The sequence below is a fragment of the Hylobates moloch genome, unplaced genomic scaffold, assembly GCF_009828535.3.
Source record: "Hylobates moloch isolate HMO894 unplaced genomic scaffold, HMol_V3 SCAFFOLD_1, whole genome shotgun sequence".
In the NCBI taxonomy this organism is placed as follows: Eukaryota; Metazoa; Chordata; class Mammalia; order Primates; family Hylobatidae; genus Hylobates; species Hylobates moloch.
Window position 1 is genome coordinate 91,432,026 of NW_026652276.1, and position 71,816 is coordinate 91,503,841.

Genomic DNA, 71,816 nt, shown 5'->3' on the forward strand with positions numbered 1-71,816 from the left:
CCTTGTTACTCAAAGTGTAGTCCAAGTGTGTCTGGAATTGGTGGGTTCTTGGTTTCACTGACTTCAAGAATGAAGCCGCGGACCCTTGCGGTGAGTGCTACAGTTCTTAAAGGTGGTATGTACGGAGTTTGTTCCTTCTGATGTTCGGATGTGTTCAGAGCTTCTTCCTTCTGGTGGGTTCATGGTCTCGCTGGCTCAGGAGTGAAGCTGCAGACCTTCGCGGTGAGTGTTACAGCTCTTAAGGCAACGCATCTAGAGTTGTTCGGTCCTCCCGGTGGGTTTGTGGTCTCATTGGCTTCAGGAGTGAAGCTGCAGACCTTAGTGGTGAGTGTTACAACTCATAAAGGCAGTGTGGACCCAAAGAGTGAGCAACAGCAAGATTTATTGCAAAGAGCGAAAGAACAAAGCTTCCACACTGTGGAAGGGGACGCAAGGGGGTTGCCACTGCTGACTCAGGCAGCCTGCTTTTATTCTCTTATCTGGCCCCACCCATACCTTGCTGATTGGTCCATTTTACAGAGAGCTGATTGGTCCGTTTTGACAGGGTGCTGATTGGTGCCTTTATAATCCCTGAGCAAGACACGAAAGTTCTCCATGTCCCCACTAGATTAGCTAGATACAGAGTGTCCATACAAAGGACACAAAGGTTCTCCAAGTCCCCACCAGAGTAGCTACAGAGTGTTGATTGGTGCATTCACAAACCCTGAGCTAGACACAGCGTGCTGATTGGTGTGTTTACAAACCTTGAGCTAGATACAGAGTGCCGATTGGTGTATTTACAATCCCTTAGCTAGACATAGAGGTTCTCCAAGTCCCCACCAAAGTAGCTAGATACAGAGTGTCTATTGGCGCATTCATAAACCCTGAAGTAGACACAGGGTGCTGATTGGTGTGTTTACAAACCTTGAGCTAGATACAGAGTGCCCATTCGTGTATTTACAATCCCTTAGCTAGACATAAAGGTTCTCCAAGTCCCCACCAGACTCAGGAGCCCAGCTGGCTTCACCCAGTGGATCCCGCACGGGGCCGCAGGTGGAGCTGCCTGCCAGTCCCGTGCCGTGTGCCTGGACTCCTCAGCCCTTGGGTGGTCGATGGGAGTGGGCGCGGAGGAGCAGGGGGCCGCTCTCGACGGGGAGGCCCCTGGCCACACAGGAACCCAAGGAGGCGCGGGGGAGGCCCAGGCATGGCGGGCTGCAGGTCCTGACCCCTGCCCTGCAGGAAGGCCACTAAGGCCTGGGGAGAAATTGAGCGCAGCAGCTGCTGGCCCAGGTGCTAAGCCCCTCACTACCCCGGGCGGCTTGCTGCTCCCAGCGCGGGGCCCGCTGAGCCCATGCCCACCCAGAACTCACGCTGGCCCGCAAGTACCGCCTGCAGCCCTGGTTCCCGCCCGCGCCTCTCCTTCCACACCTCCCGGCAAGCTGAAGGAACCGGCTCCAGCCTTGGCCAGCCTAGAAAGGGGCTCTCACAGTGCAGCAGCGGGCTGAAGGGCTCCCCAAGTGCCACCAAAGTGGGAGCCCAGGCAGAGGAGACGCGAGAGCGAGCGAGGGCTGCGAGGACTGCCAGCATGCTGTCACCTCTCACAAGGAACAGCACCATCAGCATCATCTAGGAGCTTTTGGAATGCAAAATATCCATCCTAATCCTGTAGAGTCAGAATGTATATTTTAACATGATCTTCAGCTGATTTATATGGACATGGAAGTTTGTCAAACACTGGTGTATAGAAAGTCTTCTTGCCCCAAAACATATTTTTCCCTTTTTTGTAACTATGCTGCCCATTTCAAGGGAGATCAACAGAAATAATTTATTATATCAAGATATATATTAGGCTGGGCTAATACATATCTTCGTAGATACATATTAATCTATCTTGATAGATTAATTAGGTGGTGGCTTATGCTTGTAATCCCAGCACTTTGGAAGGCTGAGGCTGGTGGATTGCTTGAGTCCAGGAGTTCGTGACCAGCCTGGGAAATGTGGCGAAACCCCAATCTCTATAAAAAATATACACAAAAAAAATTAGCTGGCTGGACGTGGTGGCGTGCACCTCTGGTTTCAGCTACTGGGGAGGCTGAGGTGGGAGGATCTCTTGAGCCCCAAGGCAGAAGTTGTAGTGAGCCAAGATCACGCCACAACCCTCCAGCCTAGGTGAGTGAGACCCTTTCTCAAAATATATATGTGTGTGGGGGGGGTGGGGGGAGGGAATTATATTCCTATATTTAGGCTCACTAAGACCAACCAGAAGACAAATTTAACATAATACAAAAAGTTGAGCTCCTTTGCCTCTTGTTTTGTTTTGTTTTGTTTTGTTTTTGTTTTTGAGACGGAGTCTCACTCTGTCGTCCAGGTTGGAGTGCAGTGGCGTGATCTCGGCTCACTGCGAGCTCCGCCTCCCAGGTTCAAGCGATTCTCCTGCCTCAGCCTCCCGAGTAGCTGGGACTACAGGCACCAGCCACCACGCCCGGCTAATTTTTTTGTATTTTTAGTAGAGACGGGGTTTCACCGTGTTAGCCAGGATGGTCTCGATCTCCTGACCTCGTGATCCGCCCACCTCGGCCTCCCAAAGTGCTGGGATTACAGGTGTGAGCCAACGCACCCGGCCACCTCTTACGTTTTTAATAATTCTGAATAGGTTAGTGACTAGTGACTTTCTTTGTTGCAATCATTTGATACCTCTTATAAAGTACTATTTCAGACAGGAAAATAATCAGAAACAACATATTCAAACACCAGTCCAAATCTTGCTGCTTGACAATTTCTAGACAATTTCTAGAATGCCTCTGGCAGCCCCCTCAGGCAAAACAGACTACAAATTCCCAAATTAAAAAACATAGTCAAGGCCAGGTGTGGTTGTTATAGCAAAGGGGTTGTTATAACATTGGGTCCAGAGTATTTTACTCCTACTCTAGTATTTAATGACTAGTTAGAAATAACTATTTATATGGTGTGCACTAGGTACAGTTACTGCAGGTAACATACAATACATTTTTAAATGACCTTATTTCTTAAAAGTACTTTTCTAGGGAGGAAGAACAGAGATAAAGGAAATGTAAGAGAAAAATTGAAAAAAAATCTCACCATAGTATAAGATGAAACAAGTACAATTTAGTGAGTGCTTTCCATGGGTAGAGCACTGTGTTTAGTCCTTGAAATGCATCTCTGTCTCATTCACCACATCTTTATTTTATAGATGAGAAAATTGAAGCTGAGAAACTTCAGTACCTAAAAATTGAAATTCAAACCCATTTCTGACACCAAAACCATGCTTTATTTATTTATTTATTTATTTTTTTGACAGGGTCTCGTGCTATTGCCCAGGCTGAAGTACAGCAGTGCAGTCACAGCTCACTGCAGCCTTGAACTCCTGGACTCAAGTGATTCTTCTGCCTCAGTTTCCACAAATGCTGGGTTTATAGTCATGAGCCATCATGTCTGGCCAAAATCATGCTTTTAACTATACAGTACTGCTTGCCTGATAAAATAGTATTTTCCTTTACCATTTATGTAGTCCAATGGGAAAACTCTTGAAAACTAGAAGGAAATTATAGAATTCATTTGTATCCCCCCAGGATCTTGCACAATACTGGGCATAAGTGTTCCAATTTCCCCAAGGATGAACTGCAAACCAGATCAACACAATCTTAGCAATAGCAACAGCAGCATAAGCTTGGTGTAGTAGCCTTTTCTTAAAAGAGAATCATCATGTAATAGATATCAGGTGCTTTCTCATAGTTTGCATAATCACTAAACTCTTGGTGCCTCCCATTTGTTTCATGCTATATTAGTCCTTTTGGACTGCTATAATAAAACATCATAAACTGGTAGTTTATAAACAACAGAATTTATTTTTCACAGTTCTGGAAGCTGCAAGTCTAAGATCCAGGGTCCTGCAGATCTAGTGCCTGGTGAGAGCCAGCTTCTTGATTCGTAGATTACCTTCTGTTTGTGCCCTCACATGGCAGAAGAGGTCAACAAACTCCTTTGGGCCTCTTTGATAAGGGCATTAATCTCATTCATTTAGGCTCCACCCTTTATGACCTAATCATTTCCCAAAGGCCCCAGCCCTAATACTGTCACCTTGGGGGTTAGGAATTCAACATATGAATTTTGGAGGAACACAAACATTTAATCCATTGCACATCCCTCTGAGATTTTTCACCCGATCTTTCTTCTCAGTCTACTTTCTCTACCTTAATGAATCAACTCAATTTTCACCTCTTCTGTGAAGGAAACTTCCCTGACCTCCTCAGGTAGAGGGGACTACTCTCTCCTTTGTCTTTTACTACTTCTGGTATCCTACCCCTTCCAACACACATTAGACTGTGTGTAATACGGGTGTGTGTGTGTGCGTGTGTGTGTGTGTGTGTGCGTTTATAGAAAGTCTGGGAGGAGTTCATTGCCATGTAGTCGGGAAGACAAATGTGTAACATAATATTCATCTCACATCTGTGTAGATTTACATGAGATATCCAAGGCATAGAGTGCTGCAGCTCATGTGCAACATATTTATTGAGTGCATGATAACATCAATAAATAACTTTTATATTAGGAGAGGGCGTAATTTACTAGAGCATTCCTCAAAAGGTCCCATCAGAAACTTCCCAAGATTTTAATAACTGTTCCTTGAAAAAAAGAATATATCGCTCAAATTGATTTGATAAGTTCAAGGTTGAATAAAGTTAAAATTTTCAATATGCGCAAATTTTTAATTTTTCCCTGCAATACTTCTTGGAACTCTTAATGTGCTGATGTGCATTGTGAATTTCCAAAAGTGGATTCAGTATGCAGCATTTCCTAATTGTATTGGGCCATAAAATTCCATGTTCTCCATGTACCCTAGGACACAATTTGGAGATATTGTTGAGAGTAGAGTATGATGATATCATTGTCACCATATATTAACTGCTTGATTTTGGGTCACCTCTTTATGCCTTAGTTTCCTCAACTGCAAAATGGGGATAATACCTTCCTGCCTGCTTCAGACAGGTGAAAAGAAATGGGAATATTACCTACATCTAATATTGTTGTTGGCAAAACAAAAAGGTTTATAAAATGTCCAGGAGTTCTTAGTAGATGTTAGCAATTACAATTATTAATAATATGTCCAGGAGCCAACTCTTCATCTTCAGATCTCTAACACTTTGCAGAATACCAGATTTGAAGCTGAGTTAAATTCAGACTGTTAGTACATGTCTCAGCTTTAGAATGTAGGTGTCCAAAAAGACTTCCCCTCCACCTGTATCATTTGCCTTTTAAACAGAATCTGAGTCAATATATTAAGTTAGTTCTGTTCTGGCCATGGTCCTGTCCTTTAGTATCTTCTTATAAAAAATAAAAATAAGAAGAATAAGGTTCAACTAAATAACCTCGAGAGTTCATATTCCCTCTAAAATTTCAAGGTAAAGCTAAAGTATTTCTTTCTCAAGTTGCAGCAGATGGAGTTTTTGTATTTTCTAACTGGTCTGATAAGCACAAAGAAGTCTTTTTTTACTTAGAAATGCCATTTTACAGGAGGCTGAGGTGGTGGTATCACTTGGGGCCAGAGCTCAAGATCAGCCTGAGAAACAGTTAGATACCTGCCCCCAGCCCCCAAATTAAAATAAAAGTACAAAAAATCTGGGTGACGTCGTGAATTCCTGTAATCCCAGCTACTTGGGAGTGGAGGTGGGAGGACTGTTTGAGCTCAGGAGTTGGAGACTGGGCAACAGAGCAAGACTCATCTCAAAAAAAAAAAAAGAAAAGAAAAGAAAAAGAAATGTCACCACTTTAAACTGGTTCCACATCTTCCCTCATCTGTATTTATGAGCCGGGGCAGCTGTGGGGTGGTTCTTTGTGTGGGATTAAGAGACACTGCAGTTCTTGAAATAAACCAGATGTTTGAATTTTCAAAGGAAAAGTTCACACCTAGTAAAGTATTTATTTACAAGCTCCACAACAAAACAAGAGATTACAAGAAAACTTTCAAGGGACATGGGTCACAGAAACCAACAGGAACACCACAGCTTTCCCAACTTCATGGCCCGGGGGATGTTACAAAAGACACAGAAACGCCGATCTTGTACTGACTGTAAACATTTGTAAACTAGTGTTACAATGACTAAGAAATTACAAGAGTTACAATCTGATGAAGAGCGATTCCTGCTTTGACTTTATTTGGTTTCTATCCACTTTTCCAACATACCTTATAAAATACATGCAAAAAACTGGTTTTAGAAAGCGTTCCCTAAAATTAGTGTGTACGGAAACTTCAGTTATACTTCTGCTTTCTTCCGCAAAACCACTCCTTTTTAAAAATCGAAAGTGAAATTGGTTTTTTTTTCTGTTAGTGACTAATCATTGGAGACAACCAGGTTTAGTATTCGAGCAGTGGTTAAGTGCTAAAGAAAAATCGCCGTTAAAGCAGTTTTCTTTTTCACTGTCTTTTTCTTTTCGCAGGGAACCGAGCTGTTCCTGCGAGGGCCACCTCCTCAGGAAGACCCCGCAGCTCTCTCGAGGCGCTTCTGCCGGAGGCAGCGCCAGTTTCGAGAACCCGGACCTTCCCCTCCCAGTGCCTCCGGGGGTTCCGGCGTCTCGGGCGCTGCTGTTTTCCGGGAAGGGCAGGCGCGCTGGGCCTCGGGGAGCTGCGCTCGGCGGGCGGACGCGGGTGAGTGGGGAGTCCCTTCCCTGACTGCCACTCCCGCCGCTGGCAGTCCCGGGCTGGAGAGCCGGTGGTGGAAAGGGAGGTGGGCGACCTCAGCGCCGACGGGAGTGGGATAGCGCCAGAGTTGAGACCCTGCTCCCCGGGAGCTGCCCGCAGCCGAGTCGCGGAGGCCACGCCGCCTTCGAGGGGGCGCACCTGCTCCTGGGCCCGCTGTGCAGTCTCTGGGCCGTCAGGGCTTCGAGCCTTGTCACTTGTTTGCTTTGCTTCATTCAGGAAATTGAAACATAAAGTTATTTGTGTTTCCTTGCTGCTTTCTCTCTCTCTCTTTTTTTTTTTTTTTTTTTGAGACGGAGTCTCGCTCTGTCGCCCAGGCTGGAGTGCAGTGGCGCGATCTCGGCTCACTGCAGGCTCCGCCCTCCAGGTTCACTCCATTCTCCTGCCTCAGCCTCCCGAGTAGAGTAGCTGGGACTACAGGAGCCCGCCACCACGCCTGGCTAATTTTTTTTGTATTTTTAGTAGAGACGGGATTTCACCGTGTTAACCAGGATGGATACGATTTCCTGACCTCGTGATCCGCTCGCCTCGGCCTCCCAAAGTGCTGGGATTACAGGCGTGAGCCACCGCGCCCGGCCCTCGCTGTTTTCTAGGAGTGTCTCTGGAGATAGTCCTTAGAAAAACGGATTTCTTAAGAAAACGATTCTTGGCAGGGGCAGTGTTGTGCAGTCACGGCTGGCGTTTCAGAATAGGCAAGGTTTTTCTTGAAGGAGACATCCGAAGGAGAATACTATGTTTCTAGTCTGTACAACAGGCAGACGTTCTATTGCCTTTCTTTATTTTTGCTGCCAGGCATGCATATAGGAAGATTCGATTCTACACGGCCTGGCACCGCAGTTATATGATTGTATTAGGGAAATACGGTGATGGTGATTTGTATTAGATTTTGTTATTCGCTGCCATAACAAATTACATGGCTTTAGTGGCTTAAACACATAAGAACGCGCGCGCGCACACACACACACACACACTCACACACACAATTTACTATCTTAGGATTCTGTAGCAGTCCTACTGAGGTCTCACTGGGTTAAAATCAAAGTGTTGGCAGGGTTGCCTTCCTTTCTGGAAGCTCCTGGGGTGAATCCCCTTTCCATCTTCTGGAGGCCACCTACCTTATTTGGCTCAGTAGCCCTTCCTCCATCTTCAGGGCCAGCAACATTGCGCCTCTGAAAGTTCTTCTGCGGTCACATCTCTTGACTCTTCTTCTGTCTTCCGCTTTCACTTTTAAGTATCCATGATTATACTGGCCCCCCACAGATAATCCAGGATTCTCTCCATATTTAAAAGCAAGCTGATTAGCAACCTTAATTCAGCTTGCAGCCTTAATTCTCCTTTGCAATACAAACTAACATAATCATAGATTCTTGGGATTAGGATGTGGACATCTTTGAGGGAGCCATTGTTTTGCCTACTACATGACTGCATAAAAGGAATGACCATACGTCCCACTCATGCATAGAGCAAAAGTATCCAGACGCTAAAGATGCCAAAAGGGTTCTGGGGGTGTTAGATAGTAGACCATTTATGCTGAGAGCCTTTATTACAGGCTCTTGGGAATATTGGCATTGTCACAATAATAAAAATAAAAAGCAATTAAATAACATTGCAGTTTCTGTCTTCTGAAATGTAGTAAGAGGACTTCATATACATGTGATGTCCTGAGTACAACAAATACTTAAGTCAAGATACCACATAATTCTCTAAATGGAGTGTTTTCAGTGTGTAAGCTTATACTGAGAAAGTGCTCTGAAGGTCTGCAGGGAGGAGTAGACATGGTCCCAGCCCTCAACATCTTTACTGATGTGTCATGGAAAATGACATAGGTACACACATAATTAAAGCACCACAAAGGAGATAAAGGAGGGGGAGTAACATCCTTTGGGGGAATCAGAAAAGGCTTTGGGAACTTGGGGAAAATTTGGAATGGACCTTGAAGAACAGTAAGATTTCATTAGACGGAGATTAAGGTAGGGAGAGGAGGAGGGATGTGACAGTTTGAGGAACAGAGGAAAGAAAAGGAACTATCCAAGTATTCAGTGTGGTTAGGGAACTGGGTTGAGGAATTGACTAAATAGGAAGGGAAAGTGAGTTGGAGTTAGAATGTATCAGACCATGGCTTACCATTAGGAAGATTTTGCAGTTGTTGATACAATGGCGATATATATGTATATATGTATGCGTGTGTGTGTGTGTGTGTGTGTGTGTGTGTGTGTGTGAGAGAGAGAGAGAGAGAAAGATGTGGTTTAAATATATATATGTACTTAAATATATATATTGTCTCAAGCCATCTCAAACTTACAGAAAAGTTGCAAGTACAGTAAAACAACTTTTCCTTTTCCTAAATTATTTAAGAATAAATTTCCAATCTGGTGACCTATCATCTTTCATTAAATACTTGAGTATATATTTCCTACAAAAAAGATGTGCTCCGACATAACCACAATACAGTCATCAAAATCAGGAATGTGGAGTGCTACGTTACTACAATTTAATAATCAGATCCAACGTGAATTTCACCAGTTGTCCTGATAATGTCTTGGATAGTGTAGGGGTCAAGGGAAAACTTCCTCTTTGCTCTCTGAAGGGCAAAGGCAGATTAAATAGGAGAAATGGCATACAAATTTATTAATGTGCACAGGGGAAAAAAATCACATAGTGATTATACTGCACAATGGGGTACAGATGGTTGGTTATATTCCCTACTTTTTAGGGGAAAGGGAGAAGGGGAAGTGTGGATGATTATAGGGGGTTAGTAAATGATTTTTAAAGGAATTCAAGGGACTTGAAGAACATACAATGGCCTTGGACAAAGCCTGTTGGGCTTGCAGAGCAGACAGTGGTTGTAACCTAGGTTTGTTGACAGACTTCAGTCTTCTTTCTGTGATATGAATTCAGAATTAAAAATTCAGGGAAGGGACTAGAGGTAATTGTTCTGTTTTCTGGCAGGTCCCACATTTAGGCAGAGAAGAGAACATCAGTGCATCTTCATCCTGTGCTTTCGGAGAGACAGAGGAGGAGGGGGAGGTCAGAGAGACCTTGAGCCATTTTCAGTTCAGCATGTCAAAATGCCATACTTCGGGGTATCAGTTTCTGAGCCCCAATGATAGCAAAAGGATCCAGTTGAGGATCATGCTTTCTATTTAGTCGTGAGGTCTCTGTAGTCTCCTTCAGTATGGACATTTCTTAGTCTTTCCTTGGCCTTCTGAACTTGAAACTTTTGAAGAGAACAGGGCAGTTGTATTGTAGAACCCCTCAATTTGAGTTTGTCCGATGTTTCCTCATGCTTACATTCAGATTATGCATCTTTGGCAGTACTATCGTCGAAGTTACATTGTGTTCTCAGTGTACCTTGTAATATGTTACATTATTTTGATTTATTCCATTATTTACTTTGATTATCTCATTATGTTGATGTCTGCCAGACTTCTCCAGTGTAAAGTTACTCTTTTCTTCTTTGAAATTAATAAACATTTTGTGGAGAACTATTTTGAAGGTAACTAAAAATTCCTTTCTTCACCAAAATTTCTAATTTATCTGGACTCAGTTTTTTACTTTAATCAACAGATTTAATCATTACTACCATTATCTATTTTAATCTTTAATTTATCCCCAGATTTGGCCACTGAAAACCATCTCAAGGTGGATTCTGTGTCCTTTTGACATGTCGTCATCATTCTTTAAGCATTTCCTTGCTTTTTGGCATCATAAGATGTCCCAGGCTCATCTTGCAGTTTTTCTGTCCTGGTTTTGGGATCAACCATTTCTCTAAAGAGTCCTGGTTCCTTTTGGTGGAGAATAGTATTAGAAACCAAAGTCTGGGTGCTGAGTGCGCTCATTGCTCATTGTGGTTGTATCTGCTCTCCCAGGCCTTCTCAGCAGACAGAGCTAGGGTATATAAGTATTTGTATATACACAAGATACACACATAAGAATTGCTTTTTTTTTTTTTTTTTTTTTTCTGAGATGGAGTCTCGCTCTGTTGCTCAGGCTAGAGTGCCGTGACGCAATCTTGACTCACTGCAACCTCCGCCTCCTGGGTTCAAGCAATTCTCCTGCCTCAGCCTCCCGAGTAGCTAGGATTACAGGTGTGCATCACCATGTCCAGGTAATCACACATAGGTATTTCTATCTGTCTGTCTATTATCTGTCTGTCTGTCTGTCTGTCTGTCTATCTGTCTGTCTATCTATCTATCTATCTATCTATCTATCTATCTATCTATCTATCTCAATCATCAATCAGAAACCACAGCTGCAGGATTACATTGAAATCTAGTTCCAATCAACGGTATTTATTCTGGTTTTCTCCCTTTCCATATTTATAATTATCTTCTCTGACGGTGAAAAACTTGGCTCCTATTATCCTCCATATATTTACTTACTTGATCAGTTCTGTGTATGTACCTTTGGCCACTGGAGCCCTTTCAGTTGGGTCCCCATGTCCCTTTCACATACTCCCATCATATTGTATGTGTCTGTGCATGTGGTTTAGTGCTTTTTACTTTTCTGGCACTACAAGATATTCCAGGCTTATTTTGTATATTTTATACCCCAGACCTAGAATCAGCCATTGCTCCAATGAGCCCTGGTTTCTTTTATTGAAGAATATTATTAGAAACTAAGGTCTGGATGTTATGCGACTCTCCTCTTTTTTTTTTTTTTTTTGACACTCCTGTATTCATTAAACTAAGACATGGCTAAGTTTTTGCTAGTCTTCTATTTTATTTTTAAGGAGGAATAGATGTCTTTTATTTCTTTTTCAAGGATATTGAGACTTTAGCCACTTGAAATCTTGGAAAATTATATTGCAGACTGTTTATTAATGTGTATCTAAAAACACAGAATCATGATATCCTTTGTCCCATTTTTGATCTGAGAGTTTTTCATCTCAGTAAATTCATATGTAGGCAAGAGTCCTTAAATTTTTTGTACCGTGGATTCCTTTGCCAGCTTGGCAAATCCTATGGGCCTTTCTCCAAAAAAAAAAAAAAAATTTGCGGGGACAGGCATGGTGGCTTATCCCAGCACTTTGGGAGTCCAAGGGGGGCGGATTGTTTGAGCCCAGGAGTTCGAGACCAGTCTAGGCAACTTGGTGAAAACCCATCTCTACAAAAAATACAAAAATTAGCTGGGCATGGTGGCACATACCTGTAGCCCCAACTACTTGGGGGGCTGAGGTGGGAGGATCACTTGAGCCTGGGATGTCGAGGCTGCAGTGAGCCGTGTTCGTGCCCCCCTGCACTCCAGCCTGGGCAACAAAGTGAGACCCTATCTAAAAAAAAAAATTAAATGCCTAAAATAAAATACATAGAATTACAAAGTAAATCAATTGTACTGAAATATGGCTGGGATTATAGGCACCTGGCACCACGCCCAGCTAATTTTTTTTGTATTTTTAGTAGAGACAGGGTTTCACCATGTTGGCCAGGCTGGTCTCAAACTCTTAACCTCATGATCCACCCGCCTTGGCCTCCCAAAGTGCTGGGATTACAGACGTGAACCACCGTGCCCGGCCAGAAATCAACTGTATTGAAATATGGTTATCAGAATATTTAAAAAGCAAATGTTTGATATAGTGATATATATCAATGTATTGCAATGTATTACAAAACCTAGTGGTGAGGTTAGTAACTAATGTAGAAGCAATGTTAAACACAAACTATTTTAGCATATCTGCAACAATATTCTATGAAACTATCTGTGCTTTCTACTGGTGACTATCACAGGTGCTGTGAATACTGCTGTAGTTTGTTACCATATTCATAAATGAAGAGAATGCTAAGCTTCAATTAGAGGTTATTAGAAATAAACATGTAATTTCTTCCCAATCCATGTTTATGGACCCAGCGGGAGAGTTAGTGAAAGCTTCAGGTAAGAACACCTGTGTAGAGAAAGCATATGTTGGAGGCCTCTTGACTTTGTTTACATTTGGGGAGAAAAGGGAGAATTAAATATTTTAATCAAAACCTTTGAAAAATGTTGGAAAACCAAAATAGTATTCTTTTAAAATGGAGCATGATATTATTGTTGGAATATGAACTACAAAGGAACATTAATGTTCATTACTTTCTGTATATTATTTTGTTGAAAAGCAAAGGATTTTTAGAATCTTTTTATATATTATAGGTGTGAAAGTTATTTGAAATACTGGCCAGGAGCTGTGGCTCACGCCTGTAATCCCAGCACTTTGGGAGGCTGAGGGGGGTGCATCACTTGACAAGAGTTCAAGACCAGCCTGACCAACATGGTGAAACCCTATCTCTACTAAAAATACAAAAATTAGCCGGGCATGGTGGCAGGTACCTGTAATCCCAGCTACTTGGGAGGCTGAGACAGGAGAATCACTTGAACCTGGGAGGCAGAGGTTGCAGTGAGCCGAGATCGCACTATTGCCCTCCAGCCTGGGCGACAGAGTGAGACTCTGTCTCAAAAAAAGAAAAAAAAAAGGAGTTATTGAAATATAGACTTTGGATATAAGCCATATGATAATAAAGCCTTTGAAGATGGGAAAAAAAGATATAGCAAAGAAGAGATGTTTCTTCCATAAAAGGGTAAAAGTTGTTATTTCTTTGTTCTTAAATTTGTGTATATATGCTATGCTTACAATATTTATTTTTTATAATATTAGGGAATCATGGAAGCTGATAAAGACAACACACAACAAATTCTTAAGGAGCATTTGCCAGATGAATTTATAAAAGATGAACAAAATAAGGTAAAAAGGAAATTACTGGGTAGTATTAAAAATTATTTTATATCTGTTAGTTTTGCAGTAAGGCATGTTTTGTATGTCTTTGTGCAACATTTCCCTGAATTTGGGAGACTGTTAGGCTTTAAAAAAATTTTTAACTTCCATTATGTTATTTAAGCCTTACAAGAAGTGTCATATTTTTATTCTTTCTCTTATAAGGCTTACAACACTAGCTGCTTTCTCACTCACACCCTCATTTCTTGGATTTGCATCAACAAGTTAAGAGCATAGTTAGCAATTATCTCATTAGACCCCAAGAGGGAACAGAGGCCCAGGTAGCTTAAACCACTTCCCCAAGGTCATACGTCTGGCTTGTTAAGGTAGCTCTGTACTATGGGATACTATGGGAATCACAGATAATTAAGAACAAAAACAACAACAACACCAACAACAAACTGCCCCAGAATATGTCCGCTATTACAGTGCAATTTAAAAGTCTTATCGTGGTCATAAATAGCTAGGAAAGGAGTTGATGCAGCACTGAAGTAATATTCAGAAGATCTGATCTCAATCTTTGCCTTACTATATAAATTTCTGTGACTTTGGTCTAGTGTAAAAGGTGGTTTCCTGATTTATATAATGGAGATAGTACTACTTGGCAATGTTAGAATAGACAGGTGATGATGTAAAATATTCAACAAATGCATTATTCACATAGTCAAATTTATTCTGAGACTGTCTAATATCTTTGTTCAGGATGAGAGAAATTTATAGTCTTTAGTTCATTCAGAAAAATGAGTTCAGGGGCTATTTACTTTCTTTGGTACCATTTGATATTTTTAAGGGACTAATTGATGAAATTACAAAGGAAAATATTCAACTAAAGAAGGAGATCCAAAAGCTTGAAACGGAGTTACAAGAGGCTACCAAAGAATTCCAGGTACTCTCTTAATTATTTTATATACTACATTTTTGATGGATGCATGGTTTTTGGAAAAAGCGTTTTAGTTATACAAAATTCATTTTTAAAACTTTATCATCATCCATGGCACCACCATTTGTAATAGTTCAAAATGGAAAACACCCCAATGATTCCTTCATAGTAGAATGAATTAGTGAATTGGGGTATAGTCATATGATAGAAAACTACACAGCAATGAGAATGAACAGATCATAATGACATGCAGCAACACAAATGAGTTTCATAAACACAATGTTAACACAAAAAAGACAGAAGAGGGCATACCATGTGCTTCCCTTTAAATTAAGCAAAAGCAGGATGTTTGAAGTTAAAACAGTGGTTATTTTGGAAGCAGGTAAGACCCAGAAGGGAACCCAAGGGGGTTTCTGGGGTGTTGTCATGTTCTGCCTATCATCTGTGTGTCAATCATGTGTGTTAGCTTTGTAAAATTTCATCTTGCTGTACTTATGATACATGCATTTTTCTATTATTTATGTACACTTTAATAAATTTACAAAAACAAAAAATTAATAAAATTTACCAAAAAAAGATGGTCATTAGCAAATTACTGTTGGATCAAATTCTGGCTTTTCTCACTGAGTTCTTTTATTATTATTCTCATCCAAGGTGCTTTGGTAATTTAAATGAGTTTCACAGTTTAAAAAATTGGACATATATTAATCCTCACCATTTAAATTCTCTCCTAAATTTTCCTGTATTTTAATTATACATAATTTTCACCCATTTTTTTTCTTAACAACTCAGATTGTTAAAAAATTAAAGCATTGAGGCTGGGCGCGGTGGCTCACGCCTGTAATCCTAGCACTTTGGGAGGCTGAGGTGGGTGGATCATGGGGTCAGGAGTTCACGACCAGCCTGGCTAAGATGGTGAAACCCTGTCTCTACAAAAAAAAAAAAAGTAGCCAGGCATGGTGGCAGGTGCCTGTATCCCAGCTACTTGGGAGGCTGAGGCAGAGAATTGCTTGAACCTGGGAGGCGGAGGTTGCAGTGAGCTGAGATCGCACCACTGCACTCCAGCCTGGGCGACAGAGTGAAACGCCGCCTTAAAAAAAAAAAAAAAATTAGAGCATTGACACTTTTTGTTTCTGAAGTGGGAGATAAGATATTGAATATCAGGAAGTGAGGTTTTCTGTGTTTATGAGATGGGTGACTTTGTGCAGAAGACTCTGTTAAGATTCTGGTTACTTCTCAGACTGGAGCTAGAATCATGCAGTCTTACAACTCAAAGAGCCTTTAGAAACCAGCCAGCCCTAGTCGACCCACTTTGCAGAGGACCAAACCTGTGATCAGAGAGCTTAAGTGAATTTGCTCTCTGTCACAGTGTGGTCAGAAATAGAATCAAGCTTTCTCACTCTAATTTCAGAAAGCGCTTGGCTCCTCAGCACATACTGGGTAACACTCTGCCTTTTCTCAGACATTGGAGACTGTTTTGATGTCAGCCTTACCGTAATCAGAGGTTCCACTGGAGTTACGCGTAAAGGCAAAGAATAAATGTAAGATTAAATCGAATGACTCACTGAATATTTCTAATCTCTGTGTTATTTTCAGCATGTAAAATAACCATGGGAAATAGAAATGCAAGCATCTATCTCATTTGTGCGTTTATGTGTAGTTATATAAATCTGTTAATCCCAATAATTCTAAGCAGCTAAGTATAACCACCTACCTTTATCTTTCAGGTTACAATTTTTTTTTTTTTTGAGACAGAGTTTTGTTCTTGTTGCCCAAGCTGGAGTGCAATGGTGCGATCTTGGTTCACTATAACATCCGCCTCCCTGGTTCAAGCGATTCTCCTGCCTCAGCCTCCTGAATAGCCAGGATTACAGGCGTTTGCCACCATGCCCAGCTAATTTTTATATTTTTAGTAGAGATGGGTTTTACCATGTTGGCCAGGCTGGTCTCAAACTCCTGACCTCAGGTGATCTGCCTGCTTCGGCCTCCCAAAGTGCTGGGATTACGAGTGTGAGCCACCTGCCCAGCCTCAGCTTACAATTTTTGTTGATAATGTCCCTTCTCATTTTTTATAAACCTAAGTTGTGGTAATGGTTAAAAAGTTGATGGGCAGGTGTTGGGGAAGGTGGAATTTTTAAATTTGATAAATTTAACATCATCTAATTCTGGGCCGGGTGTGGTGGCTCACGCCTGTAATCCCAGCACTTTGGGAGGCCAACGCAGGTGGATCATGAGGTCAAGAGACCATCCTGGCCAACATGGTGAAACCCTGTCTTTACTAAACATACAAAATACAAAAATTAGCTTGGTATGGTAGCGCATGCCTGTAGTTCCAGCTACTCGGGAGACTGAGGCAGGAGACTTGCTTGAACCCGGGAGGTGGAGGTTGCAGTGAGCCGAGATCACACCACTGTACTCCAGCCTGGCAACAGAGTGAGACTCTGTCTCAAAATAAATAAATAAATAAATAAATAAATAAAATTATCTAATTCTGGAGTCTTTCTTTTTGGATGAAATTATCCGGATTTGAAATACCATATTATACCCAACACTATATTTCATACTTTGCAGCAAAATTAAACATACTATCTAATGATTTCCTTTAGAGATAGTCTATTATTGGCACTTGTTTAAAAAGTCCTTATTTACATGAATGATGTAGGCTTTAGAACTGAACACCATACAATATTGACAGTTTAAACATTGATTAGAAAAAAGTGAGAGGATTATATATTTTTAATTTAATCTGTGAAATGATATTAAAAGATCAGCATTTGATTACTGAGTACTTACATGGGAAAAAGCAATTGCTAAAGATGTTAAATAAGACCATACTCAATATTCTACAAGGTTCTAAAATTAGTGGGGAATGAATTATTGGATGACCAAATTACATTATCTTTGGAAGGACTTAAGTTATTTCTCATCTTGATTTTAATCAAACATTTTCATTTGGATTAGATTAAAGAGGATATTCCTGAAACAAAGATGAAATTCTTATCAGTTGAAACTCCTGTGAATGACAGCCAGTTGTCAAATATCTCCTGTTCATTTCAAGTGAGCTCGAAAGTTCCTTATGAGCTACAAAAAGGACAAGCACTTATCACCTTTGAAAAAGAAGAAGGTATGACTAATGTTAAAAAATATGACCATGTTATTTGGAAAGCACTTTCATAGACATTTAGCTATTACTTTGCTAATATTACTTCACTTATATTATTTCTTATCCTCATAGTGATGTTCTGAGGCAGGTATGATTATTCCCATTTTACAGATGAGAAAACTGAGACAAGTGCCTTGAATATGATCTCTTATTCAGAAAGCCATGACTGTGGGACTTAAATCCAGGTGCTATGATGATGTCCAATACCAGCCTCTTTCTACTCCACATGCTACCTCCAAATAATGATAGTAATATTTCAAGGTAGTAGAGCTGTACAGTTCTCAGAGACATTATCACATTTTATACTCACACAATTCCATAAATGTAGGAGGATAGGATAGTTATTATTGTGTCCTTTAAATATAGACATGCCAGAGTCAAGAAAACAGATTCTGAGGATGTTTAAGTGATTTACCTAAGGGCACATAGCCAATGAATGAGAAGCGCCTGGGAGCTAGAGATTTGGGATGAGACCTAATGTTTGCTAAGTCTGCCATGGTGAGGGCCCCTGTTCGGAGCTGGGGGTTTCTGAGTAGGGAGGATCTGGCTTTGAGTGCCAGCCTTGTCCCTTCCTAGAAACATGATTTGGGATGGGTTCTTTATAAACCTCAGGATTTTATGCAGGTGCTTCATGGTAGTACCTACTTCATGAGGCTGCTTTGGGTATTAAATGAGAAATGTTGATAAAATACTTAGCACAATGTTGGACACTTAATACAAACTTAATGGATGTTAGTTGTTGCTACATGTTAGGAATTTTTCAGATAAGGATACAGAAGCTTAAAGAAGATAATTAACTTGCTTAAAGTCTATACGGTTAATTGCAGAGCTGAGAGCCAAACCCTGAGAGTCCATGTACTTCCACTGGGCCAATATTTCTCTCGGTAGGCCACCAGCCCAGGCCTTTGTTCTTTTATTTAAGTTACGTGGCGAGGGACCAGATGGTGTTCCCAGCCCTTCCAGTGCTCATATTCTGACAGTCTATAACCCATGTTTCCTTAAAACTGGTGCTCCACTATAGCCTGAAAATAAATGTCGAAAGGAAAGGCATTCCAGCAGGTCAGTATCTGCGCGTAGAAGACATGCATCGCCAGTGTGTTTTCCTTCACCCTGGAGCTACTGCTACAGGTAGAAGAGGAGTCCAGGACTCATATTGGCGACTGGTAATCAGGATATAATTAAAAGATAGATATAAATGAGGATTTGGGAGGCAGGGTTTCTGCACAGCAATTTGCTGGGAATGTTGGAAATGGAATTCTCTAAAAGCACCTACATCATTGCTTCTACGCTTGACGTGGCTCTGAGCTCCCGATCTCCTGGGACAGCAGTAGGTTTGAAACACAATTAAGTAGGAGTTGGCTCTTGATTGTCAGAGTCACAAAAGTTGAAACACAAGCAATCCCTCTCAGCTGTATCAGATCACCAGATGTTGGGGGTTTGTGGAAGAGTGGGAGGGAAAGAGGATCATCTGAGTATTACTCATTGATATTTTCTGTTATTGTCTGTTGTCATTAGCAAAAAAACACAAAAACACAAAAAAACAAAAAACCATCATCCAAGTTATAGAGTCATATTTTGGTACAGTGAGTTGAATTCCCACATGGCCATGGCCCTGCCTTCTGGCCCTTTTTTTCTCTTCCTCCAGCTGTGGTGTGGTGCCATCTGGTCTGGTTGTCATAAACACATTGAAGTTTTATAAGACAGAGAGTGAATGTCACTTATTTTCATGATACATTGGAATAGCAGCCCCAAATATCAACAAGTGAATTATTATAAACTCATGCCATACATTAAAAATAAATGCCCACTCACATTTTTAATTGACGTAGAGTTGCCTTTTGCAGTACTAGTGACTTTTAGCATTTTACTAAACCTCTCCCATTTGCACAGGTAAATTAGACTTGACAGCTTTGTGATCAATATAGCAGGACTATCAACTTTTTAAAGAATGATTTCAAGAGCATTTCGGCAAAAGTGGAATTCGTCATTAAGTATGACAAAAAAAAAAGACTCATTCTTTGATATTCCAGCCTATGTAGTCTTTAACATGTAATCCTTGAGAAGACAGAGCAAATGAATACATATTGCTCTAGTGCTTGTAACATATTAAGGAGTAACAAATGATAAGGTTAAGTAAAATCAAGACTAATTGTACAAATGACATTTAGCCATGAAAGTTTTCCCAGCTTACTGAACATGGGAGAATTTCTGGCTGTGCATTAATGTACTAGGGGAATCCTCTGGAAATGGTTAATAGTGGAAGGAAGGGTATGTGGCTGAGCTGAAGTAATATATGAATTCTGGAAGATTGTTAGGCTTATCTCTTAAGAGATAAGAGAAAAGATTCATCTTATGAGATGAATCTAGAACTTGAGAACTTCTACACTGTGATTTTGCTGATGTACTTTTACATTAATATATTCTACTTTGGGACCAAGAGCAGTGGCTCATCCCTGTAATCCCAGAACTTTGTCTGGGAGTCTGATGCAGGAGGATTGCTTGAGTCCAGGAGTTCCAGAGCAGCCTGGGCAACAAAGTGAGACCTCGTCTCTACAAAAAGTTAAAAAAATTAGCTAGGCGTGGTGGCATGCACCTGTAATCCTAGCTATTCTGGAAGCTGAGGTGGGAGGATCTCTTGAGCCCAGGAGTTTGAGGTTACAGTGAGCTATGATCACATCACTGCATTCCAGCCTCAGTGACAGAGTGAGATCCGGTCCCCCTTCCCCCTGACCCCCCAAAATATGTATTCTACTTTGATGTCAAGACCATTATCACTTGGAACCACCTCCCGCCAAATTTTTAAAATTAGACCCTTTAATATTAAAGAAAATTAAAAATATTCAGGATAATTTGTTCTTAAACCAAAAGCGTAACAATTCTTAAAGTATTGGAAATTAATACTTCCTTCCTGAATTATTTTTCAGTTGCCCAAAATGTGGTAAGCATGAGTAAACATCATGTGCAGATAAAAGACATAAATCTGGAGGTTACGGCCAAGCCAGTTCCATTAAACTCAGGAGTCAGATTCCAGGTAACAGGATGATTAAAATTTTTTGGATTTCTGTTCATCACAAGCACTTCTCTCATCCATATTTCTGAACAGCAAATCATTTTCCAGGTTTATGCAGAAGTTTCTAAAATGAAAATCAATGTTACTGAAATTCCTGGCACATTGCCTGAAGATCAAATGAGAGATAAACTAGAGCTGAGCTTTTCGAAGTCCCGAAATGGAGGCGGAGAGGTGGACCGCGTGGACTATGACAGACAGTCCGGGAGTGCAGTCATCACGTTTGTGGAGACTGGAGGTATTCAAGGGTGTGGAAGGTTAACAGACACTCTGCCATTTCAGTCATGTTCTGTTGTTTCTGAAAGTACTCCTATTCTACTTCTTTTATTTGGAATGTATTAGCATGATAATTGGGGATTTTAAAAAACCTTATAAAATAGTAGAGTGTGGGAAATTATTTCCAGGGACAGTACTAGGAAAGATAATATTGCTACAAATAGGCAGGGTGCAGTGGCTAACCCCTGTAATCCCAGCACTTTGGGAGGCTGAGGCAGGCAGGCGGATCACTTGAGGTCAGGAGTTCGAGACCAGCCTGTCCAACATGGCGAAACCCCATCTCTACTAAAAATACAAAAATTAGCCAGGCATGGTGGCGAGTGCCTGTAATCCCAGCTGTTCAGGAGGCTGAGGTGGGGAGAATCGCTTGAACCCAGGCGGTGGAGAGTGCAGTGAGCCGAGATCACCAGGCATAGTGGTGCGTGCCTGTGGTCCTAGCTACTCAGGAGGCTAGGAGGCTGGAGGATTACTTGAGGCCAGGAGGTCGAGGCTGCAGTGACCTGTGATTGCACCACTGCACTACAGCCTGGGAAACAGAGTGAGACCCTGTCTCAAAAAACAAAACTAAAAAACAAATTGATGGATTAGATTTTTTCATGACAAAGTAATAAATGCTTTTTTAAGGAAGGTGAAATAATACAGAAGAACATACATTTAGTAAAAATGAGACATTTCGGCCGGGCCCGGTGGCTTATGCCTGTAATCCCAGCACTTTGGGAGGCAGAGGCAGGCAGATCATGAAGTGAGGAGTTCGAGACCAGCCTGACTAACATGGTGAAACCCCGTCTCTACTAAAAATACAAAAAAATTAGCCAGATGTGGTGGCGCACGCCTGTAATCCCAGCTACCCGGGGGGCTCAGGCAGGAGAATAGCTTGAACCCAGGAGGTAGAGTTTGCAGTGAGCCGAGACTGCGCCACTGCACTCCAGCTTGGGCGACAGAGTGAGACTCTGTCTCAAAAAAAAAAAAAAAAAAACAGACATTTCCTCAAACTTCCCTTTGTCCTACTATTAGTTAGTTATGGTTATTTGGGTGTCTTTCTAGGCTTTTCTCTGGGCACATTAAAACATGTCAATATCTTTTTTTTTTTTTGTGAGACAGAGTCTTGCTTTGTCGCCTGGGCTGGAGTGCAGTGGCACTATCTCAGCTCACTGCAACCTCCGCTTCCCGGGTTCAAGCAATTCTCCCACCTCAGCCTCCCAAGTAGCTGGAATTACAAGTGCATGCCACCATGCCTGACTAATTTTTGTATTTTTGGTAGAGACGGGGTTTCACCATGTTGGTCAGGCTGGTCTCGAACTCCCGACTTCAAGTGATATGCCCGCCTTGGCTTCCCAAAGTGCTGGGATTACAAGCATGAGCCACCGCTCCTGGCCCAATACGCATTTTTGACCTGAGATTTTGGATGATGTTTAGGGCATCCTGGTGGGATGCGTTAGGGAGAGCTATAAAAGGAAGGGGTCTTGAGGGCTACTGTAATATGTTGTCTTGGAAATGAACAATAACTTGGAAATTTCCATAGTCAAGCGTCCAGATTTTAATTTGCCAAATTCCTATGTTCATTTAGCCAGTTTGCTGTTAGTTTGTCTATATCTTGGATTTAAAAAAATCTGACCAGGCGCAGTGGCTCACGCCTTTAATCCCCAGCACTTTGGGAGGCTGAGGCGGGTGGATCACTTGAGGTCAGGAGTTCAAGACCAGCCTGGCCAACATCACGAGACCCCTTCTCCACTAAAAATACAAAAATTAGAAGATGTGCTGGCTCATGCCTATAGTCTCAACTACTTGGGAGGCTGAGGCAGGAGAATTGCTTGAGCCTGGGGGGTGGAGGTTGCAGGGAGCCGAGATTGCATCACTGCACTCCAGCCTGGGTGACAGAGTGAGACTCGGTCTCAAAAAAACCCAAATAAAATAAATAAAATAAAATAAACTAGAATGCAATTTATAACTCTACTGTGAGAGATAATACTAGCTTTGGAACCTGTGACCTTGGGCCATCTGGGGATATTCTCCTAGAGGTTACATCTAGCCAGATGGGGAAAAATACTTCTGCAGGTTATAGGTTATCCAACAGGTAACTACTGAAGGATATGAAGGTATTCTGGAGATAAATATGCCAGATACTTCAGAAACTGTGTCTTACTGACTCATCACAATAATCTACATGGTAGGTACTGTAATTATGCTTATTTTACAGAAACAGAAACTGAGGCTTTAAGAAGTCAGGCAACATATCCAAGGCCACATAGCTCATAAGTAGCAGAGCTGGGACTGAAGCTGGTCTATTTGACTCAGGACCTGTACTCTGTTTTTTTTTTTAACTGTGATAAAATATATATAACATAAAATTTACCATTTTAACAATTTTGAAATGTACAATTCAAGGGTACTAAGTACATTCACAGTGTTGTACAACCATCACCGCTATCCATCTCTAGAACTTTTTAATCACCCCAAACTGAAACTCTGTACCCATTTATTTTATTTTTATTTTATTTTTTTTGAGACAGAGTCTCGCTGTGTCCCCCAGGTTGGAGTGCAGTGGCGTGATCTCAGCTCACTGCAAGCTCCGCCTCCTGGGTTCACGCCATTCTCCTGCCTCAGCCTCCCGAGTAGCTGGGACTACAGGTGCCCGCCACCATGCCCGGCTAATTTTTTGTATTTTTAGTAGAAATGGGGTTTCACCGTGTTAGCCAAGATGGTCTCGATCTTCTGACCTCGTGATCCGCCCATCTCGGCCTCCCAAAGTGTTGGGATTACAGGCGTGAGCCACCGCGCCCGGCCACTCTGTACCCATTTAACAATAATTCTCCGTTACCTCTTCTTCCAGCCCCTGGTAACCACCATTCTACTTTCTGTCTCTATGAATTTGCCTATTCTAGGTACCTCATTCAAGTGGAATTATACAATATTTGTCCTTTTCCTGTCTGTCTTATTTTGGTTAGCATAATGTTATCAGGGTCCATCCATGTTGTGGTATGTATCAGAATTTCATCCTTTTTAAAGGCTGAATAATATTCTCCGTGTGTGCGTGTGTATTTTATATATCCATTTTGTTTATCTGTTCATCTGTTGGTGGACACTTGGGTTGCTTCCACCTTTTGCCTATTGTGAAAAATACTGCTCTGAGCATTAACGAGCAAGTATCCATCTGAGTCCCTGCTTTCAGTTGTTTCGGGTATATACCCAGAAGTTGAATTGCTGGATCATATCGTGTTCTGTTTTAATATTTTGGGGAGCTGTCATACTGTTTTCTACAGCGGCTGTACCATTTTACATCTCTACCAGCAATGCCTCCGGGTTTCAATTTCTCCATATTCTCGCCAATGAGGGCCTACACTCTTAACCATTGTACCATATTGCTGATCCAAGGTAGATGAGTGAGATGGTTGGATATTCCCAAGAACTGTTTTTGTGAAACGTTACAGTCTTGACACACATCCTTTCACCACTCTAGGAGAAAAAAATACTGCTAAAAAATAGACTATTCTTTGTGTTGTAGAAAACTGATGAATTTTTATTTCCTTTCAGTTTTTCTAGATGACATTCAATCTCCTCCCTGCTTTGGTTAACATCATTACTTCAGTTTATTGAATATATTGAAAAAATATATACAGTATTCTAATCATAGTTTTCACTTACAGCTTTTGAGAAACTGGGAAACATTCCAGTCTTGTTAGATGAGTGGGTTACTTTCTGCAAAAGACTATCGTATTTTTTATAGCTCAAAGTAGATCTATCTGAGGACATTGCAACCCTTTGTGCATTGATTGACTGCAGTGAATAATTCAAGATGGAATGAAGCCTTTAAACCTCATTATTGTTTGGTCTTGTAGTTTTCAGAATTATGTACTGTGAAGTCTTCAAAGTGGGCTTTAAAATTTCTTAAAAATTAATCTTTTAACTCAATATTTACTGTAATAGTGTTCTCTTTGAAGGAAGTTTTAACTTTGGTTAAAAATGCTTATGATATAAAAAAGACAAGTATTGTTTTTGCTTTGCTTTTAGTGGCTGACAAGATTTTGAAAAAGAAAGAATACCCTCTTTATATAAATCAAACCTGCCATAGAGTTACTGTTTCTCCATACACAGAAATACACTTGAAAAAGTATCAGGTAAAGTCATCTCTTTTCTCTCATTTTCAGAACTCACTGCCCAAACCCGCCCCACAAAAAATAAAGTTGTTGTGAGTCTGTTACTTATGAATCTTATCAATGAGGGATAGCAAAATGGTTTCTTTACTTCATTTTTGCTTGGTGCAAAATGAGTTTGTCTTTTGAAGGAGCATTTTAATGCAAAACTGTACTTTATTATACAATTTTTAAAACTGAAATTACTCAGATAATGGCACAATTTTTATTTTTGTACATGGAGACATAGCTGCATTTCTCTCATGTGTCTACTGTCAGTGAGCATGAGAAAGAATTCCTGCCTACTTTCTCTGAACTCATTATCTTTACCCCAGACCTGCTCCCTTTTCCTCTTCCTTCCCAGGTATCCAATGGTACCACCATCTACCTGCTCCACCAACTTAAAAGCTAGAACTCATACTTAACTCTTCAGTTTGCTTCACCGCCAACATTCATTTGGTCACTAAATCTTGCCAGCTCCACTTCTGACTACCTCTTTACCTGGTCTTTCTATTCCCAGAGCATGCCTCCGTTCCTCTGTGTTCCATAATGCCACCAGAGTTCTCTTTCTAAAACTCAGATCTGACTTGGATATTCTCTTGCTTGGAAAATCTTCCTAAGATTTCTTGTCTCTTCTAAGATAAAATAAAAAATATTAAGCAGAGATTATGAATGTAAAGTTTTGTAATTCAAAACTCTTAGAAATCTTTCTATTTATCATTTTTTTCCTTCTTAGCTATTTTCAGGAACATCTAAGAGGACAGTGCTTCTGACGGGAATGGAAGGCATTCAAATGGATGAAGAAATTGTGGAGGATTTAATTAACATTCACTTTCAACGGGCAAAGAATGGAGGTGGAGAAGTAGATGTGGTCAAGTGTTCTCTAGGTCAACCTCACATAGCATACTTTGAAGAATAGACTTAACAGAATCATGAAAACTATAGCTTTTTAACCCGGATTACTGTAAATGTTTGACAAAAATGAATATGCTTTTCCTTAAAAAATGAAAACTTTAATTTTTACCATCCATTTATGTTTAGATACAAAACTTATTTCCATGTTTCTGAATCTTCTTTGTTTCAAACGGTGCTGCATGTTTTCAACTACAATAAGTGCACTGTAATAAAAAGTTTTGTTTATAGATTATGTGTATTGGTGCCATGTCTGCTGAAATCAACCTTAAGTGATTCAGATGTCCCCTGCCAGTGCTGGCTCATCCTGTTATGGTCTTGTGGGCCAATTCAGTTGTGGCCCCATGCCCACCAATATGCAGACTTGACTCAACATTTTCCAAAACAAAGGCAGTTACATTCAGCAGTTTGTGATTCCTGTAAACTCAACTGAAGAGTTGAAGGACTTCAAGAGCAACCATTTCCCACTGTGCATAGCATTTCACTCCACAACTCTAAAGGTTCTCAGAGCTGAGTGTGATCTTTTTCTTGAATTTTTGTTCACCCAAGTGCCAAGTGTCCCTTGATTCCTTCCAAGCCATCCCCTCTCCAAATAGAGCTCGTAAAGGACTAGCTTTTTCTTTCTTTTGCACTTACAACAGAAACAATTGGTATAAGAGTTTGAAAACCTTGGCATGGAGAGAGAGGTAAATACAAAGTTAGTGACTCATCACTCATCATGCTCGAGGCTGGGGAATGCCTGGAGGTAAAAACACAGTACCTGCCCTCCAAGGGCTTAAAGTTTAGTTGGAAAGACCCAGTTTACTAGCATCTCACTGTTTTTAACTTGCAGAAACTTTAATGATAAAATTAAAGGTTCCTATTCAGAGAAGATAAAAGTCTTTTTGATAAAGAACCGTTAGGCCGGATGCGGTGGCTGACACCACCAGCACTTTGGGAGGCTGAGGTGGGCGGATCACTTGAGGTCAGGAGTTCGAAACCAGCCTGGCCAACATAGTGAAACCCCGTCTCTAGTAGAAATACAAAAATTAGCCGGGCATGGTGGTGGGCGCCTGTAACCCCAGCTACTTGGGAGGCTGAGGCAGAATTGCTTGAACCTGGGAGGCAGAGGTTGTAGTGAGCTGAGATCGTGCCATTGCACTCCAGCCTGGGTGTTGCAGTGAGACTTTGTCTCAAAAAAAAAGAAAAATAGAAAAAAAACCTTTGGACAGCTTCTATTCTGACATGGTAGGTTTCATGACATGGTAGGTTACTGGCAGCAGAATTAAATTCATATTAAAACGCTGGCAGAAATGAAAGGCTTTTAGAAAATGTTCTAAACCTATTGAATGCTGCCTGGCATCTAAAACAAACAAAAGGAAAAGCTCGAGTTTTGCTTCTGATATTTTATTTTTATTTTTTAAAGTTACATTACTCTCAGGAGTTCTTATTTTCACCTTTCTTTAAAGAATGACAGATGGTGCCTAAAAACGACAATTTATGATAAATCTTCATAGCTACCATTTAAACAAATCTCTCGTGTCTATTATTCTTTTAAAATAGAATGACTATTTAAAGCTCTCAAAAATATTAAGAAGAAAACTTTAAAGTGCCTTTTTAATTTCCATTGTGCCAGTCTCACTGGCACAGAAGGTATTGTTGATAGTCTGTGGCAGATTGCCTATCAGGAAGAATTTTATGTTAATATTTATTTAGGACAAAGTTGAAATAGTCACTTTTGTATTTTGGGGGGTCCTCTTCAGGCAGTAAAATTGATAATTCAATTCTAAATTTTCATATGTGTTTTTTGATAAATATTTCTAGCTTAGAAAATGATACTTTTCTTTTGGATTCCTTTCACCATCACCCAAGAGCAGTCTGCCTGGATGTCAGAAAACAAGTATTGGCTCTCCTGCTTATTCCTAGAGTTTTAAGGATTTTACAGAAGGACAGCTGTCTTTGAAAACTTATCAAAAGTACATATTGACTATTTAATATATTGAATATTAAGAAAGGGTCCTTCACATGTATCTCCAAGATGAGCTAACTCCAGACATTGCCAATACGATAAGTCAGATAGATACATATGTGGAATTACAAGTTTCTCTTGCTGTTTGTTGATTTATCAGGCAGGACAGGCTAGGTAATGCCACGGTAACAAACAACCTGCCAAACCTCATGGGCCTAAACAATTCTTACCTGTGCTGATTATCCAGCACAGGTTGGCAGGGGGACTCTGTTTATCCTCATCACTTAGAGACTCCGTTCTTGAGACAAGAATGATGGAGAGTGGAGGAGGGGGAGGAAACGTGAAATCTGGAAAGTCTTGTATTAGCAATTAAATGCTGTGACCCAGAAATGATTCTTGTCATTTCTTCTCACATCTCATTGGTCAGAAATAGTCACATGGCCCTATTCAAATAGAAGGGACTTGGGCTGGGCATGGTGGGTCATCCATGTAATCCCAGCACTTTGGGAGGCCAAAATACGAGGGTCACTTGAGGCTAGGAGTTTGAGACCAGCCTGGGCAACACAGTGAGACCCCATCTCTATTTAAAATCTAAATACATGTATATATATAAATGCTTATATATCTCTATTTTAACTCTAAATATCTATATGGGGACTAGGAAATTCTGTCTCATCAAAAGTTAGGAGAACCAGATATTGCTGAGCCAGAATAATAACCAGCATAGCCTACCTGTCTTACCACCAATATTTAGTTCATTCTTCTTCTCACACAAAATACACTCATAGTCATCTCATCCTTAAGGGAGAAAAACAAGAAATTCTATCCAATCATGATATTAAACTCAAAGTGCATGAATTCAAAGTGCTCTACATCAGGTCTGAATGTTACTCCTCTTTATGCAGAGATCCCCACACATCCAATATAGAGTAGCGGAACTGGAATAAGATGAGTGCAAAACACTCTTACACTTGGAAAGGGAAAGAATGGGAGGGACATAGCAGTCACTGGGCCAAAGCAATTCTGAAATCCCATTCAGTAGATGTGTGCTCCTACTCCCAGGGTGTGGAATTTGGAGTAGGCCCTGATTCCATTCTCTAAGAATTCTCTTGCTCATTGTCCTTATGGCTCTTGAACATTCTTCTTCTTCTTCTTTTTTTTTTTTTGACATGGATTCTCACTCTATCGCCCACGCTGGAGTACAGTGGTGTGATCTCGGCTCACTGCAACCTCTGCCTCCCAGTTGAACATTCTTCTTTTTCCATTATTCTTCTTGGCCTATCTAGAATGGGCATTTGAAATCTTTTGGAATCTGAAAAGCTTCCCTAGTGCACTTCCTATGATCAATGTTTGTGATCAAAGTTATAAAGTTTTGAACAGTCATGGTCTCTTTAGTCTGGGGTGGTGGTTATTTAGCTGGTAAAATGGAAAAACTCAATAGGCATCTTGTCTATTTTATTCTGGTAAGCTTACACATCCACAGTTCTTTTCTAGACTTACTTTTTAGAGTTGTTACTATTCTCTGCTTTCTTAGCCTCATGCTTCTTTCACTCTCCTCATTTAATTATAGATACTTTGGGTCTATCAGGCCACACTTTTGCTTTCATTTCCTTGAGCTATTTTGTCCAGTTGAAAGGGTTTATTGTATTCCACAATCTTAATTGATGTTTTTGCTCTGAGGGATCCTAATCTATTTAGAGATTTACACCTTGATTTGATCCCCGCCATAAACCGGAGTTCTAATCAATCTTTGTTACTCAACAGGCTTCTTGGTTTTATTTTTTATTATTTGGGAATGAGAAATGTTTCTTCCAACCCCGTAAGTTGGAAGTTCATATTTCTGGACTTTCTCTATTCCCTTTCATTCCTGCTTTCAAACTGGCCAGTTCTTTTCTAAAGTCATTTCTTTCTTATATTACTTTGTTAAATGCACTCAATGATAACAGAAAAATGCTAGTAACTTTCTGCCTCCCATACTTAAAAAAAAAAAAACCCCAAAACCACAAGCTAATTAGGTACATTATCTGCTTTCCAAGCTATCACATGACAGTTTTACAAAGTACTTTTATACTGCATAATGTGGGTCACCATCCTTCCAATCTCTGATAACTATTTTCTTCTTATCTGCCACTTGGCCTCTAAGCCAAAGCCATGTATTTCAAGTAGTGTTTGGATTGTGTGGTTTTTTTTTTCGGCCATAGCAGTACTCCATTTCAGAATACCAATTTCTGTATCAATCAGAATAGGCTATGTGATGCTGATGTGAAAATTTTTTAAATTTAAAATTTTTAAATTTTAAATCTTTTTATATTTCAGAGACTTAAAACAACACACACTTATTCCTTCCTCAAGCTACATGGCCATTGACGGTTCAACAAAAAGAGCTCTGCTCATGGTAAACATTTAGGGACCCAAACTCATGGCAGCCACCATCTTTACTATTGCTAGATGTCATGCCAGAGGAAGAAAAGAGCTTTGAAGGGTCTTTAACTGGTAATTAAATTTTTGGCCCAGAAATGATACTTGTCACTTCCACTCACAACTCAGAACTAAGCATATGGACCTACCCAACCATAAAGGAGCCTGGATGTTCATTCTTACCATATGGGCGGAAGGCAGAAAGCCAAAACTGTATGGGAAATAGCATTAATGATACCTGCTTGGTATTAAAAAAGAAAAGATGCTCAGTCTTGAAAAATACACATAGTATAATGGAGATAATAAACATCACCCAAAGTACACATCCAGAGATAATGGTAAATATTTTCGTGTTCTCCTTTCCATTCTTTTTCTCCCCCAATCACATCACATTTAATGCTGTAAATATACCCATATACCCTATGCTATTTGTTACTTCCTTATTATTGGGAATAAGGTTGTTTCTAATTTCTTCACACTTATAAATATTCTGATGTACATAAGTCCTTATATGTCTTGGTACATAAGTCATTTTCTGCAGTTCTGACCTTACTTCAAGGTGGTAATTACTAGGTTGAAAGGCAGAAGGATGAAAAACTCTTTTAAGGACCTTGTTAAGTGAGGCCAGAATTGCTTACTAGAAAGGTAGGCATTGGTTTGTACTTTCATTAACAGTGTAACCGAGCACTATCTCGTTGCTCCATTTCAGCACTGAATACTACTTATCTAAATACGTTTTCTTTATTCTATTTTTGGAAATTTTCATAACACATCCCAGGGTTTTATGAAAATAAGTAATTACCAAGATACAGGTGAAACATCCTGTAATGGATTTTGCTTTAGTTTTTTGGTGTCACAAATGAAAAACGTTCAGGAAAATGTTGATTTTCTTTCTTTCTTTCTTTCTTTAGAGATGGAGTCTCGCTCTGTCATGCAGGCTGGAGTGCAGTGGCACAGTCTCAACTCACTGCAACCTCCACCTCCCAGGTTCAAGTGATTCTTCTGCCTCAGCCTCCTGAGTAGCTGGGACTACAGGGGCATGCCACCACACCCGGCTAATTTTTTGTATTTTTAGTAGAGATGGGGTTTCACCTTGTTAGCCAGGATGGTCTCGATCTCCTGACCTAGTGATCCATCCACCTCAGCCTCCCAAAGTGCTGGGATTACAGGCATGAGCCACTGCACCCGGCCCTCCAATTTGATTTTATTAAAGCTTCAAGACAGAAAAGTACAGTGAGGCAAGAGGCCTTATAATTGGGGCTATAAGATGTTAAAAGATTTTCTTTGATGCAGTTACAGTTAGTAATATGCTGCTAAAATAATTTTGCCACGTTTGGAGTCCTCTTTCTTCAAGGGTGTTGGAATAGTTTGGCACATATATGATTAAAGGTTACTGTAGGTCATGTTTGATGGCACAGATAGGTTGACCTGAATTCCCAACTCTAATCCTAGACCTCTCATCATTTTCTGGAGAGAATGGAGACTTCAATTATGAGTTGGGGAAAACAAGAAAGACATTCAATATGAGCCAACATATAAAGATATTTTCAGAAAGAGGCCAGGGCTATTAAGATGGTATAACAGGGTGATGGAATGATTAAGTAGGAAGATAGACTGGGTGATGAGAGCTAGTCTTTCTGAAGAGAAGTTATTGTGTTGGAGGCTGAAAGATCGAGGGGCGTGACTGCCCTCAGCATTCCTTCTGGGTGGCATACTCAGTTTGTCAGTTTGCCAACATTCTGCATTTATGAGAACAGTTTGCTGTTTACTCATACAGGCTCCAGCGGTATACTCAGTTGATCACGACCCTCAATCTTTTGGCTTCCAACATTATTGTAGCTAAGACCCAAGTGACAGCAAGAGCCAGTCAAGTGAAGATCAGGGCGGAGCTATTGAGGCAGGGACACAGTACACAGGTCAGGTAAAACTCCTAGGCTGATAGTTTGTTGTGATTGCAGCAGAGGGTCAGGGCAGCGGTAGGAGATCTGGCCAGAAAAAAAAGGATCAAGGTCATTGTGGCTCAGGTGAGAGCAATGAAAACAATGACGTGTTTAAACAGAAGTCAAATCTGATTTACATTTTAAAAAGATCCTTCTGGGTGTGGTAGCAAGAATGGACTGAGGAGCTAGAGAGGATGGAGACTGCATGAGGATGGTAGGGATGCAGCTGGAAAGAGGGACTGATACTGGGTCCCTCTGGAAGGCCCATTGTTGGGGTATACTAAGAAGGATGAGGAAAAGAGAAATCAAGAACTGGGTCATGAGCTTGAGCTCATGGGTAGACAGTGCTGCCAATTCTTGAGGGGGAATTAAGAAGGGGAGAAGAAGAGTTCTCCTTGTTAAATTTCAGATGCTTGTTTGACATTCAAGTCGGCACTTAGATATATAAAATCTGGAGATAAAATATAAATTGGGGAATTACATACAGATGTACCTCATTCTGTTTTTTTTTTTTTTTTTCTTGAGACAGAGTCTTGCTCTGGAGTTCTGCTTGTTAAATTTCAGATGCTTGTTTGACATTCAAGTGGGCACTTAGATATATAAATCTGGAGATAAAATATAAATTGGGGAATTACATACAGATCTACCTCATGCTGTTTTTTTTTTTTCTTCTTCTTGAGACAGAGTCTTGTTCTGTCGCCCAGGCTGGAGTGCAGTGGTGTGATCTTGGCTCACTCTGCCTCCCGGGTTCAAGCGATTTTCTAGCCTCAGCCTCCCGAGTAGCTGAGATTACAGGTGTGTGCCACCACGCCTGGCTAATTTCTGTATTTTTAGTACAGATGGGTTTCACTATGTTGCTCAAGCTGGTCTTGAACTCCTGAGCTCAAAGTGATCCACCCATCTTGGCCTCCCAAAGTTCTGGGAATACAGGCGGGAGCCACTGCCCCCTACCTCATTCTGTTTTCAAATCTTCATAGCCTTGTGCCTTACTGATATATCATCAGCCATATAACAAATAGCTCCATCCAATGATAAACTAGGTAGATCCCAGTTTTTAAAAAATTATTACTACCTGTATTTCAAGCAATGTACGACTAAAATTTCTATACAATATCTTAGTGCCATTTGTGCACTATAACTTCAAGTTCAGTTCTAAAAGTAGAATTGCTGAGACTAAGAATATGTGCATTTTACATTTTTTTGCACTTTACATTTTGATAAAAATCTTTAGAAGTATCTGCATCTATCTATGCTTGCAGCAACTCTGATGCTTTCTTACATTCAGGCTAACACTTTTTAGTTTTGCAGATCCAGTTGTGGAAAAATGGTATCTTATTATTTCAATTTACATTTCTTAGGAGTGGGATTGGGTTTCTTCATATGTGCTAGCCATCTGCCTTTGTTCTTCATGCATTCACTAATTTGATTTTGAAGTTTGTCCAGAGATTCCCTGTGTCCCCATAGGCACCATTCAGGGGTCCTATACTAAGGCATAGACAAGGTGGTGAGCTCTCTGTTGGCAGGGACCTGGCGCTTTCACCCTGTGTCCTTAGCACCCGGCAGAGGTCCAAGAGGGCTCCTGGTCTGGGCTGGGAAGGTGACCAACACGGGGTTGGGGGTTGAGGTGGGGGTTGGGGAACTGGGGTAGGTTGTGCAGAGGAAAAGGTACAGGTGGGGGAAGGGGAAGAAGGCTGGACAGATAATAAGGGCGTAGGAAAGACATCCAGATTTCACTGAGTGCAGGGCTTTTTAAAACTGATGTTAGAAAAACTTGACTAGCTGTTGTAAAAAACCATCTGTGTGAAGTAGAAAATTGGTATCAATAACATTATAGAGAATACGTTCTAAAAAGTAAAGGTAGCTGGATGTAAAATTCTGGCAGCAATTTAATATCCTAGATGGTTGGTTAGGTTGAGGCCAGCAACTAATGAGGACAAAAGCCTTCTCCATGGGAAATTTTGGACAATTATCTGGAGAAATATTACAGTGCGCATAAACCAAATTGAATTGTTTTCAGAAGTGTTGTAAGGTTTCATGTAGTAAAGCCCACATGCCCTTCAATTGCATGGCATCGAATATATAAACACAGAAGAGAGCATGCATGCAAGATATTTAACTCCCTTACATGATAATGCATGCGATTAAAAACTATCATGACATCTAGGGCTCTCTGCAACTGCGAGATGATTGATGTTATGAAAAGCGTAGCCCCCCCAGTATCAACACAGGAAGCGGCCACCACCTCCTATGTGTTTTCCGTTTTTGCGTTTTTTCTTTTTTTAAATCAACTCTGCTGTTGTTGCTGCTGCTTAGCAAAACGGGTAAAAACAAAATTGCATCACCCAGAGAATCCCCAAATTTCCTGTGGAGGAATCCTCTCGGCCTCTCTCCAGCTTGCTTCCAAAAGTTGCAAAACTACGGAGGTCGTCTGGGCAGGCGCTGGCAACAGCACTCCTGAGTCCGAGCTCCCACCCAGAGGACACGAGGTTGCAGAACAGCCGGATCGGGTGGAAGGGCCGCCCTTTTCTTCGTAGCCTCCAAGGGAGCGGAAACAAAAAAAACGAAACCAAAACCTGCCTGCTCGCTCCTCTCCCCATCGCCTGCGTTCCGCTGGTTGTGGGCTTCCTGCGGCCGCCAAGGGCGCGTCTCTCCTCCACCATGGCAAGTTGCTTTTGCTTTGGGTTTTGCCGTGCAGGTCCGTACCTTGTACCGTCGCCATGGTCCCCTAGAAGGGCGCGGAACCGGGCGCGGCGGGCCAGGGTGCAGGGCTGCGCGGGAAGGGGCGGCGCGCGGAGGGGCCCCGGGGACCCCGGGGACCCCGGAGACCCCGGAGAGCCGTCCACCCCAGCGGGCAAACTCAGGTCAGCCTCGGTGCACCCTTCCCAGGTGGCGGCACTGCGCGCTCCTGAAATTCACGTACGGCGCTGCAGTATAGGCCCGCTCCAGAGGCTCAGGACTAGGCTGCCACCTCCGGCACCCACTGCCCAGGCGACGGGGACGCCGCCGTTTCGTCGAGGAGCTGCTTCGCAGGCTGTTAGGGCTTAACTGTTGTCCTCCCACGCCTCGGGTGGAACAAAAGTGGACTGATTAGCCAGAAATGGAGGCCACCGCTGCATTTTGAAAAGGGCTCGTAAGAACGATTCGAGCCAAGGACGCAAGTCAGGAAGACATCCTTATGTCTTATGTCTGCCTTGGTGCGAATTCTTGTCTTTTGTGGCCTCAGTTTTTCCTCCAGAGACACAGTGCGTTGTGTTTTTACCATCACTGCTGGTGAGGAAGAAGAGTTAGCAAATTCAAAATTTAGCCTTCTGTGTTTTGTTTTGTTTCCATCAATCGCTTAAAAGCCTTGGCAAGGCCTTTAATTCCTGCTCTGAAATGCTAGAGTCCCGGAAGTGCAAAAGCAAGTGCGTTTTTGTTGACCTGGTGGCGGTAAAGGCGTCGTCATTGAAAATAAACAACTGATTTAGAGAAAATCAATATGAACAAATGCAGTGAATGAATCTTCTGTTTCTTCCCAATGCTTTACTTACAAAAGTAAAGTTTTTCTATATACTTTTTGCTTTCTGATAAGACGGCCAAGTCTGTTATAATACTGATGCAAGGAAAAGCGCCATCACCTTAGTATGTCTTGGCTAAAAGCTGCTCGTTTCAAAGTCCTTGAAAGGACTGTCTTTCTGTAGGACATTTCTTTATCTTAATCGTGGGTAGAAGAGATTAATAACCCTCATTATTCATAACTGACCTCAGTAAAATTATCTATGTTAGCCATACTTTCTCCAACCTATGAAAGGAAGTTAAGGACAAATACTGGCAAGTCATTGAAGTACTAATTCATTAGATGATTCATAGAAACTCGTTCTTACCAAACAAAATTTACACCTTTATGTTTTTTTCTCCTAAAAATACTGGTTCAGGGAGAAGTTTCTTTGATTTTAAAGGTAAATTACATGTAGACATTCGAATAAAGAAATACTGTATTAGTACTAATGAGGGCATAGAGCTGAACTAAGATTCCTGAGTTTAAATTGATTGCATGTTTTTCTTTGATATTGTTGGGGTGCAGAAAATGATCTCCCTGCCGGGCGCGGTGGCTCACGCCTGTAATCCCAGCACTTTGGGAGGCGAAGGAGGGCGGATCACTTGAGGTCAGCAGTCTCTGCTAAAAATACAAAAATTAGCTGGGCGTGATGGCACCCACCTGTAGTCTCAGCTACTTGGGAGGCTGAGGTGCGAGGATCACTTGAGCCCAGGAGGCAGAGGTTGCAGGGAGCCAAGATCGCGCCATTGTACTCCAGCCTGGGCAACAGAGCAAGGCTCGGCCTAAAAAAAAAAAAAAAAAAAGGCTTTGAGAGGCCAAGGGGGGGGGGGGGGTGGATCACGAGGTCAGGAGTTCAAGACCAGCCTGGCCAACATGGTGAAACCCCGTCTCTACTAAAAATACAAAAATTAGCCGGGCATGGTGGCTGGTGCGTGTAGTCCCAGCTACTCGGGAGGCTGGGGCAGGAGAATCGCTTGAACCCGGGAGGTGGAGGTTGCAGTGAGCCAAGATCGTGCCACTGCACTCCAGCGTAGGTGACAGAGCTAGACTCTGTCTCAAAACAAACAAACAAACAAACAAAAAAAAAAACAAGAAAAGAAAAAGATCTCCCAAAAGAAATAAAAACAAATGCAGTGAGTGAATCTTCTATTTCTCCCTAGTGCTTCACTTAGAAAAATAAAGCTTTTCTTTATGCCTTTTTTGCTTTCTGATATGATGGTCCTACCTTTATTCTTACATTGACAGGGTTGAGCATTTCTATCTTTCTGTAACCATATTTAAATTTTCAATGTTTTTGTTTTTATTTTTATTTTTTTGAAACAGAGTCTCACTCTGTCACCTCACCTAGGCTGGAGTGCAGTGGTGCGATCTCGGCCCACTGCAACCTCCACCTCCCGTGTTCAAGCCATTCTGGTTCCTTGGCCTCTGGAGTAGCTGGGATTACAGGTGCCTGCCACCACTAATTTTTGTATTTTTAGTAGAGATGGGGTTTCACCATGTTGGCCAGGCTGATCTCGAACTCCTGACCTCAAGTGATCTGCCCACCTCATCTTCCCAAAGTGCTGGGATTACAGCCGTGAGCTACTGCACCTGGCCTTTTTTTCAACTTAGCAGGTTTGGTCTAAAAGTGAAAAACCGATAATAATGTAAACAGTAAATATTGTTAATAGCAGGTCCCAATAGTGTGTTGTGATTACTTTTTCTCCTTTTGGTCCAGTGTTATGTGTATTTTTCCTTTTCCACTTCTAGGAAAATGTTCCCAGCAAATGGGTCAAATGGATTTTCTATCATTCTTTCCTTTCTTTCTTCCTTTTTTTTTCTGGGACGAAGTCTCCCTCTGTTGCCCAGGCAGGCTGGAGTGTGATGGTGCTCACTACAACCTCTGCCTTCCAGGTTCAAGCGATTCTCCTGCCTCAGCCTCCCAAGTAGCTGGGACTACAGGCATGTGCCACCACGCCCAGCTAATTTTTGTAGTTTTAGTAGAGATGGGGTTTCACCATGTTGGCCAGGCTGGTCTCGAACTCCTGACCTCAGGTGATCCGCCCACCTCAGCCCCCCAAAGTGCAGGGTTTACAGGTGTGAGCCACCGTGCCCGGCTTGCATTCCATAATTTACTTAAAATCATTCAAGTACTTTAGTTTTCTTATGATTTTTAGGCTGGGGCTCCTTCAAATCCCAGAAATGGCAGAGAACTTGCTCTGAGATACACATGCTAGCAGGTTCTCTCTGAAGTGTTCATTCAGGCTTTTTTTTTTTTTTTTTGAGACAGAGCCTTGCTCTGTCGCCCAGGCTGGAGTGCAGTGGTGCCATTTTGGTTCACTGCAGCCTCGACCTCCTGGGCTCAAGCGATCCTCCTATCTCCGCCTCTGGAGTAGCTAGCTGGGACTACAGGTGTGCACCACCACACCCGGCTAATGTTTTTTGTTTTTGATCGAGACTGGGTTTCACCATGTTGGCCAGGCTGGTCTGGAACTCCTGGCCACAAGTGATCCACCCACCTTGGCCTCCCAAAGTGCTGGGATTACAGGTGTGAGCCACCACACCCAGTCAGGCTTTTCAGGCCTTTTTTTTTTTTTTTTTTTTAAAGTAAAATAATCCTCAAGTTTTTTTCCTTGTGGTTTGGCCCAGCTGCCTTCATTGCAGCGTGTTATGTGCATGTCCAAGCTTGTGTGCACTGGGGGTAGGGAAGGTGAGGAGACAGCTGGAGCAGTTGTTTTACCAATACCCTGTCAACAAACCCTTGGTTTGGTCCCTTTGTTTATTTCTGAGGTTCTGCTCTGAAAGTCGTCACCTGTTCACTATAACCCCCTTTTGCATATTCTGAGTTAGCTCCTTCCCTCTGTCTTATTGTTCCATATACTTCCATGTATTGTCTTTTCTTTCTTTTTTTTTTTTTTTTAGATGGAGTTTTGCTCTTGTCATCCAGGCTGGAGTGCAATGGCACGATTTGGGCTCACTGCAACATCTGTCTCCCGGGTTTAAGCTATTCTCTTGCCTCAGCCTCCTGAGTAGCTGGGATTACAGGCACTTGCCACCACACCCAGCTAATTTTTGTATTTTTAGTAGAGACGGTGTTTCACCATGTTGGCCAGGCTGATCTAGAACTCCTGACCTCAGGTGATCCACCTGCCTTGGCCTCCCAAAGTGCTGGGATTACAGGCGTGAGCCACCGCGCCCAGCCACTTCCATGTGTTTTCAGTCTTCATTTGTTGAACTCTCCTGTGCTGATTGCTCCCTTTAACTGGGTTTATTCTTTTTAAAATTATCTTTTTTTTTTTTTTTTTGTGAAGGAGCTTCGCTCTTGTTTCCCGGGCTGGAGTGCAATGGCATGATCTCAGCTCACCCCAACCTCCGCCTCCTGGGTTCAAGCAATTCTCCTGCCTCAACCTCCCGAGTAGCTGGGATTACAGGCACACACCACCACGCCAGGCTAATTTTTTGTATTTTTAGTACAGACAGGGTTTCTCCATGTTGGTCAGGCTGGTCTCAAACTCCCAACCTCAGGTGATCTGCCCGCCTCGGCCTCCCAAAGTGCTAGGATTACAGGTGTGAGCCACCATGCCTGGCCTTCTTTTTAAAATTGTTTTACTTTCATTTTACGGGGCTCTTGGGATGGACAGGACACTGTGTGTGTGTGTGTGTGTGTATGTGTGTCTGTGTGTGTGTGTGTGCACGCACGTGTGCGCTTACACTGTCTTCCTGATCTGGTAGGTCAGAAATAGTTTCAGTGGAGTTCTATTGAATAGAGGGGCCTCTGGACTGAGGGCCCCAAATTCCTTTCAGGTCTGCTAACCATCACTCTAGCCCATGAGCTGTGCTGTCCAACCCCAGGTAACTTAGGACAGCTTATGTTTGAGCTCGGGTGGACTAACTGTATAAAAATTGGGAGAAGCTTATAAATCCACTTCCCTAAATGAGGCTGAGGGATAAATTAAAGCATTTAAATAGAAGCCTTAACTGGATAATATAAGTTCAAAGAGAATGAGCCCAACAAAAGATCTACTTGCAGTTGATACTCTGTGCCCAGCATGGTGGCAGGGTCTGCAATAGTGTGTACTTGCTGTGGCTGACTTTCATGTCCGATATGTGCTGGAAGGCAGGCTTTACTCCACTGCAGTCCCCATGTTATTGCCAGGGGTTGGTTTGTTTATTTAGAAACAGAGTCTCTTGTTTCCCAGGCTGGAGTGCAGTGGTGTGATCTGGGCTCACTGCAACCTCCGCCTCCCGGGTTCAAGTGATTCTCCTGTCTCAGCTTCCCGAGTAGCTGGGATTCAGGTGCCCGCCACCTCGCCCAGCTACTTTTTGTATTTTTAGTAGAGACAGGGTTTCACCATGTTGGCCAGGCTGGTCTCGAACTCCTGACCTCAGGTGATCTGCCTGCTTCAGCCTCCCAAAGTGCTGGGATTACAGGCGTGAGCCACTATCCATGGCCTAGGGTTTTATTTTTTTATGGTAACTTTCCTGATTCTGACAATAAAAGTAGGGGATGTGTTTCTTACTGTCTTACATACTTTAGACTCTACAATGTAAAGAAAACATATAGCCACCTCCAAATACCATATTTTGTGGTTAGTTTGACTTATTTTTAATTAATAAATTTTTAAATTTATATTTTTGATCTTTTCCTTTGTAACTTCTTCCATTATTTTTAGGCCTTCCTAAATCAGACAAATATTAACCAATATTTTCCACTTATTAAAAAAAGGATGGTAACTTCCATTATTTTTAGGCCTTCCTAAATCAGACAAATATTAACCAATATTTTCCACTTATGAAAAAAAGGGTGGCTGGGCATGGTGGCTCATGCCTGTAATCCCAGCACTTAGAGCGGCTGAGGCAGCAGATCACTTGAGGTCAGGAGTTCGAGACCAGCCTGGACAACATGGTAAAACCTTGTGTCTACTAAAAATACAAAAATTAGCTGGGTGTGGTGGCGAGCACCTGTAATCCCAGCTACTTGAGAGGCTGAGACAGGAGAATTGCTTGAACCTGGGAGGCAGAGGTTGTAGTGAGTTGAGATCACACCACTGCACTCCAGCCTGGGTGACAAAGTGAGACTCCATTTCCAAAAAAAAAAAAAAAAGGTTTAATTTTTACATTTAACTCTTAAATTCATATAGAGTTTATGTTGGTATATGGTGTGAGGCAAGGATTTACTCTCCTACACCCCTTTTAAAAAGTGTCTAATCAGCTGCACCAGCACTTTTATAGAATAAGATATTCTCTCCACTGAAGTGTGATGTCATCTTTATTATGTAGAGTCTTGTATTTTTAAAGAATAACCTACTGTTTCTCTTACAGGCATCAGTTTTGAATGTCAAGGAATCCAAAGCTCCTGAAAGAACAGTTGTAGTTGCTGGTCTTCCAGTTGACCTTTTCAGTGATCAATTATTGGCCATATTAGTGAAGAGCCACTTCCAAGACATTAAGAATGAGGGTGGAGATGTTGAAGATGTGATATATCCGACAAGAACCAAGGGAGTTGCATATGTAATATTCAAAGAAAAAAAAGGTATTTCCAAGTCAAATTTTTGTAATTTTAGAAATACTTCTTCAGTGAAATTTAAAAATTACATTTTATTAAAATGATCCATGGAATTGGTAAATTTTAAAGTAGCTTTTTTTGTTTTTTTGAGAGAGTTTCACTCTGTCACCCAGGTTAGAGTGCAGTGGCGTGATCTCAGCTCACTGCAACCTCCGCTTCCCAGGTTCAAGTGATTCTTCTGCCTCAGCCTCCTGAATAGCTGGGATTACAGGAGGTGCCTGCCATCACACCCAGCTAATTTTTGTATTTTTAGTAGAGACGGAGTTTCACCATGTTGGCCAGGTTGGTCTTGAACTCCTTGACCTCAAGTGATCTGCCTGGCTCAGCCTCCCAAAATACCGGGATTACAGGCATGAGCCACCACGCCTGGCTAAAGTAACTTAAAAAAATATATTTTATTGTGAATATACAAATGGCACGATATTGCTTTAGGAAGAAAAGATATGAAAATGGCTCATGATAAAGTTGCTAGTGACTGGAAAATTCTTGAAAACTTTCTTCTGTATTTTGATTCTGTCTATATCTTGGGGTGAAAGTGTTACATTTTATTGTAGAAAACCTGTAAAATACCGACAAAATGGAGAAAAAACCCACAAAGATGATAAATAATCTCATAAACAAGATGACTACTTTGGGAATTTTCAGGTGGCCTCAACTATATATTTTAGAATAAATGGATATTCTAATATAGTATCTGCCTTATTACTGGCAAAGTTGAATTGAGAAGTGTGGCTTGGATCTGAGATCAGGTTGAGCCATTCTGCTCCCTGCACCCAATCCCTGACTTAGATGGTGAGGAAGTTGGGTTGGCAGAGTACACACACCCCTTCAGCCTCATGGAATGGGCAACCTTCTTTACAGCTTAGTGGCTGGCAGAAAATACATTGCCAGAGAAAAACAAGTCTCCATGCCAGGCTCTTGGAGGTGAACATACCACATGGGGGTTGGAGCAGAGGAAGATACCTTGCTTTGCTTGAGGGATGACAGAGTCCAGAGAAAGATCCAAGGCACTATAGATTTTCAGTACCTTTAGCTGTCACCATTAATTAAGTCATTCCTTCTCAATGGGGTTGTTCAGGTAAGGGATGGCAGGAGGGGCTCAGGGGCTCATTATTTCTCTAAGGAGATGGCAGTGTTTTTGAAAGTTAATATTTTATATGTTGAATTGTCAACTCGGAGAGACACAGAGAGAGAGAGATTGGCCTCGGTCATTCATTCATAAATATTTTCTGAGTACCTATTATTTACCAGGCAGCATGCTAGGTCTTGAGGATATAGCAATGAGTGAAATAGGCAAAGCCTTTTTTTTTCTTGAAATGTACATCTGGACAGATTTTAAACAAATGAATCTATAATATGTTGGGTGCTTTATTTATTTATATAAAACAGATATTTATTTAAATATTTATATTTATGATTATATATTCATAAATAATAAGTGCTACGACAAGACATAAAGAAGAATAAAGGGATAGAATATGACGGAAAGTGCTATTTTAGATGAATAGGAAGGGAAATGCTCTGTTTAGATGACATTTGAGCAGAGGCCAAGTAAGGGAATGATTCATGCAGATAAGCGGGGAGAACATTCTAGGCCAAGGGAGGGACTGGTAATTTTGCGAGTGGGGAGCATACTGGGTGTGTGGAAGAACAGCAAGGAGGCCTGTGTGGCTGGAGTGGAATGAGCTGGGGGAGAGTGATAGGAGATGTGGTTAGATGGGGAGTGGGGGCCAGTTTATGCTCAGTAACTGCTGGATCATGGCAAAGTGTCTGGGATTTTATTCTGGGTGAGAGGGAAGGTTTCAAGCAGGGGATTGACAAGATTGGACTGCCTTTTCTTAAATGAGCAACCTAGCAGCTGTTTGAAGAACAGGAATTACTACTCATCATTGGCTTTGATAGGGCAGTACCAGGGCAGGTGATAAGAACTGGTGGGTATTCGGGAAAATGTTGATGGATTAAATATCATTTTCTGTGGTGGAGAGCACTGGGGATAGAATACATTTGGGAGGGAGATAGTTATCAAGAGTTCAGTTTGGGTCAATGAGACGCCTATTAGGATAATGAGGTAGAGAGTTCTACAGGCAGAAGGGAGAAAGATCGAGGCTGAAGATAGAATTTTGAAAGCGATTCATGTAGAGATGGTGTCTAAAGCCGTGGAGATGGTTGAGATCACCCAGGGGATGGGGTATAGGTTAGCAAAGAAGCATGAGGTATGAGGTCCAGGTCTTGCCAACGTCTAGAGAATGGGAAGACAGGAGGATTAGGAAGGAGACTCAGCAGGTCAGCCAGTGAATTGGGAGGAAAACCAGAACAGTATGATATCTTGGATCAAGAATGTAAAGTCTTCTTGTGACTAGAATTAACAGAGATGGTGATATACCTTTACATTTTTGTTTTTTATTCATGCATATAATGCCTTTTGTGTTTTATAACGTGATTTGGATCATATTTACACATAAAATGAACTTTAATGAGTTAAAGTGCAACAAAAAAGTGATTTGAATGTTGAATTTAGAGGAAAAATGTAGAAAAAAATCTTAGACATTCTTGTATAATATAATTGAATGTGCCTATTTTTATTAAAACATTATTAGTGTATCATGCCATAAACACTTCTGATGCCAGTGTTTCCACTTAGTTGCAGAGAATGTCATCAGACAAAAGAAACACTGGCTAGCAAGGAAGGCTAGACATGCTGAACTCACAGTCTCTCATTTTAGTGACAAGGTAAGGTGTGATGCTGAAGGTGTACTGATAGTCCTGTATCCCATTTCTTCTTTGAAGTTTTTCTTATGGCAGGAGACACAAAGTCCTCTCACTCCATGACTTCTAGGAAAGAAAATGCATACTCCCTGAGTCAGTGTTAAAGGCCAACCCTGGCCCTTGAAATTTTGGTTATTGCCTCATCTGTTTTTATCTTTCTATGTGTGCCACTTAATGTTTTATTTTACAAAATGTGAATTTTTTGAGACAAGGTCTTGCCCTGTCACCTAGGCAGTGGCATAATCTTGGTTCACTCTAACCTCTGCCTCTTGGGCTCAGGTGATTCTCCTGCATCAACCTCCCGAGTAGCTGGGACTATAGGTGTGCACCACCAGGCCTGGCTAATTTTTGTAGTTTTTGTAGAGACAGGGTGTTCCTGTGTTGCCCAGGCTGGTCTCAAACTCCTGGACTCAAGCAGTCCTCCCACCTCAGCCCCCCAAAGTGCTGGGATTACAGGGGTGAGCCACCACGTCCAGCCTCACTTAATGCTTTTAAAGTGATAGTAAGCTCTTATACTGTCATGGATGATGCCAGGTACCAACCTAAAGGCTTATTTTGGGAAAAAACAATTAGAATGAACATTAAAAAGAAGTTTTGAAGAGACAAGAAGTAAGTAAAAGAGGAAAAAGTTAAAATCCAAAGTAATTGTTTACTAACTTGATTCTGTAAGACACTCAGAGTTGTATGCAGCCATCTGATGAACTTAGACTGGGGGCAGGAATGACTCTTGGGGGACCCCTATCCAAGCAGAACCAGAACAGTTTATATGTATGGGTTCTGCATAAAACTGTTTCAAAAAAGAATTCTGCCTCTAAAAATTATTTGAGCCCCTCTGTTTTGGGGTATGTGGTGAGGGAGTGTGAATCCCAAATTGAACAAAATGGGATAACTTTGATGGGCTGCCCTGGTGCAAGAAGTCAGGAAGTCTGGGGCAGGCAAATGGGGCCTGGTTTAGTGGAATTTCTGCAGAGACAAGAAAGTGGCAGAAAAGAATGTGTTTATGTAGTCTGTCCCACTAGGCAGTACTGTTTTCATTTCTCTCTTTTTAATTTCAGATCTTCATCTCTGTAAATGCCATCCTTGATCTTTCTGTTTTTGGGAAAGAAGTTATTCTAGAAACTCTGGTAAAGGACCTGAAAAAAAAAATCCCGAGTTTAAGCTTCAGTTCTTTGAAACCCAATGGAAGAATCTCCGTGGAAGGATCATTTCTGGCTTTCAAGAGGCTCAAAGAGTCTTTGCTAGTAAGAGCATATTCTCTCTTAAAAAAAGACAGAAATTTTACCAGTGAGGGGAGAAAGTGGAATAGACAAAATCCCCAAAGGAATCTACAGAGAAGTAGTAACTCTATGGCGTCAGTCAGGACCTTAGTACCTGAGACTGCTAGAAGTGGAGAAATGCTTGTGCTTGACACGGATGTTTTTCTTTACCTGAAACACAAGTGTGGATCTTATGAAAGCACACTGAAAAAATTCCACATTCTGAGTCAGGAGAAAGTGGATGGTGAAATCACTACAATTTGTCTAAAAAACATTCAAGTTGGTTCTCAGCCAAACAATGTAAAACATGTAAAAGAGCTCATTGAGGAATGGTCACGTGCTCTTTACTTAAAGCTTAGAAAAGAGACATTTATTTTGGAAGGAAAGGAAAATAGAGAGAAAAGAATGATCAAAAGGGCATGTGAACAATTAAGTTCGAGATACCTTGAAGTCCTGATTAACTTTTATAGGACACACATTGACATTATAGGATCTTCTTCTGACACTTACCTGTTTAAAAAAGGGGTCATGAAATTAATAGGGCAAAAGGTTAGTTAATAAAATCTCAGCAATATAGCCATAAGGGCTGCTTTCTCTTGCTGAGCAGTAACCATTATCATGAATGAGGCTAGCTTTACACATCCTATCTCATTAATCCTTATGCTCATCCTTCTTTGTCAGTGTTGACTATCCTCATGTTACAGCAGAAGAAACTAGGATTTGGAGAAGTTAAAACACTTTTCTGAAGTTATCCAGTTGACAAGGAAGGAGGCTGTGGCTTAGCCCAGTCTATCTGATTACACAGATAATCACAGATAATATCTAAGGAATAAACCTTTGAAAAAAACTCACTAAACTTTTTTTTTTTTTTTTTAATTTGAGATGGAGTCTTGTTCTGTCGCCCAGGCTGGAGTGCAGTGGCGTGATCTCGGCTCACTGCAACGTCCACCTCCTGGGTTCACGCCATTCTCCTGCCTCAGCTTCCAGAGTAGCCGGGACTACAGGTGCCCACCACCATGCCCGGCTAATCTTTTTGTATTTTTTTAGTAGAGACGGGGTTTCACCGTGTTAGCTAGGATGGTCTCCATCTCCTGACCTCGTGATCTGCCCGCCTTGGCCTCCCAAAGTGCTGGGATTACAGGCGTGAGCCACCGCGCCCAGCAAACTCACCAAACTTTGAAGGAATCTTACTTTCTTTGTAACTCCAAATTATTAGAGAATAATAATTATTAAGAAGTAGCCTTAACATATGAGAAGATTGAAAGGTGATTATTATGCCATGGGTAATTTCTTAACATTTACAGTTTGTGTTTACTCCATGTAGAATTAGAATACTGGCAAAAATCACTGGGGAAACTACTTAGATGGAAAGCATATCTTATGCAGGTAATCATTATTTGACTAAATTCTACTGTTTCAAGGCTGCTGGCCACATAGGATGTTTTTACTACTACTTTTTTAGCCTAAGTGCTTACATAAAATGGTGATTCTGTTATAATTGTGCAAGTTGATAATATTAATTGAGTCATTCTTGTCACACCCAACTAAAACAGAGTCAAGAAGCTAGGAGGAAAACGTGCTTGGGACACATAATATTGCTCCAAGAATGTAATTCTCTGTGAGCCTGGCTACTGAAACTGCTTGCTGTAACTTGAGACCAGTTTTGTCTATAGCTGCTGAGATAACTTGCTGTAACTCTAGGACTAATTTTGCCTATGGCCATTGCCCACCAGTTGGAGCTTGCCAGCTCCCCAGAGCTTTACTAATACCAATGAACTTTCTCTTAAGACCACAAGTTGGCCGGGCATGGTGGCTCATGCCTGTAATCCCAGCACTTTGGGAGGCCGAGTGGGTGGATCACAAGGTCAGGAGATTGAGACCATCCTGGCTAACATGGTAAAACCCTGTCTGTACTAAAAGTACAAAAATTAGCCAGGCATGGTGGTGGGCACCTGTAGTCCCACCTACTCGGGAGGCTGAGGCAGGAGAATGGCGTGAACCCGGGAGGTGGAGCTTGCAGTGAGCCAAGATCGCACTACTGCACTCCAGCCTGGGTGACAGAGTGAGACTCCGTCTCAAAAAAAAAAAAAAAAGACCACAAGTAACATTCTTAGTTTTAAATAAAACCCTCAACCTTCTCTTTGTTTGTTGGACATACTAAAGATTACCTAGAATTGAAATTCTTTCTTCTCAAATAAAACATTAAATTTAGAGTTTTGTGTCTACATTTTCATTTTGACTTTGATATACATGGTGTCAGAAGTGGGATACAAAGCCGACTCACCTCACGGAGAATCACTGGCCTTTGGAGTTATGGCATGAGGTACCCATGTTGGGGCTCTTTGAACCCCCCACACCCCCACCACTTTCACAGGTTATCCTTTTCTCCCTCCAGTGAGTATCTCTTGGACAGAACTCTCAGATATAGTTTGAGTTCTGTTTTATTTGGGATATGATTAGGGAGAGGTCTTTCCCCCTCTTGTTTGGTAGATCTGTTGGGTAGAATTATTTCCCCCCCCGTTGACCTCAGCTGCGAGGTTTGGACCTTGAGGCTTGGATGAGGGAATTTTTCCCTTTCTTTGGAGAAGGCTTATCATTCTTACTGGTAAGCATGTATTTTATTTTCTGTCTGGGCTTGTATTTATTTGGCCTTTGTGTATTCAGTGCTTGCATTTACTTGGCTTTTGCATAGTTGACATTAAATCAGAGCACCCACGAAATGAGCTCTCAAAGTTCAAAGGCATGCCAGAATATTTTCTGGAACTCCAGCTAGTAACATATTCAAACATTACAGGGATCATTTAGTCTGTTTTTCTTAAAACTGAACTAAAAGATGGAGGCTATAAAATCATACACTCCAAATAAGATATGTATATTTCATTGATATCTTGAGGCTAAAAAAAATAAAAACAAAAACAAAATACATTCAGGATACAAATACTGCTTTGTTAAAAAATACTGTCTCAAAGGTGGCTGAAACTTTTTCTTTCCCAGACCTTTCCCCTCCCCTTCTTACAGTATCCCCTCTTTATCCTTCTCTAAACAGCTATTCTAACATACTACTTAAATAAAAACACTTGAAAACCAGCAGATATAAAACAAAGTCATTTTGACCTTCCTATTGTGTTTTTTTTTTTAAAGCAAAGATTAAATTCCCATGTAAAACCTTCCTCCCTATACAAAAAAGAATGGCAGCATTCTTATCTTCAACGGCAAAGAATTGAGTCCAAGAAAATACTGTATAAACCTTGTTAAAAATCACTCTTGTCTTTTGATCCTACTCACATAATTCAGCACACTTTCACAGTTAACTATTTTTTGTCCAATTTAGTGCACTGGTGAGTGACTCAAACTGCTTTATCCCAAATTTGATTGAAAACCTTTATAAGATTGCCTGTTAAAAAAGCTTAAAGCTTATCTTTAGCCCATTTTGTCAGAAAAATAATTTGCATCTAATCATTTTTATAAACTGGTGAATTTATATGTTTTACTATATCACGACTAAAATTCTAAAATAAAAGTTCTAATATCTTTATGTATATGTGTTTAAATATGTTTATGTGTATGTACATATATTATGTTATATGTTGTATCTACATAAAATCTGGTGTAGTCAGCCAGAAATCCCTTAAGAAATTTTATTCTGATTGGTTTAAATAAATGAGCACTCACATAAAATGTATGGTAATTAACCCCCAATTTTTTTTAGCTGATGTGACTTAAGTAAATCTTTGATAAATTAATTGGTTTTAAAATTGTGGATAAAATAAAATTAGAAATGTCTTCAAAATTGTCAGCATACATTTTTATCTGGGTTTACTGGTCAGTTTTATATTTGCCTCTGCTAGATGTTTTAAAGTCATAAAGCCTAAAACAAAATGATCTTTGTTTATATAGTTTTTAAATAAATATGATTAATATTGTTGTTTTAATAAAAATAGCTGTAACTTTTCTGAGTTATCAACAGGGTGGCTGTTTTTAACTTTAAGGTTCTTACTTAAACCTTAATATCAAGATAAACACTTGATGGTAACAGTCTATAAAATGGGACAGAGCGAGACTCTGTCTCAAAAAACAAACAAAAAAAATGACTAGTTCTATCTGAATTTTCATAAATCTAGGAATAATAATTGACAAATAAATCTTATAAATGAAATAAACATTTATAAATGAGCTTTTCATCTAATTTTAAAATCTCAAAATTATGTTAAATGATACTCATTAAATGTCTGGATCATATCCGAATTGAAAAAAAAAAACAAATTGCTAGATACATAGACATTTGTTCTTGGCTTCTTAGGTTTTATAAAAGGACTAAAAGTATTTAGGTCTATTAATCAAAATATAAATTTAGGAAAATTGATGTATTAAAAAATTATATGATAAATTTTTATCCTAAGATAAAATAATTGGTTGTTAAAAATTTTATTTTTATTTTTTGAGACAGAGTTTTGCTCTTATTGCCCAGGCTAGAGTGCAATGGTGCGGTCCCAGCTCACTGCAACCTCCGCCTCTTGGGTTCAAGCAATTCTCCTGCCTCAGTCTCCCAAATAGCTGGGATTACAGGCACCTGCCACCACACCTGGCTAATACATTTTTTTTTTTTTTTGAGACGGAGTCTCGCTCTGTCACCCAGGCTGGAGTGCAGTGGCGCGATCTTGGCTCACTGCAACCTCTGCCTCCCAGGTTCAAGCAATTCTCCTATCTCAGTCTCCCTGGTAGCTGGGATTACAGGCATGCATCACCACGCCAGGCTAATTGTTGTACTTTTAGTAGAGAGGGGGGTTTCACCATGTTGGCCAGGCAGGTCTCGAACTCCTGACCTCAAGTGATCCACCCACCTTGGCCTCCCATCTTCCTGGAACTTTTCGAAACAAGAACTCAAGGTGCAACAGTTACAGGTGGATACTTTTTCATAGCACATACCCCCAAAAACCTGGGGATCCTGGGTTACGTAATGAGCTCCTTCTTGGATTATTTGCAAGAGTCTTCTAAGTGGGCCTTAATTCACCCTGTACACCACTACCAAATTCATGTGTCTGAAGTGATTCCTGGTATCTGAGAGGCTTAGACTGGAGGTCTGGTGTTAATTGCCCCACTCTGAAATTTCACTGCAATATTTAATATTTAATCATTTTATTAAATATTAATATTTAACCTCATATTGTCTTTTTTACCCATTTATAGCATGTATTTTCTGAAAGGTATAGCTTATTCATACCCATAAAAATGTAGTATTTCATTATGTATTCACTGACACTTTTTGGGTTTTTTAAATGTCTATTTTTAGATGTGAATAACTTTCCCTCCTCCTGAAGACTAAGGTCTGATTTTTTATCTTGCCCAAATGCCTAAGGGGTCTGGGGAGTCATGCCCTACAAACCATAAACTCTCATCAGATGGGTTTTATTTAACTCTGTATATCGTGACTTGCTTTCCAATCTGGCATGACAAGGAAGAAAATAAAAATGTTTTACCCCAAAATATATTTCCTTGCCATACCTTGAAATTGCCCTGCAAAGTCTCTTGTGGGAAAAATCCACATTCTATAGAGAATCCCCTTCCCTCTTTGTTTTCCTTCTTTCTTTCCAGATCCAGGAGATAATCAACTAAGAGCCAGGCACCATTTTAAGTCCAATAAGAAACATTTTACAACCTGCTCTCTCTGAAGTCTGCTGAGAGCTTCCTCTGCACAATAAAACTTGTTCTGCACAATCCTTTATCTTAACCGGAACATTTCCTATCTATTGATCCCAGGTCTTCAGATAAACTCAACCGTCAACCAGAAAATGTTTCAATTTACCTATTGCCTGGAAGCCACCACTTTTGAGTTGTCCCGCCTTTCTGAACCAAACCAATGTATTTCTTCAATGTATTTAATTCATGTCTCATGCCCTCCTAAAATATGTAAAACTAAACAGTACCCCGACCACCTTGGGCACATGTTCTCAGGACCTCCTGAGGGCTGTGTCACGGGCCATGGTCACTCATATTAGGCTCAGAATAAATCTTTTCAAATATTTCACAGAGTTTGACTCTTCGTCAATACCCTCAAAGCTAGTAAGCATCATTTACTTACAGGCAGTCCTGTGTGTTAGAAGGATACTGCCTATATGGCAGTCAGAGCAGAGTGGTTGAGGGCATGGGTTTTGTAGCTTGATAGATCTGAGGCTGAATTTTGGCAATACTGCTTACTGACTTGTGACTTCCATTGCACATCTATAAAATGGGGATAATAGCTACTGTTAGAAGCGTGTGAACCAGAACAACTCCATCTTGAATAGGAGCTGGGTAAAATGAGGCTGACAGCTACTGGGCTGCATTCGCAGACGGGTAAGGCATTCTAAGTCACAGGATGAGACAGGAGATTGGCACAAGATACATGTCATAAAGTCCTTGCTGATAAAACAGGTTGCAGTAAAGAAACTGGCTAAAACCCACCAAAACCAAGACAGTGATGAGAGTGACCTCTGGTGATCCTCTCACTGCTACACTCCCACCAGCGCCATGACAGTTTGCAAATGCCATGGCAATATCATAAAGTTATCCTATATGGTCTAAAAGGGAGGCATGAATAATCCACCCCTTGTTTAGCATATCATCAAGAAATAACCATAAAAATGGCAACCAGCAGCCCAGACTGTCCACGAAGTAGCCATTCTTTTATTCCTTTACTTTCTTAATAAACTTGTTTTTGCTTTACTCTATGGACTGGCCCTGAATTCTTTCTTGCATAAGATCCAAGAACCCTCTCTTGGGGTCTGGATCTGGACCCCTTTCCTGTAACACCGTGACCTCATAAGATTTTGTGACAATCAGGTGAAGTTCTCAGCCTGGGGCTGGGCTCCTTGTAACTAAGGGTAGCCAGCTGTTCCTCTAATTCCTGCCAGTCAAGGGAGAGAAAGTGATGCAGTTCAGACTAATAAGGGAAGGATTTTCTTTTGCTTCAGGCCTTTTTCTGTAGTAGAAAAAACAGGAAGGAAGACCATGCTTGATATTACAGATCTCTTATCTTACAGATACAGAGGTAAAACTAAAGCAGGGTTCATTGTTTCACAACATAGTTTTGAGAGGGAATATCAGAATTCTGTCCTGATGTTTTTCACGCCCTAGGGCAGAGGGAGTGGTTTGTGTCCTGGTGGAAGACAATAGGCAACCCCAGCTTTTCAGAGGACAGAGCTCTGGCTTCATTATGTTAAGGAACCGCCGGCTAGTCTGGAGCATCTTAAAGGAACCACGGAGATAGCTCTATATAGTGCCTCTAGGAGTGTGGATCAGAATAGATTCTTTTGGTTTTCAAATTTCCTCTCTGATTTATTTTTTAAAGCAGGGTCAGAGTTGGACTTCTGCAGTTGGCTGTATATTGTAACCATGCCATGTGGTCAGAAAATTGCTTCAACCCTTTTAACTGATCCATTCTGTTTCATCACTGTCAAAAGTCAAAATTACAACAAATTTATTTGAAGATCTTAATTGGTTTTTATTTGCAATTCTAAAATTGGGCAACACTGCATTCTATAAGACAGAATAGTGTTTTGATGAGCTATGCAGAGAAGGTTGGTTTTATAGACATAACAGGGCTGAAGAGAGCAGAAAGAGACAACAAAAGGACTGGTTGATTCAGTTACTTTTCTTGTAAGGGTGAAAGCAGAGGGCACTTCTTTATCCTGCTGGCTAAAACTGGCCTGTTTGGGGATTTGGCTGTTTTCTCTCTCTTCCGATTTCTCAGTTCAGATAAACAACTGAGTTTCAGGTTAGTAGCGTGGAACTTTAGCATGACTGACTCCATTTTGGTTTGGTCTGTTGGGTCTAGTGCAAGAGCTCAGTCCAAACCAATGGCCTCCTGTAAATTTTATTTCAAACCACATTGGGGCACAAGATAAGGTCAGTCTTTTTAAATATTTAAATGAATGACTCTAATCCTTTTTTTCTCTTTTCAGTTTCAAGATGGCTTTTTTCTTTTTTTTTTTTTTTTTGATTCTTTCTCTAACTCCCAGGGATACTTACTCAGCAGAGAGTGTCAGGCCTAAAGGAAAGAAACCTGTTAAACTTGCCCAGTTTGCCATGGGAACCCATCCTGTTTAACAAGTTGTCTCCAGTGGTCTGTCATTTTAGTGCAGTCCTTGTCATCATGCTGACCAGGTCCTGTGGCCATCGCTGATGGCTGTACTTTCTACAGGTGAAAAAAGAAGAGTCTGCCCAGTTAGACTCTGCAGTGTTCATTACACAGCGAGGTAGGCCAGCTCCCGGGAACGCGCATCTTTAGGGACAGAGCCCTCTCCTCTTACAAAGTTGGCCCTCATTATTCACGGATTCCACATTTATACGTCTGCTGACTTGCAAACATTTATCAGTAACCCCCACTCCATGTGCACAAAATGGCAAAAAATTTGAGCCACCTGCATGTTCCCAGGTGTGGCCTTCCTGTTTCAGCTCTCTTATTGTAAACAACTGTCTTTTTCGAGGTCTATTTAATGATACATTTTCCACATTTTTATTTATTTTTTATTTTTAGAGATAGGGTGTTGCTCTGTTGCCCAGGCTGGAATGCAGTGGCATGATCATGGTTTATTTGGTTCAAACACTAAGCTTGGGGCTCATTCTAAACAGCAAAATCACCAACTAAATGCACAAAAATGTAGGGCAGGTGTGGTGGCTCAAGCTGGTAATCCCAGTGCTTTAGAAGGCTGGGGTGGGTGGCTGAGGTAGGAGAATCACTTGAGGCCAGGAGTCTAAGACCAGCCTGGGCAACAAAGTGAGACTCTGTAAAAAATAAAAAGTAAAATAGCTGGGCATGGTGGCACACACCTACAGTCCTAGCAACTTATGAGGCTGAGGCAGGAGGATCCCTTGAACCCAGGAATTCAAGCCTTTTTTTTTTTTTTGAGACAGAGTTTCACTCTTGTTGCCCAGGCTGGAGTGCAATGGCGTGATCTTGGCTCACTGCAACCTCTGCCTCCCGGGTTCAAGCGATTCTCCTGCCTCAGCCTCCACAGGTGCCTACCACCATGCCCAGCTAATTTTTATATTTTTAGTAGAGACAAGGTTTTACCATGTTGGCCAGGCCCTCAGGGTGATCCACCCACCTTGGCCTCCCAAAGTACTGGGATTAAAGGTGTGAGCCACTGCGCCTGGCCGAGTTTAAGCCATTTTTAAAAGGTACATTCCTGAAAGAAGAAATAAAGCTGAATTGAAGTTGAGAGTGAGGCCAGGTGTGAATTTGGCATTCTCTTGACACAGCTGAAAAAATTTCTTACATGTGCAAGAAACCAGTCTTGAAGAGCTGTTACTGCTATCGTGAGAATTCCTATATAAGGGACTTCAGGTGTGTTCCTGAGATGAAATTAATTTACACCTAGCATCACTCTCAACTTCAATTTGGCTTTATTTCTTTCAGGAATGCATCTTTTAAAAAAGGCTTGAACTCCTGGGTTGAAGGGATCCTCCTGCCTCAGCCTCTTAAGTTGCTAGGGCTATAGGTGTGTGCCACCATGCCCAGCTAATTTATTTTTTATTTTTTACAGAGATGGGCGTCTCACTTTGTTGCCCAGGCTGGTCTTAGACTCCTGGCCTCAAGCGATTCTCCTACCCCAGCCTCACACCCCGGCCTTCTAAAGCACTGGGATTACTGGCTTGAGCCACCACACCTGCCCTACATTTTTGTGCATTTAGTTGGTGATTTTGCTGTTTAGAATGAACCCCAAGCTTAGTGTTTGAAGTGTTTTCTAGAGTTCTAAGTGTAAGAAGACTGGGATGTGCTTTACAGAGAAAATACATATATTAGATAAGTTTCATCTAGGCATGAGTTTCAGTGCTGTTGGCTGTGAGTTCGTTGCTAGTGAATCAACATTGTATATTAAATCACGTGTCTTTAAACCGAAACACACACCAAACAAGGCTATGTATTGACTGATTAATGAGAATGACCAGAGGCTTGTGGGAACCTAATCTTGTATTTCTCCCAGGAGTGATGGTTTACTATTTGTGGATTCGTTATTCTCGAAAATTTTATAGGACACAACTGTCTACAATCAACAATATATACAGCAGTTTCCCTAAGGTGACCCAATAATGCCAGAGAGGATGAGTCAGAAATTCTTTCCATATGAATTTGTGGAAGGACCAGACTCTTCTAGTTCCTATTTTTTTTTTTTTTGTGATGGAGTCTTGCTCTGTTGCCCAGGCTGGAGTGCAGTAGCATGATCTCAGCTCATTGCAACCTCCACCTCCCGGGTTCAAGTGATTCTGCTGTCTCAGCCTCCCGAGTAGCTGGGACTACAGGTGCATACCATCATGCCTGGCTAATATTTTTTGTGTTTTTAGTAGAGATGGGGTTTCACCATGTTGGCCAGGCTGGTCTTGAACTCCTGACCTCAGGTGATCCACCTGCCTCAGCCTCCCAAAGTCCTGGGATTACAGGTGAACCACTGTGCCCAGCCTCTCCTGGTTTCTAAAAGATCATCCCTGTCCCTCTTGCTGTTCTCCTGTGGCCTGGTACTTACCTGTGTTCCCTAGACAAGGGGACTCTGTCCTCTTGGTCACTGCCATTAGCTGGGGAGGGGTGGTGGTGATGTGGCACAAGGTGGAAGGGTAATTCAGAGATACGATGGTGCAAATCACCCTTGCCCATCTCAGGCAGTCTTCTTCTAGCTCCACTTCTGTGGTCTTTTTGTTTTTTTTTGGCCCAGATATGGAGAAAATTTCTCATTCCAGCCTCAGTATGATTTGTAGTGGGAATATTTACTGTCTTGCTCTCATTTCCCCAACATCTAATTGCAAAAATAAAACAATCTGACACTGCTACATTTCCTGAGATCTGAGCTGTCCATTTGTAGCCAAGGTCATCCTGATAGAGAATGATGTAAATACGATAAACAGTTATCTGTGGGTCCTATTTATGTCATTCCTAGAATAAAACCTCAGGATTCACTGGAGACGGAGGAGTAAATCAACACTGTCCGCAGTCAAATCAGGTTTGAGCTGGACTTCATTGAATTCAGAATCAATCAGAACTGTATTGGATTTTGTTGCTGAAGCTTAGCTTTTGGTGAAGAATTAAAAGGTGGCAATGTTCTCCTAAAATTGGCATTCTCTTGACACAGCTGAAAAAATTTCTTACACGTGCAAGAGACCAGTTTTGAAGAGCTATGTTATTGCTGTCCTGAGAATTCCTATATAAGGGACTTTGAATGTGTTCATTAGATGAAACTAATTTACACCTGGCCTCACTCTCCACTTCAATTCAGCTTTATTTCTTCTTTCAGGAATGCACCTTTTAAAAATGGCTTGTGGCAGAGTAGCTATAGTTTTAAAACATAAATATACAAAAGTGTCTATAAAACTATGCATTTCTATATACTCAGAGATGAAGAGGTTATTCATGGTAAACAAGCCTTCTTAGATTAGGTGTATGTTTTCTTACCCTTGCTTTCTTTTTTTAAATACCAGTTATAATACTTTGTACAATCAATTATTATTTTAAAGTACATTAATTTAGTAGATGTCAATTATTTGTAACACTTTCTATGCTTCCATTTTCTTGCCACCTGGTGTCAAGGCCTGGTCTTAAGGATTATTATAAACCATGTGTATGTTTTTCTTTCATTTTGTCTCTCATCTTTTTTACATTTTTTTTTTTTTTTTGAGACAGGGTCTCACTCTTTCATCCGGGCTGGAGTACAGCGGTGCAATCTCGGTTGCAATGGTGCAATCTTGGTGCAGCCTCGCCTTCCCAGGCTCAAGCAATTCTCCTACCTCAGCCTTCCGAGTAGCTGGAACTTGAGGCTCATTTTTCTATTTTTTTGTAGAGCAGGGTTTTGCCATGTTGGCCAGGCTGGTCTCGAACTCCTGGGCTCAAGTGATCCGCCCAGCTCGGCCTCCCAAAGTGCTGGGATTACAGACGTGAGCCATCGTTCCCGTCTCTCTCTTCTGTTCTATTTTTATCCATTCGATGCCATATCAGAAACAACGGTAAGAATTTATTACTTTTAGAGAAACCTTTGTCTACTCCCAATTCTAACCCAAATGCAGTGATGAGTAAAATGAAAAAGTGGTAGTTTGAAATAAAGGAGCTATTAAAACAATAGGAGTACCTTGGAAACAGCAGCAAGACTCCTGGTAGAGATGATGATGTTACTTTGATGTTGTTGCTGTTGTTGTTTTAAATAAGCCTTTGCACTCCTATATGATAATGTTACTCTGAGTGGTGGACTATGACATCTTCTCCCACAGACTGAGGAATAAACATGTAGCTTCCGACTCTGTACTTGATATTCAGTAATCGTTATCTTTATCAAAGATAATAAAATAATTCCTTCCTTATTGTTGAGTGGTATGACATAAGAACTATGCAGCTAAAAGGGCATATATCATGGAACTGTTCACAATGGGATTATTTTTCTATTTCTAAATTGGTTTGAGAATCAGAGGCTGTTATAATCTGAACAAGCACTAGAGGGAGCCAGATCCCTGTCTGAGGAATTCTTTGCTCTGGTGGGGAAACACCGCTGTAGCCCACATTTAAATCAGCTGTGGTGGCTTCAGTGGCGCAATCAGTTAGCGTGGTACTTATAAATCAGCTTGCAGACTTGCGAATCTTGTGCTCAGCCTTAGACATATAATTTCAGGCAAAAATTCCCATAGGTGTCTTTAATAGAAAAGGGATTTTAGCAGTACCAAGATATCATTACGTATTGTTTACTTTTTATTTTTATTTTTTTGTGGAGCTCAGTTCACTTTTTTTTTTAGCTCAGTTCACAGACATGATTCCACATGCATTAGAGATTTAAGAATCATAGATCTTAGAGGGTAAAGTGTTACACAATAAAGGGACCTAAGAGACTTCCAAATACAATCGGTGGACCATGTTTGGATTATGATTCAAACAAAACAGCAATAAGAAGATGTTGGTGAGACAACTAGGGAAATTTGAACCGGAAGACAATCTTATACCATATTATGGGATTACTCTTAATCTTTTTAGGTGTCATAATGATATCTTGGGGCTGCGCATTGTGGCTCATGCCTGTAATCCCAGCACTTTGGGAGGCCGCAGTGGGAGGATTGCCTGAGCCCAGGAGTCTGAGACCAGCCTGTGTAACATGGCAAGACCCCATCTCCACAAAAAAATAAAATAAAAAATAAAAAATAAATAATGATATCTTGGTAATGCTAAAATCCCTTTTCTATTAAATATACATATGGGAATTGAAAGTATGTGTGCGTGTGTGGAGAGAGGTGGGAATAGAAGAAACAAGATTGACAACAGCTGATAATTGTTGGAGCTGGAGTTCATTATGCTATTTATTCTCCCTTGGTGAATGTTTTAAATTTACCTTTAAAAGTGAAAATGAAAAAGTAGAGACATTATATTCTTACAATATATATTTATGATGTAGTTTACCACCATTTATGGCTAATGTGTATTTCTTAGGTTGCAAACTCAGTTTTGCAAGAAAATATCACCTTTCCCCATAATTGAATTTAATTTCTAGTTTGAATTATTTTACTAGATGTCAGAAACCAAATATCAATTAATTCAGAGTAATCTCACATTGCACTGAGTCAAAAAATTAATTCAAGATCATCTTGGTCAATTCTGGATTTTTCCCACCTCATCTGCCAGCAGAATTGCTAAGTGAAAGCCAGTGAGAGGTGGTGGTGGTGAGTCAGGGCCTGGTCCTTGGTTGTCACCTCCTGAGTCAGACATCTAGTCAGACAACCTTCACCTTCTCTTTGGTAGGTTTGTCCTTGCAAATGACAGTCACATTGTCTGACGACCATCCATAAAACCTCTCCAGATCTGCCTCTCCCTAGCTGTCAAACCTCCCTGGGGATGGGGAAACATTCAGAGGCTTTCACTCTGGCTTTCTCAGCTCTGCCCTTGTGGCCATTTCCGCTGTATTTCTCCAATACTATGTTTGTCATGGAAGGTCCTGGAACATTTCTCTAGGACATTTGCCACTTCCACAGGTTCTATTTAGGAACAAAGGCATTTTCTGCTTTCAAACCCTTAACAAATCTAGGGGCTTCAGGGTTCAGTCCTCAGAGACTAGGGATATACACAGGCCACATTCTAACACCTAATATCTCTTCCTGCAATGTCTAATATCTCTTCCTGAAGCCTGTGGTGTCTTTTTCTGGTCTGGTGGGTAGACTTAGCTCATAATCTATAATAATTGCTTATAGCGTAAACATACCCAAAGTCCTTCAGAGCTCTGGATGCAGAGAAAGGTCACAGGTTCACAGAAATCATGAAGAAAAATTTTCTTCAATTAACATAATAAAATACTGTGCTATTGAATAATTTTAATTCAAAACTTAACAGTTGCTTCTCACCACGTAAATAAACTAGGGAAGCAGTAGGAAATAGTAGTTGTGAATGTAGGTTCTGGGCTTAGAGACCAGTGTTCTAATCCTGCCTCTCTCTTTTTAGTACGATCAGGCACAAATTAAAGTTTCTAAATCTCATTTTTTTTTTTTTTTTTTTTTTGAGGTGGAGTCTTGCTCTGTCGCCCAGGCTGGAGTTCAGTGGCGCGATCTCGGCTCACTGCAAGCTCTGCCTCCCGGGTTCACGCCATTCTCCTGCCTCAGCCTCCCGAGTAGCTGAGACTACAGGTGCCCGCCAACACGCCCGGCTAATTTTTTTGTATTTTTAGTAGAAATGAGATTTCACTGTGTTAGCCAGGATGGTCTTAATCTCCTGACCTTGTGATCCGCCCGCCTCGGCCTCCCAAAGTGCTAGGATTACAGGCGTGAACTACCACGCTCGGCCCTAAATCTCATATTTTTAATTCATAAAGCAGAGGTATTAATATCTACTGTGCAATGTTTTGGGGGAGGGTTTAACAAGAATATGTATATAAAGTGCACATAGAGTTTGGCACTTTGTATAAACCTATAAATGGCAACCATTTTTATTATTAAGAATAGCAAACAGGCAGGAAAAGCCCCTTATGCAATTTTTGCATCTGGTTAATGAACCTTTCTCCTATGACTTCCTAAGTTATTAGCTCAGGTCTCAAAGAACCACATAGGAATCTGGGTGCAGCCCGGGGCACTGAAATGACCACAGTTAAAAAAAAATTCTCTTTGGTTTCCATTCCAAGGTACATGGAGCCCAAATTCCCAGGCCATTTTAAGAAATAACTGCTTAGACTTTATTTCTAGTGTGGCCCATTCTTTATGAACTGTCAGTGGAAAGGAAGCAGATGAAAAGAGGAATTCCAAGAGTATAATATCACCATGGCCTCATGAAACAGGAGAAAAGAAACCAAACAATTTATAGTGGACAATTTCTAGATGTTTATTGCCAGGACCTTCTGCTTAGAGTGAGAAGAATATCAAATGAATGCCGTGTTCCTTTCCAGCATTGTAAGAAAAAGCAAAGTTACGTTATTCAGGCACCCATCTCCCCTGCTTTGATGGCTTTGGTGTTCTGGCTAGGAGAGAAAGATCCACTACTTCCCTGTTTTCCGAGGAGGCCTTAACAGGGATTCCATGCTGAACTGGCTTCTGATTCCTCTTTGCTCTTGGATGTTAGATTTCAACCCCTTGGATAGAGATGTCCAGTTTTGTAATTAGCCTCCTTCTAGAGGCAGCATGGTGCTGGTAAGCTACCAAGAATTGGCTTGGAGTGGAAAACTGCAGTCTCAGATACATACAGGCTCTCTACACAGATGCAATCTATTAATTAACCTTGTGCACCCAGAGTATTTCATTAAGCTTTAATGCTTTAGTGCTTAAAGTAGGTTCTGTGAAAAAATGTGACTCATACTGAGAAATCAATTGATGTTGCACTATTATTTAACATTAACCTCTCAGACTAGGGTATTTTTAACATATGTCCTTGGTGGGCACCTGTATTCATTTCCTATTGCTGCTCTAACCCCTATGATTTTGTTGGGTCCATCAGGATAATCCAGATAATTTCTTCATCTCAAGATCCTTAACATAATCCTCTCTGTAAAGTCACTTTTGCCATATAAGGTAACATTATCCACAGGTTTTAGGGGTTAGGATGTGGACATCTTTGGGGGTTTTTATTCTACCATCCACAGTCCACCTCTGTCCCCCAAATCTTTACTTCCATCCACATGTAAAATACATTAATCTCATTCCATCTCCAAAGGTCTCAGTCCATTATAGCATCACCTCAATGCCCAAAATCTCATCTAAATTTAATCAGCTCAAAAGTCCCAAATCTCATCAGGTCTGGGTAAGGCTTTGGGTATAACTCATCCTGAGGCACAATTCATCTTCATCTGGGAAGCTGTGAACTCAACTCAAGAAGCAAGTTATTTGCTCTCCAAATACAGCGGTGGGACAGACATAGGATAACAGATATAGACATTCCAGTTCAGAAGGGGAGAAAATGAAAGGAAAAAAGGAGTCGTGAGTTTCAAGCGAATTTGAAATCCAGCAGGGCAAACAACATTAGGTTTCAAGGCTTGGGAATAATCCTCTGTTTTGCAGCTTTGCCCTCTGGGCTGAAGGCTCTGCCCTTGAAGTCATCCTTTCTTCTTCATGAAGGCTAGCATGTGTTTGCAGATGAGTAGTATTATCAGCCTGTTTCCTACCTGTAGAATTTTGACTCTTCCATGATTACAAAATGCATACACAGGTTTTTCTCAGTGTCACTACTTTCTGAATTCTCTAAAATGATTTATAACTTTCTAAAGTACGTTCATGTAAACAAGATTTCAGATTCTACATATGTATAAACTTTTAGTTGGTTCTTATCAGGATTTTCAGTTTTCTGGTAGCAAGTAAACTTGAGATAATAGCTTTCTTATAGAAATAGGATTGTTGGGCTAAATCATTAATGTAGTCTTTGAGAGAGAAGGCACAAATAACTATGTGTATGTTCTATGGGATAAGATTATAAGAATTATTGGCTAGTGGATCCTCTGTACGTTGCCTAGAATAAAAACCCCTGTGACCGACGTTCTTTTCTAAAAATAATAAAAAAAACCAACATATTTATTTTAGTTCTAAGGATACACATACAGGTTTGTTCTATAGATAAATTGTGTGTTGTGGGGGTTTGGTGTGTTTTGTGAGCTGGGTAATAAGCATAGTATCTGATAGGTTGTTTTTCGATCCTCACCCTCCTCTCACCTTCCATCCTCAAGTAGGCCCTGGTGTCTATTATTCCCTTCCTTGTGTCCGTGTGTATCAATGTTTGGCTCTCACTTATAAGTGAGAACATGGGATGTTTGGTTTTCTGTTTCCACATTATTTCGCTTAAGATAATGGCCTTCAGTTCCATCTATGCTGCTGCAAAGGACATTATCTCGTGTTTTTTTTTTTTTTTATGGCTGTGTAGTGTATATATACTATATTTTCTTGATCCAGTCTAACATTGATGGGCAGTTAGGTTGATTCCATGTCTTTGCTATTGTGAGTAGTACTGTGATGAACATACATATGCATATGTCTTTATAGTAGAACGATTTATATTCCTTTCGGGGTATATAAAGGTGGGTTGAATGGTAGTTCTGTTTGGAGTTCTTTGAGAAATAGCCAAATTGCTTTCCATAATGGCTGAACTAATTTACATTCCCTCCAGCAGTGTATAAGCAGTCCCTTTTCTCCGTAGCCTAGCCAGCATCTGTTATTTTTTGAATTCTATTTTTTTTTTTAAGACAGAATCTTGCTCTGTTGCCCAGGTTGGAATGCAGTGGCATGATCCCTGCTCACCTCCTGGATTCAAGCAATCCTCCTGCCTCAGCCTCCTGAGTAGCTGGGATTGCAGGTGTGTGCCACCACGCCTGGCTAATTTTTGTATTTTGAATAGAGACAGTTTCACCATGTTGGTCAGGCTGGTCTCAAACTCTTGACCTTGGGTGATCCACCCACCTTGGCCTCCCAAAGTGTTGGGATTACAGGTGTGAGCCACCGTGCCCGGCTTTTGACTTTTTAATACTAGCCATTCTGACTGGTGTGAGAGGTATCTCATTGTGGTTTTGATTTGCACTTCACTAGTGATCAGTGACGATGATCTTCTTTTCATATGCTTGTTGCCCACAAGACATATGTATATGTCTTCTCTTGAAAAGTATCTGTTCATGTCCTTTGCCCATGTTTTAATGGGGTTATTTTCTGCTTGTTCATTTGTTTTTCTTATAAATTCTGGATATTACACCTTTGTCAGATGCATAGTTTGCGAATACTTTCTCCCATTCTGTAGGTTGTCTATTTGCTCTGTTGACAGTTTCTTTTGCTGTGAAGAAGCTCTTTAGTTTAATTAGGTTTCATTTGTCAGTTTCTGTGTTTGTTGCAATTGCTTTTGGTGTCTTCGTCATAAAATCTTTGCCAGGGCCTATGTCTAGAACTATATTTACTAGGTTTTCTTCAAGAGTTTTTATAGTTTTAGATTTTACAGATAAGTCTTTAATCCATCTTGAGTTGATTTTTGTATATGGTGTAAGGAAGGAGTTCAGTTTCAACCTTCTGCATATGGCTAGCCAGTTATCCCAGCACTATTTATTGAATAGAGAGTTCCATTTATTGTTGACTTTGTCAAAGATCAGATGGTCATAGGTGCACAGCTTTTTTTCTGGGCTTTTTATCATGTTCCATTGGTCTATGTGTCTGTTTTTGTACCAGTACCATGCTGTTTTGGTTATTGTAGCCTTGTAGCATAGTTTGAATTACGATCATGTGTTACCTTCAGCTTTGTCCTTTTTGGTTAGGATTGCCTGGGCTATTCAGGCTCTTTTTTTGGTTCCGTATGAATTAAAGTTTTTTTTTTTTCCAATTCTGTGAAAAATGTCATTGGTAGTTTGATAGCAATAGCACTGAATCTATAAATTGCTTTGGGCAGTGTGGCCATTTTAATAATGTTGATTCTTACTATCCATTAACATGGAAAGTTTCTCCATTCATTTGTGTTATTTCTGATATCTTTGAGCAGTGCTTTGTAGAGTTGTTGTAGAGTTCTTTCACCTCCCTGGTTAGCTGTGTTTTATTTTAATTTTTTGTGGCTATTGTGAATGAGATTGCATTCTTGATTTGGCAGTCAGCTTGGAGAGTATTAGTGTACAGAAATGAACTTGATTTTTGTACATTGATTTTGTATCTTGAGACTTTGCTGAAGTTGTTTATCAAATCTAGGAGCTTTTGAGCAGAGACTATGTGTGGGGTTTTCTAGGTATAAAGTCAGATAGTCTGCAAACAGAGATGATTTGACCTCCTGACTTCCTATTTGCATGCCTTTTATTTCTTTCTCTTGACTAATTACTCTGGCTAGGACTTCCAGTACTATGTTGAATAGGAGTAGTGAAAGTGGGTATCCTTGTCTTGCTCTAGTTCTCAAGGGGAATGCTTTCAGCTTTTGCCTGTTCAGTGTGATGTTGGTTGTGGGTCTGTCATAAATGGCTTTTAGTATTTTGAGGTATGTTCCTTCAATGCCTAGTTTTTTGAGGATTTTTAACGTGAAGGGATGCTAAATTTTATCAAAAGCCTTTTCTGCATCTATTGAGATGATTGTGTGGTTTTTGTTTCTAATTCTGTTATGTGATGAATCACATTTATTGATTTGCATATGTTGAATCAACCTTGTATTCCAGGGATAAAGCCTATTTAATCACAGTGAATTAGCTTTTTGATGTGTTGCTGGATTTGCTTTGCAAGTATTTTGTTGAGGATTTTTGTATCTGTGTTTATCAAGGCTATTGGCCTGAAGTTCGTTTTTTTTGTCTTTCTCTGCCAGGTTTTGATATCAGAATGATGTTGGCCTCATTGAATGAGTTGGAGAGGAGTCCCTCCTCCTCCATTTTTTAGACTAGTTTCAGTAGAAATTGTATTAGCTCTTTTTTGTACATCTAATAGAATTTGGCTGTGAATCTGTCTGGTCCTGGGCTTTTTTCTGGTTGGTAGGATTTCTATTACTTATTCAATTTCTAAACTTGTTATTGATCTGTTCAGGGTTTGAATTTCTTCCTTGTTCAGTCTTGGAAGATTGTGTTCCCAGGAATTTATCCATTTTTTTCTAGGTTTTCTAGTTTGTGTGCATAGAGATGTTCATAATAGTCTCTGATGGTTTTTTGTATTTCTGTGGGATTAGTGGTAATGTCTCCTTTGTCATTTCCGATTGTGTTTATTTGGATTTTCTTTCTCTTTTTCTTTATTAGTCTAGCTAGCCATCTATCTTATTTATTCTTTCAAGAAACTTCTGTTTTATTAATCTTTTGTATGGTTTTTCATGACTCAGTTTCATTCAGTTCACCTCTGATTTTGGTGATTTCTTCTCTTTTGCTAGCTTTGGGCTTGATTTGCTCTTGTTTTTCTAGTTCCTTGAGGTGTGATGTTAGTTTGTTAATTTGAGATCTTTTTAACTTTTTGATGTGGGTGTTTAGTGCTACAATTTTTCTTCTTAATACTGCTTTAGCTGTGTCCCAGAGATTCTGGTATATTGTATCTTTGTCCTCATTAGTTTCAAACAATTTGTTGGTGTGTGCCTTAATTTCATCATTTACCCAGAGGTCATTCAGAAGCAGGTTGTGTAATTTTGATGTAATTTTGTGGTTTTGAGTAATCTTCTTCGTATTGATTTCTATTTTTATTGCACTGTGGTCTGAGAATGTGGTTGATATGATTTTGGTTTTTAAAAATTTGCTGAGTATTGTTTTACGGCTGATTGTGTAGTCAATTTTAGAGTATGTGCCATATGCAGATGAGAGAAATGTATATTCTGTTGTTTTTGAGTGGAGAGTTCTGTGGATGTCTGTTAGGTTCATTTGGTGATTAATCTTCTTGAGTTCAGATTTTCACCACATCTGCCCTATATTAATTTCCTATTTCTTTGATAAATTACCACCAATGTACTGGCTTAAGATAACACAGATGTATTATAGTTCTGAGGGCAGAAGTCTAAAATGTGTCTCACAGGCTAAAATCAAGGTATTGACACGGCTGGTCCTTCTAGAGACTTGAGAGGAGAAATCATACTTTACCATTCCTAGCTTAGAGGCTGCCAGCCTTTCTCGGGGCATGGCTCCATATCACTCTGACCCTCTTTCTTCCCTCTTATAAGGACTCCTGTGATTACATAGGGCCCATCTGGATAATCCAGAATAATCTCCACATCTCAAAATCCTTAACATAATCACATATGCAGTCTCTCTTGCTGTGTAAGTTATAACATATTCACAGGTTCTAGAGATTAGGATGTAGATTTCTTTGGTGGGCTATTTTTCAATTTACCATATACCCATGAATATTGTGCCTCACAACTAAATTGGGTCCTGCTAGACATCTTCAATGGCTTCCTACTTCTTCCCACACAAATTCATATTTATTTTAGTGTTTTTAAGGCCTTGTATATTTGGAGTCCCTTCTTTCTAATTTCAGCCCTCACTTCTTCCTTGCATTTAACCTCTGTTGTGATAGGCTAGTCTTTGTATATTTAGTCAAACTTCTGTGCCCTTGTTTGTGTCAGCTCTCTCACTGGGAATGTCTTTTCTTTGATCCATAAAAATCCTACTCATTATTTAAGGTTCATGCTGAAATCTTGCTTCTTAACCGAGACTTCTTGTGGTAACTCTGTCCTCTTTGGTTTCTTTTTTCATGATCTTCTAAGGCATTTGTGGTTTTTGTACAAAACTTATTATATATATGTTTATATATACAATATTGGTTTTTTACTATTACTTCACTTGTGTTTTACTTGCCTCCTCATTTTATTTATAAACTCTTTGAAAGCAGAAAAAAAGTCATATGTATTTTGCATATTAAATCACCCTTAGCATGGTTTCAAGCTTATGGTAATGCCAAATAAAATATCTGCTGCCTCATTGGGAGCTCTTTTGGTAGGTCCATGGTTTTCAGAGACTTTCACTTAGAATATGGGAAAATAGAGCCCAGACTTGCCATCTACTGAAGAAACAAAAGGGGATTCTTTATGTATCCATTCTGTAATCCACTGTGAAGCTATTCTTCTTCATTTGCATTTTAAGATCTATGATTTATAATTTTTATAACCAAACTTTTTCAACATTGTGATAAAAGCTAACTGGCACCCAGTGCATTCATTATCCCAAGTGACCTCCCTTTGTGGTCTAGTGCTTGGTTTGGGCCTATGTCCTTGTGGTTTATAGAGGACTCTGTTGCCTCTCCTGAGCTCAGTTGGGTTCCAGGGATGAATAGCCATCATGGAAGTTTCCTGCTAGGCTTAGTTCACTTCACTCCTGCTGTGGGTAGGTTTTTTGGGGAAGCCTAGTTTATTCAAGGCCCAGTCATGATCTTCTGTTTCCATGGCAATACTCATCATCATTGTCAGCATCAGATTCAACATTGCTATTATTTATTGAACGCTTTTTCTCTACCAAACATCGTGCTGAGTATTTTACATGTAACATCTCATTTAATCATTTCATTATACTTGAGGATAATTCAGGGAGTAGGTTTGGGTTAAGTAAAGGGATATAAAGATGTTCAATTCTGTGTTCAATGATTGTTCTTGAGATGTTACAGCATAGCTCAGTAACAATAGACATTCTTCTGGACAGTTTTCATTTTGGCCCAACGCCTGACAGGTAGCTACTACATGTTTCATCACGGTATGGGGGGCAGTGAGTCAATTGTTTCTTGAATTTTAGAACACTCAGCTATCTTGCCATTCAAACAATTGACTCTATCCAGTAAGTTCCAGTGTTTTCTAGAGGGTGCTGAATATTCTTATCTTTTTAAAATTTAGATGTGGGTCTCTTTCTTATTGGGGTTGGGGCCAAATGGAAGGAGAGATTTGGTTGCTTAAGCCATTGAAGTCTGATTACAAATTGAATGTGACAAGTAAGACTGCCAGTCTAGAAGTTATAACCAAAAGCAACCCTCCCAGTTTTTCCTAATGCTATATATGTTTTTTTGTGTATATTTTTCTATGCTCAGTATTTATGGTGATCAGAAAAACAAGTCATATTATCTGACACATCATACATCAAGATATTTGCAAACATGCTAACCATTTCAACAGAAGTTTAGAATTTTATGTACAATATGGTATCTTTTTGTAGTTCTGGGCTCAGCTATGAAAATCTGTTCCATTCTTGTAGTTTTGTGAAACTGAAATTTTGACTCTTTCTAAACTATGGCAGAGTGTATGTGAATGACAAAGTAAATCCTCTCATTTTGTAATTTTGGACTTCAATTTTTGGTCTCATGTTTAGAGTCTCTTCCATGATCTATGTAAGTGAGTGGATAAATGAAAGGGCATATTCACTGGTATCTTCCACAGGGGTCTCTCAGGCCAGTCTTTAGGATGACCAGGTACTTATAATGAGGCCCTATGTATGAAGAGCCTTTCATGCAAGGTGATTTTTGAAGGGCTTGAACAGACAGACAAGGTCTTTCTCAAACTTACAAGAATAAACTGTGGCTTTTTTGTCTGTTTGCTTGCTAGTAATTGTTGGTGCATTTTCGTATAATTTTGTCTAAGACTTGTTTTCATTATAATATGCCACCAGGAAGGAAATTGTGGGGTAGTAGAAGATGCCCCCACCTACTTCTGATTGTGAATCTATCAAGGAGGCTTTCAACGTTTACCAAAAACTCCCCGATAATTGCTAAATAGACAGTTTGGCTTAGGTCAGTTTGTAATACTGAACCTAGCAGAAAGGTATTATTATTATTGCTTTGTTTTATGTATGTATCTAATACACTTAAATGAATATGCTAAAGCTCATAAAATTAAGTGACTGGTCAGTGACAGAGTTAGGCTGTCAGAGGTATTTGTATTTGCTTTTTATCTTTATGCTAAACAATGGAGTTATGTTTATATTCACCCTGGATAATTGGCAATTATATGAAGAATCTAACCTGCCATATAGAGTAGGGCAAGAAAATGTTAAAAGACTTAATAGTACTGAAACAAAAATGGCTTCTCTTTTGGAGTAGCGGCACTTAGAAGTATGGCACATATTTTGCACATTAAGTAGGCCTATTTTGTCTCTTATTCCTGTTGCTATGGAAGAGAAGATACGCAGGAAGGAACTTATTGATTTCCTCTAAGGCAAATGCACTAGTAGAATTTTGCCCGAAAGGGATTCTATTGCCCAAATCTCACAAGGTGAGAAGCCGTTATTGACTCAATATCATGAAGACATAAGAGGAGTTGGCTTGTGTAGATAATGTAGTTACTGACAAAGAAATTGATTCCCGGACACACACACACACACCTCACATACACAGACATCTTTATATTCTATAAAGCTATTTTGATTCACTTCAATCAATTCATTTTTCTCTATGTTGATGTCTCAAATTATGGACTATTTTACATATTATTTTAGCCAGAAATAGCTGTCTTCAAAGAATATAAATATTGACTATAATAAAATGCCAGTATGTAGCTTCTACATTTGTATTAATTTTGATAGATATTAAATGGTAATTAATTTCCACCAAAGCAATTTACATTGGGGTATCACTTTCAGTAAAATTTATAAAACACTTCACATAGCAAAATGAAACATTTGTCTCTTAAGGGTAACTACTGATGTCTGATTTATACTCTGTGAACAAAATATTAGACAGCCATCTGCATCACTATAGATTATGGAAGATTAGAGTAATAAAAAACTACGTTTCAGAAAAAGTGCAGCAGTGCAAAATGCTCATCTTAAATTTTTCTTACTAGCTGGTAAACTCATCTCAGGTAGGGAACATCTTTAATCACCATGAAATAAATAAAGAATCTCTGCTGTTACTCATCTTGCAGCACAATACATAGAGCTGCCCACGTGACAAGCAGCCCTATTGCCATCCAATGCATATATTATTTATACTGCTTAACTTTGTGATTTCTAATTTGTGGCTCATGTTTGAAATCATAGTTTATTTTCTCTGTTCAAAGACTCCTAATATATATGAGGTATTTTTTTAAGCTATTAATCAACTTAGTATTTTATGCTTCAGTTTCTGCTGTTTTTTTAAGAGTGATAGTTTGTATTTTGGATGTGCTCCCCAGCTTCTCCTTAAACACATTTGATGACACTATCACACAGCTTACTTTTTATATCTAGGTGATTTCAAATATAACTGCATATTTGATAAGTATTTGATTAGGTCTTTTGTGCTTGACATAGTAATAAGAAAACTAGATGGAAATTTAATTATTTACATAAAGTAGAAAATGAGGAATAGGAACCGATATACAAAAACAAAGCAAGTGATAATCTTCAACTCTGTTGTGGAACTGTGCAAAGCTAACTCGAAATTTAGCAGAAATGTAAAGTTCTATCCTTGGGTTCAAACAGCAACTTGCATAGGTAAAGGTTGGGGGTTATGTAACTTTTTTTTTTTGGAGACAGAGTCTCGCTCTTGCCCAGGCTGGAGTGCAGTGGCGTGATCTCGGCTCACTGCAAGCTCCGCCTCCCGGGTTCACGCCGTTCTCTTGCCTCAGCCTCCTGAGTAGCTGGGACTACAGGCGCCCGCCACCATACCCGGCTAATTTTTTTTTTTTTTTTGGTATTTTTTAGTAGAGACGGGGTTTCACCATGTTAGCCAGGATGGTCTCGATCTCCTGACTTTGTGATCTGCCAGCCTCGGCCTCCCAAAGTGCTGGGATTACAGGCGTGAGCCACTGTGCCCGGCCGGGGGGGATTTGTAACTCAAATAGAGTAAAGTAGATATTATGGTTGTCTAACATTCATTGCACACTTCTTCTCTTGTGTAGCTGCTATATGGTTTAGGTGAGCCCCAGAAGTGGGACCTAAGCCAATGGGGTAATAGAGGTTCTATGTCATCTGCCCCAACGATTGGTTCAGGTGACCCAGGCTTTAGCCAATCATTGCTTGTGTTTCTCCAACTGCAGGGATTGGTTCTGAGGTGGTCCAAATATCAAGTAGCTCAACACTTTTGATCAATGATTGTGTAACTTCTCTGTCTCCAAGAGGGAACAAGAATGCATATGGCCCCATATTGCTGCTGCAAATGATCTTGCCTCCGTGAGAAAAGTTAACTGGAGGACAAAGCCAGCACGTAATGGGAAAATTACAGAGAAATAGGGTGAGGCAGCGATTGAACTATATCAGTTCACATTATTTCTGGACTTTTCAGTTACTTGAAGCAAACTTCCGTTGTAGATTTAGTTAGTTTGAATTGGATTTTTCTGTTTTATTAAAAATTATGTATTTATTTTTGTTAAAACACTTAAAATAATACAAGTATCATATCTGGAAAAAAGACCTAGAGAGGATTTCTGGGATTAGAAAATAGTAAACTGAGCTAACGAGGTTACCCATCTGCTACAAAAACTTTAATATACTGGAAAAAATATTTTAAAACAACCAGAAATAAGGAGAGACTGAAAGCCTCAAGTATAAGTTTTTAGGAGAATGGCATCACCATCTGGAGCTCTATATTTGATCCAGACATGAATCCTAATGGTCAGAGGTTGGGGTTTTAACCTCCATATAAAGGCAAGAGATGGAGGCAAAGTGGAGTCTGCTGGAACCAAGACTTCTACAAAGCTTAAGATGCAGGAAGTCTTCCCTTTCCATAACAGAATGGATACTAGAATTGTACCAACTAGCTGAG

General features: G+C 40.4%; 2 protein-coding genes across 4 annotated transcripts; both read left to right on the top strand.

Annotated features, from left to right (window-relative positions):
• The first annotated feature begins 6,366 nt into the window (after positions 1-6,366).
• On the top strand, positions 6,367-26,097 carry NMI (N-myc and STAT interactor). Of its 2 annotated transcripts, XM_058442105.1 has the most exons (9): positions 6,367-6,643; positions 10,685-10,802; positions 13,323-13,409; positions 14,230-14,325; positions 17,281-17,443; positions 20,407-20,513; positions 20,601-20,787; positions 24,834-24,940; positions 25,692-26,057. In XM_058442105.1, the coding sequence occupies exons 3-9, from the start codon at positions 13,329-13,331 to the stop codon at positions 25,872-25,874; spliced, it is 924 nt and encodes a 307-aa protein (XP_058298088.1). In that variant the 5' UTR covers positions 6,367-6,643; positions 10,685-10,802; positions 13,323-13,328; the 3' UTR covers positions 25,875-26,057. The 2 variants fall into 2 exon arrangements, with proteins under 2 accessions (XP_058298088.1, XP_032611622.1); XM_032755731.2 differs by lacking the exon at positions 10,685-10,802 and having other exon boundaries at positions 25,692-26,097.
• An 8,596-nt stretch (positions 26,098-34,693) lies between these two features.
• Positions 34,694-51,270, top strand: RBM43 (RNA binding motif protein 43). 2 transcript variants are annotated; one of them, XM_058442127.1, is made up of 5 exons: positions 34,755-34,834; positions 41,013-41,223; positions 43,898-43,986; positions 45,078-45,263; positions 50,871-51,270. In XM_058442127.1, the coding sequence occupies exons 1-5, from the start codon at positions 34,832-34,834 to the stop codon at positions 50,889-50,891; spliced, it is 510 nt and encodes a 169-aa protein (XP_058298110.1). In that variant the 5' UTR covers positions 34,755-34,831; the 3' UTR covers positions 50,892-51,270. The 2 variants fall into 2 exon arrangements, with proteins under 2 accessions (XP_032611625.1, XP_058298110.1); XM_032755734.2 differs by lacking the exon at positions 50,871-51,270 and having other exon boundaries at positions 34,694-34,834; positions 45,078-49,087.
• Positions 51,271-71,816: the final 20,546 nt, after the last annotated feature.

Coding starts and splice junctions, on each gene's coding strand:
- RBM43 (XM_032755734.2), top strand. Junction 41,224..43,897: donor AATATTCAAAGAAAAAAAAG/GTATTTCCAAGT, acceptor GTTTCCACTTAG/TTGCAGAGAATGTCATCAGA. Junction 43,987..45,077: donor TCTCTCATTTTAGTGACAAG/GTAAGGTGTGAT, acceptor TTTTAATTTCAG/ATCTTCATCTCTGTAAATGC.
- NMI (XM_032755731.2), top strand. CDS start 13,329: ATGGAAGCTGATAAAGACAACACACAACAAATTCTTAAGGAGCATTTG. Junction 14,326..17,280: donor AGGCTACCAAAGAATTCCAG/GTACTCTCTTAA, acceptor CATTTGGATTAG/ATTAAAGAGGATATTCCTGA. Junction 17,444..20,406: donor CACCTTTGAAAAAGAAGAAG/GTATGACTAATG, acceptor ATTATTTTTCAG/TTGCCCAAAATGTGGTAAGC.